Source organism: Elaeis guineensis, chromosome 11, assembly GCF_000442705.2.
Source record: "Elaeis guineensis isolate ETL-2024a chromosome 11, EG11, whole genome shotgun sequence".
Taxonomy (NCBI): Eukaryota; Viridiplantae; Streptophyta; class Magnoliopsida; order Arecales; family Arecaceae; genus Elaeis; species Elaeis guineensis.
This window is the reverse complement of record NC_026003.2, coordinates 10975341-11036288: the sequence shown is the minus strand read 5'-3', so window position 1 is coordinate 11036288 and position 60948 is coordinate 10975341. Positions and strand designations below refer to the sequence as shown.

At 37.2% G+C, this 60948-nt stretch overlaps 1 protein-coding gene across 4 annotated transcripts; it reads left to right on the top strand.

Moving 5' to 3' along the window:
* Positions 1–238: 238 nt before the first annotated feature.
* Positions 239–47341, top strand: LOC105061185 (altered inheritance rate of mitochondria protein 25). Of its 4 annotated transcripts, none has more exons than XR_012135367.1 (13): positions 239–527; positions 2612–3065; positions 3145–3254; positions 6518–6604; positions 23968–24009; positions 24125–24169; positions 25036–25101; positions 25200–25256; positions 25370–25431; positions 30161–30281; positions 32569–32804; positions 33122–33193; positions 33284–33348. XR_012135367.1 is itself a non-coding variant. In XM_010945157.3 (13 exons), exons 2-13 carry the CDS (start codon positions 2639–2641, stop codon positions 46978–46980), a joined length of 1227 nt encoding a protein of 408 aa, XP_010943459.1. In that variant the 5' UTR covers positions 240–527; positions 2612–2638; the 3' UTR covers positions 46981–47341. The 4 variants fall into 4 exon arrangements, 3 of the variants coding, with proteins under 3 accessions (XP_010943459.1, XP_073101783.1, XP_010943460.1); XM_010945157.3 differs by lacking the exon at positions 32569–32804 and adding an exon at positions 46950–47341 and having other exon boundaries at positions 240–527; positions 33284–33390; XM_010945158.3 differs by lacking the exon at positions 32569–32804 and adding an exon at positions 46950–47341 and having other exon boundaries at positions 241–527; positions 3160–3254; positions 33284–33390.
* Positions 47342–60948: the final 13607 nt, after the last annotated feature.

Sequence of the window (60948 nt, the reverse complement as noted above, 5' to 3'; positions counted from 1 at the left end):
TCAAACCTCCTGTCTAAATCTTCCATTCGATTGGACTTCCGTGGGCAAAAAAATCAACGAAAAAAAAAAAAAAAATTAAAAGATTAAATTTTTTTTCGATTTATTAGATTCTTTTTAAGAATATAATAAAAAAATTATAATATATATATATTTTTAAACTTTCAACTCAGAAGGAAAAAATTATTTTTTTATTTTTTTAAAACTTTCGAGGAGAAAGAAATATATTTCTTTTCTTTCTCCAGACTCGCAAGGCGCTACTCTCCCCTATTCGGCCGCTCCAAGCCTCCCAACAGATTGGGGCGCTTGAAGACGGAAAAACAGAAGGAAAACTGGGGGAAAACAAAAGAAAAATCAACGAAAACAAATGGGAGTAACAACACAAAACCCTTGGCATCATCCAAGCTTCCCTATCCAACCGCTCCAAGCCTCCACCGATCGAGACTCCTGAGGACGAAAAACTAAAGGAAAAACGGGGGAAAACAAAGGAAAAATCAACGAAAACAAAGGAAAGACGGAAAAATTAACAGGTAAGACCTTCTCCCATATAGATTGATCATTTTTTCCTTTTCGATTCCTTTTCTTTTTCGGAGATCTGTGGGGAAAAAGAGCATCTGAGGGAGTCGGAGGGGTTCTTTAGGTTCCGGTTGGGGTTTTTCTCATGGATATGGGAGTCATGGCGTTGTGAGTTGGTCTCTTGAGGTTTTGAGGGCTTAATCTTGAATTCTTCCTTTGCTACCAAAATTTTCAATTTATGGAGTTGTGTTCTATGATAATATGAATATGAATGAGGGTCAATCGGGCGGATTTGGTATTTGTGGTTGAATTCGTAATCGGGTTTGGGGTGGTAAGCTTTTAAACGGATTCAGATATGGGTAGGGCAAATTTTGTGGGTACCCAACCCGTTGCCATTCCTATTCTTGGCTTCCTCCCATTTCCCCGCCTGGGATCATTTTCGACTTCTCTGCCGAGTTCTTCCAAGTCTTCTCGTCCGTTGCCGTTTCTAGGGTTCCTTGCATCCAAGTAAGTCATGCTGTGATCTCTTGGAATTTATCCAATCTGCTTTTTTTTTTTTCCTGCCAGCAAATTTGATCGCAATATATCTACCGTGCATTAGATTAAGTGAAATATCTGGAGTTTCACGGGGTTCTTGATGCCTTCTTTTATTTACCTATTTATTTATTTTTGCTTTTACCCTTTCTTATGATTATGTAGGCTCTAAACTTGTGTACAGCTTGGTTTTTTTTTTGGGTTAATATTTGATGTTAATCATGCCCTGCTTCTAGTTTTTGCGAGGTTTCAAAATCTGGTCTTGAATTAAATCATTTTTTTGTCTGTTTATTGTATAATGATGCATTACGAATGGGAATCTATCTTGGGATGTATCAGATTGAGTTGTTTGCTGGGTTGTTGGTACTAATACATGAGCTGATCCTACAATTTCTGGGTAACAAGTGGTTAACTGATGCACGACCTTCAAAGTAATGGAATTTGATAACTAACATGATGTAAGAGAAACAGATACCGCTGCTTCATTACATTTTAACCCCCTGCATGTCTAGCTTTCTTTTTTGTTTTTTTAAGCACGAAAAGTTTCCAAAGTTTAAAACAGGGATTTGCAGAAGAAATAGACCTCTTTATTTTTGTATTTTGCAAAAAGATGCCATAGTTATCTATCTATTTATTTATTTTCTTTCTTGGCGGAACAATCCATTTTGGCTTTACTGCACCATTTCTCTCCACTCTTGGATGACTGCACTTGTTCATTCTGCTAGATGCACACATTTCTCCAATGGATGCACTTATAATACAAGTCAATTCACACGTGTCTATAATGGATATACACATAATACAAGCCAATTTCACATGTAAAATGTGCTTAAAAGAAATTAAAAAAAAATGAAGGAGTATGATGGACCATCATTAAAGTTTTTAAAAGCAAAGAAAAAGAATGTTTTCACAAATGTGAAAAAAAAACTGGTATTTCCTTGCAAAATACCCTGAATGGGGATTTTGCTAAAGGATAAAAACCACTTTCATATATCATTGTCAATAGACTGGTCTATTAATCATTTGAAATTAACTGCTGTCCTATATAATTGACAATATACTGTAAACAAGGATTAAAAAGTCCTTTATATAACATTTACAGGCAGCCATGAAAGGAATACCCATGCTTTTAAATTCATAATTTTGTAGATGAATTTACTTAACGTGTGGATCATAGACTTTATTTGTTGTTCTATGCAAGTGAATGGTAATGTATATACTATATACTACATGTTAATGTAAATGACAAATGAACCTTGATGAGACAGCATATGTTTGTTTTGCTTGGTGATTTATTACCTTTAATACTCTCTAATGATTTCCATATTGGAATTCTTTATCAGAATTTTGTTCTTCTGTTGTGTTTCCAACAGAACCAATTGTTTGCATGGATTTTGTTTCCATTCATTTATGTACCTAATAGTTGAGTAATGCATGACGCACCAATTTTTTTTTTTTCTTTTGCTTAGTTTGGATGTTGTGTATAAAAAGGTTTTGCATATTTTTTCAATTTTGCCACTCCAAATTCTTGCAAACAACACATCTAAATTTCTTATTTTTGCAGGGTCTTCTACTGTTACTGAATAAGTCAATGAGGTGGTTAGAGAAATTGTTAGGCTTTCCCAAAGCTGTGAAGATCACTAGCAAGATCTCTAAGTTTGGTTCCTTGTTAAATCAGACTGCAGATAAATATCTAGTAGGTCCTTATAATGATAGAAGGTCTATGAGCAAAAATTATTGTGATGAACTACATCAAAAAGGTTGGCTCTGTTGCTCACTTTCACCACAGTATGGCTTAGGAAATGCAAATGTACATCTTCCCACAAACCTACTTTCTTCTGACAACTTGTCTAAGCTACAATATGATATGGGAAACCACCACAACATGCTACAAATTCCATTATCTCGTAGATTTGGTTCTGTTGGGAAAGAATATTCTATGAGTAGAGAATGGCTAACACAGCTTTGGCTAGAAGAGAAAAGGAGGACTGCCAGAAGAAGAAGTAGAAGAAAACAAGGTATCACTCCGCATGCTCAAAATGGGGACTCCTTGTTAGATACTCTATCATCTTTTTCAACTGCCATCTATGAATTCAGTGTTTTGCGAACCAGTTCCAGCCAAGCAAGAAATCCAAGTTAAAATTATCGAGCAACCACCAATTAGTCAATATGATGAAGACCTTTGTCACCCAAGTTCTCCTGAGGAGGCAAGTAGTAGTTTATTATTCTTTCATCCATTTTGTCTTGCTGAGGTATGCATTTAGTTGGGAAATTAAAGCATCATTGGAGCTGGTAGTTTATGTTATGTTTTGTTAAACACTATATATATATATATATTATAATATAGATATATTGATAAATTCATGCACGTACTTAATCAGAAGATTTCATTAAGATACCATATTAATTTGTTAGTTTACCATGCACACCATTTCTACAGAACCAAAGTGACCTTAATTCCCTCTTTTTGTGTTGCTAATGAAGAATGAAGGCCATTTGTATATTTTCTACAGGATCATGGTGCTTTTTAGGCATGAAACCAGGGTTTTCATGAAGGGGGCACAGTTGTTACCTCATTGATCTTGTAAATGTTTTAACACAACTGAACTCTGCATGACCATGCCTCATCACATTGATCTCTGTGTGTGTGTCTGTGTGTCTTTGTATCTCTAAGAATAATGGTGGGAGCTCCATCAGTTAGAATTACTTAAGTCAAACACTTAGAAAATGCCTCCAGAGGATTTAACTTAGAGCTACATCCAGATGGAGGAGTGCCACTATTGCGTCAGCCCAGTTTGAACTACATTGATTGTCTTAATCTTTATTGAACATCATGGGAAAATGATTTCCTTATTTGCACCCACAATATCCTTCAGAAAAGTAAAATTCAATAATGGTATCCATGAACTTGTCACAAATTCAGAATTTATCTATTGTGAGATTATTTTTCACAAGTTTTTATGAGAATCCAACAGGGAGTCTCCATCTGCCTCAGTAGCACTTGGGAGTAGAATGGGGTTAGGCTACACTTGTTATAAATGCCACATGAGCTAACTTTACATACAGCCAGATAAATTTGACACATATAAGGCTATTGAGTAAAAGGTGAATTTCAAATTTAAATAATTGCCACTTAATATTTATATAAATTCACTAACCATTAAGACATGTCCCAAGTATTTTGCTTGGCTTTATGAATCCTCATTTGCAACTATTTCTATTTAGGACAACTTCTGGTTATTAGAAAACCATTAAACAAAAAAAAAATAAAAGATGGAAATTTTCGGTAAAACAGTATGAATTTGACACCTTGGATTCATTAAAAATTAAAAAGTGTAACTCCTTGGGTCTAACACAGACTCAAACATTCAATCCAATGCTCCATCCATGAAGATTCTGTCTGTGTTAAACCCATTAGAGCCCCTCTAAGCCCAGCTTGAATTCAATTGGCCCTTGATTTTCAGGCCCAAGCCCAACCAGAACATTCTTGGTGTGGGCCCAAAGCCTGACCTAAGTAGGCCAGGCCGGACAGGCCTAGTGCTGGCTCGGGCCCATTTCCAGCCCTACATAGATCAAACTGATTAAAGCTAGGTTGACTAGGATTGTCACAAATCACATATAGGTCTGTCGATTTCCATGTTGATCTCTGTGTTTAAAAGCATTGGCCTGGACACCTCTGCTTGTAAACATGTGAGTTGACTGAAGATTAGAGGGGGGTGAGTTCTTATACGTGCATAGGAATATATGCAGGTTTGAAAAGGGGTGTGAGGCATGCGTGGCTGCCCAAGCAGGAGATAGCGGGCTTGGTGCACTCATTTTCTGGGGCCAGAGGGCATGTGCCCCTCTTGGACCTCACCTCTTGCTTCCCCCCCAATGCTGATAAAATGCATATAGGTATGTATTGAATGCTGCAGATCCTTTCTTATTGAATTTAATGATGGAAGAATAGTTTTGCTGATTTTGACCGTTTTCAGTCTCTTTCAGTGGCCATTTGCATTGTAGACTGGTACATTGTAAACTTGTGCAATGCAAACCTTTTAAATCACTATGAAGTTATTAATTTACTTTGACAGCCCATTTTAATTAGCTAGATAAACAAAAAAGATGTTTTACTAGAGTCGACATTTTGTAGGTTACATAGACAAAACTGGCTGTTCTGTCAAGCGGCTGATTATTGATAGCTTTGATGAGTTTCTATTTGTCATCATAGATTCTACTTCATTCTTGCTAAAGCTAAACTGCTATACCATTGGCCTGAAAAATAGTGATAAACCTTATTTGAGCATCCTATCTTCTAGATTGATCCAGAAGAACTTACCTTTTCAACTAATCAGGAAACCATGAATAGTATGAGGTTGCTAACTAACTTATTTTAATTCTCTTGCATGACATTACTGTTGTTTGGAGTTGGGTAGTCTTGACCTGCCTGCAAGGCACCTGGAGTTGCATGAATACAAAATATTTGGAGGGAATTGTCATGGATTTATAGATTTTACCCTATCCAAAGCCTGTGCAATGCCCAGACTACCTCCATGTCGCCGTGTAACCCTTTCCTCTCTTAGGCAAAGCCTTCAAATGAAGCTGCAAGAGAGTGGAAGAGAAAGTGGTCAAAGAGTTAGAAGAAGACTTCTATTACAAATAAGAACAGTACAAGGTTATTGGGGAGTTTCCTCTCTTTGGGGAGCTCTCTACTCTTAGGAGTTGGATTGAAAATGAGGACTCCTTTTTATATAGACCTAAGCTAGGATCCAAGGTGGCTAGGATTGTGCCACTGGTACTACATTACAGGTTAGAACTTTCTAGATACAAGATATTTACAAGCCAGCAAAATATCTGAGAAACATCTAGAATATAGCTGAAATATCTCCAGAGTCCTTGGGAACTCTGGAAGCTTCTGTGTTCCTCTAGGGTTTGAGTGAATTCTTGGATCTCTTTGGTGAGGTCATGACAACATGCTGTGTTATTTTGGTCATGTTTGACAAAGGCTAGAGACTGTGGGTAGAAGAGGACAGAAAATTAATAAAATGGACTTCTACAATTGACAGGACAACTATCATACACTATGACTTGAACTGATAAATGTGGTTATGTACCTCTTATTATTTAAATTTATTGATTTATTTTTGTGATACTTGACTCTACTTATTGACTCCTTTCATTCCTTTAGACCTTTAATAATTCATTATAGTGGGACAAAGGCTTGTTTTGTTGGTTTGTTAAATTTTCTCCTGTAAATGTTTATGATTGTGATGATAATATTTATCTTTTTCTATGGAGTCTTTGAAGCATCAACATGTTCTATATATTCCCTTATGCTATATATAAACCTATATATAAACCAGTCTCTATATGTAGTCAGATGTATGCATGTGTGTGTGTGTGTGTGTGTGTATATGGTAGTCTTAAGATGTATTGATATAGCCTTGACTGCTGGAGAAATTTATTTCACGTGTTTTTCCATGTGTGACAGGTCAGATTGGCACCTCTTCTTGCCAGAGCCAACTTGCTTATTACTAGAGACATAGAATGGGCAAATATTATGTTTGCCTTTGAACAGGTGATGTACATGTATTTACACTAGGTAAATTGTGTGAGCAACTGCCAGTTAGAAAATATCAACATGATGTTTGAATGTGACTGTAACTTAGCGTATATATTATTTATATTTGTTGAAGTTACATACTTTATCTGTTTGTCTGTCTTTCTGTCTATTCTCAATGAATTGTATCTGCACCATTTGGGTTGTTTTATGCCTTCTGTATTGTCTTTTACTATACCTATTTATTGCAACTGGTGACTCATTGAACCTATATTCATGTCTTTCTTTGTGGCTAATTTTGTTTTGAAAGCCAAAGTTAACTTCTAAAAGAAACAATCTAGTGAGGTTCCTTTTGTTCGGTTTGTTTGTGGTTCTATTTTGAGCTCATACACTAGTTAGAAATTGATTTTTGTTACTGGCAAGCTGGCAGCTGTCATTTGAAACACAGTGATCATTTTGTCAACTCAAATCTCAGTAAATGAGGAAAACAGAAGTTTAGAAGAGATAAGATCATAAGACAGAGATACATTAGCAGAAAATAGAGATGGTATAAGAGAATAATATAGAAATTACATAGAAAAGGGACGCATGAGAAGAAGGGATAAGATAGGTGAAGTTGGTTAATTCAATCTTGTAGTTTTTCACCAAAATAATCAGTCACAGCAGATTTCTGGTCAAAGATCTATAAGATAGCTCCTGAATGTGGCCCCTAAGACATCCTTAGATAGGTCCTTCCAAGAGTCTACAGCTGCATCTGGTTCAGGGATAGAGGAAGGTTAAGTGAACTAAAGGTCCTTTAATCCATTTATTCCACTTTTACCCCCCAAGCTCTAGAAAAGCGACCATTTATTCTGATGGCAAGGTGGACATTTTAGGAAGTTGGTGAAGCTACTTTTTCGACCTTAACTGAGTTAAGCTATTCCACTCGACAGGGTGGAGTTAGCCATTTACTCCAGGTTAACTTATTCAACAATCAAAGGCAGTCTACAATCGGCAACTAAATCCAGGTTATTCTCCAACAATTGGCTAACACATTTTGCCCATAAAGAGTTAACATGGCTCTTAACAAGGAGACTAAATCCTTTCACTGTTCGTGGTACTCTTTAATGAGTGGTGCTGTGAACACTGCAGCTTCCATAGAAAGGTATCTAAACTAAGGATTCAGGTCCCAGTGGGACATCCCATGAGACACCGGGATGGGGTACCATCCCATGTGTTGGGATAGGGCTGTCCCGCTAGCATTCTAATGTCTCGATCGGGACGTCTTGGGATATCCTCTATCCCAAGTATCGGGATGGGATGGGATGGTGGTGTGTTCCGTTTCATGAAAAAATCGGGACAGCCCCATCCCACGGGATTTAAAACCTTGATCTAAATATTCTAATATCTTCTTAAAGTCCAAGTCTTAAGCTTGGACTGTAAAATGCTTTTTCTGGTGATTAAATTTTGATCCTTGGTGTTATTAATTTTCTGATTTTCTCCTGTGACACTCTGTGTAGTTTGTTGTGGATTTGATCTTCATGTAATACCATGTGTTACACAATTCCATTTATTTATTGCATCACTTTCTGCCCACTTTCCTAGTTCAGATTGTTGAACGAGACATTTGCATGCCATATATGCAAAATAGACAATTCTTAGGCTTAGATAGACAAAAGAACCTAGAAGCCATTATTTTGGTAGCATCCAAGAAAGGTCCAACATCAAATAGTTGGCCATTATAACATTAACCATGAAGGGTGCGGTCACAATACTAAAGTTAGTCGAGCAAGCACAAGAAACAATTGTGCCATGTGCTTCTTATTGACACCTAACATGCCAGGTAGGAACTAATTGGAACCTTGCTTGAGAACCATGGTCCCTATTGGGCCTTAGCCAACAAGAACTCTGTAAGGGTTAAACAAAATAGCTAAAAAGAAGTGAATGTAAGATTCACAGAATCATGCCAAATTGGCCGGTTCGGGGTGTACCAGATTAGAGTAGTTGGTTACCACCGTGGTTCAAGGGCTTGCTTTGTGACATCCACAAATCTCCACAAATCCGACACGATGATGCAGGATTGCGGGAAAGGAGGAAAACATGGCTTCTCTTTGGCCCTCGAAGGGAAATTAGAAGACGAGGGCTCAGAATCGGCTGAAAATCAGCTTCGGCTTCTCTGTCTCTCCTCCACCTCCAAATCCGGCCTTTCTCCCTTGTCATGAAGCTGTTGAAGGCCATCCAAACCTATTGAAGCCTATCAGTATCGATGAGTCCCCCCCCTCTCTCTCTCTCTCTGCCTCTTCCTCTCCTGTTCCCTCCTTCCTTTCACCCCTCTCCTTCTTCCTTACCTGTTTTCTCCCTCTCCTCCTAGTGGTTTCGATACAGTGTGGTTCGGTATGATATAGACTAGTACCATCCCGTACCGGTCACTGGCCAGCACACTTGTCAGTACTATTTCTACAATAGTGAAGGCACTTTCAACCATAGATGCTGAATTGTTTGTTAATGGAATGAATCCCGTTGGTTCCTTGTTCATAATCATGGTTTACATTGCATAAAAGTGAATTTAATCATATCAACACTGCAAGTATTCGACTGCTGTCATGTGCTGACATGCGAAACCACATAGATCTGCAAAAATCAAGGTTCTAAAAATGGCTTGATTCCCTTATAACGGACTGACTAAAACTGTTACATATTATAACTGTTATATGGGCATTTTGAGCCTCATCCTGCTGTGCGATTTGGATTTCATTTAATATTAAAATAATGATCATTGTAATGGCCATCATAAAGGATTATATTGGGCAACATGGAATAATACAGTATTATTGTGCAAATCACTATTTAATTAATAAAAAATATTTTTGAGGCAATACTAACTTTATTGGATCAAAAATAGGTACATCAATTCGACTTGCAATAAAAAAATATTTTATTATGGCAATCATGGTTCGCGGACTTGGTATCGGAACCCATGCCGGTTGCCGACCGGTATGGTACGGTACGGTATCATAGCAGATATAAAAAAATAAAAAAAATTTCACCCAACAGCATAAAAAAAGAAAAAGAAAATTGGGCCGAACCGGATCCAAACTATATCGAACTAGGCTAAACCGCTTGGTATTGGGTGGTTCAGGCCGATACCGTACCGAACCGATTGATTCGGACCGATACTGTACCGAATCGACTGGTTCGATCCGGTTCAGGCCATTTTTCGAAAATTCGGTCTGAACTGGACTGGTTCCCCGCCGGTACAGTATGGTACAGGATGTATTGGTCGGTTCGGGCCAGTATGGAATACCATGATGGTAATGGTGCATATGCCATAGGATAATGGTTGTTCATCATCTGTAATGGCCGTTAAAATGGAATAATTGTCAAATAACAGCCATCAATTATACCTATTTTTTTTTTCACATGCATGTCTTTACAGGTGGTTTTGTAATCATAAATCAATAAATTTTGAATATTAGTGACTCAAGCACGTACCATTCATTTGTTAAGAATGTTTATTTTCAATAACCCACCCTTTATTCTAATTTTAGTTTGTTAGGACCTGATAGCTATTATTTATTGTACTCAATAAATTTCAAAATGCATTGGCTGAAGGCCTTTGATCTTTGGAAATAAGAGACTTCTTTCTCTTCCTTTTTCTTTTTAAGAACTAGGATGGGTGGAAAGCTGGCTGATGATCAAGGTATGCGTAGATTTAACCCAGGTCTCTTGTATCCACAAGAGACTAACCAACCCAACCGGTTCTCTCCCTCGTGTTATGGGAACAAAAGACTAAAGCTTGACCTTTCCATATTTCAGTGGTTAAGATACTACATACTTTTGATATATTTATCATTGGTAAACTTGGTGTTCATGCTCAAAGGTTGCTGTTCTCGAGGGAATAAATAATAGCTAATAACAGACTATTAGGAACATGTTTTTAGTTTAGTTTTCTGTGAGTCATGCTCTAAGTTCTTTTGTTATATTACAAGAACTCCATATATGGAGCCCAAGGTCTGCAGTCCTAGAATCGGCACCCATGTCGATAAGTTGGTGGTATGGTATGGTATGCCCCTATGTCGTGCTATTCCAATGTGAACTGGCAGGGAAAACAGCATGGGAGGGGGAGAGGAAGGGGAGAGAGGGGGGGGAGAGAGAGAGAGGGAGAGGGATGGATGGAGGGATGGAGCAAGAGAGCGTACCAGTGAGGGAGGGAGGGAGGGAGAAGGAAAGAGGAAAAGAGAGTGAGTGTGTGTGAGAGAGAGAGGGAGAGTGCGGTGGTTGTCAGAATAGGGCGAAGGGAGGGGGGAGAGAGGGTTTCAAAGCCCTCGCTTTGAAAGCCCTCTCTCCTCCGTGCATTGGAATAGGAGTAGAGCCCTTGTTTTGAAAGGAAACAGAGGATCATGCCCTTGTTTATATATTTTTTGATTTTTTTTTTAAGTGAAGTCAGCAGCCCCTTTGTTTTTTTGAAATCAAAAAATATAACAAGGGACCGAAGCCCTTGTTCCCGTTTGAAATTGGGGCTCTGCCCCTATTCCGATGCACGGACGAGAGGGTGCTTCGAAAGCCCTCTCTCCCCCTCACTCGGCGATGTTCATGTGGCTGCCAATCACCACCGCCCTCTTTCCTCCCTCTTTCTCCCTCTCTATCTTTTCTCTCTTACCTTCTCCCTCTTCCCCTCTCTTGTTGGTTTCTCAATTTCATTGCCGGAACCATCCTAATCAGCCACCGATACGGCTCGATATGCCCTGAGCCAGGTTGTTCGGGACGCTTATGCCTTCCTCGATGGAGCCTATACCTAGAAAGAGCACATCTCTCCATATTTTGTGAATAACTGTTTGTAAGACAACTCTTGTGACGGAAGGTACCACTTCTCTTGTTGGTTCTATATGATGATGGTTTTACTAATATGTATATCAGAATTACCTTTAAAAAGAAGTCTACAATATTTTAAAGCAAGACATAGGTGCATTTAGTGAGGCAAAAAAATTAATAAATGTTCTCACCATTAATTTGATAGGTGCACTGCTTTGGGCATTTCATATTATTGAAATCATAACTATTTATTAGTACACACCCTTTCTACATAAATCCTGGGAGCATGTTTGCTCTAAAAAGAAGTGCTTTTATGACTTCTAAAGCAAACAGCATGTTAGGATTTGATGCCTCGAGATTCAGCCCACATTAAGCCCACTGCGAGGTTCGCGATGAAAAACGGAGTCCAACGAGACCAAGATCACCTGAAACGGAGCTCGGATGGAGGAGATACGAGCTTTTGAAGTCGGCACGAGATTCGAGGCGGCGGAGGACCACCGACGACCGACGACCGGCGGCGGGCGGCAGCGGCGCGGTCGCAGGCGGCGGTGCGCGACCCAAGCCCACGCGGGACACGCGACCCAGGCAGGCTGGCGGCCCAGGCGGGCGCGCGGCCCAGCCGGGCGCACGGCCCAGGCACGCGCAGGCCCGAGCGCGGGAGCGGGCCGGCCCAGGCCCAGCGGCCTGCTGGTCCTTTGCCCCAGTCCATCGTGGATCGGGCGGTCCACGACTGGGCCTGTGGACCGCGCGGGCATTTCCCACGCATTTCGTGCGGTCCACGGCACTATTCCGTGGATCGATCGCGATCGGAGGGTGTTGGTTGATCTGTTTTTTGATCCGACAGTTTAGAACCTGATTTGGATTGATTAAGGACTCTTAAACCTAATCTAATTAGATTTTTAACCCTTTAAAAGGGCCTGTGGACGAACAGTAAAGTGGTGGTTCGGATTTTCTCGCCGTACAGAGCCGTACGAACCCGATTGAAGAGAAAGAGGCGAAAGCGCTGAGAGAGAAGGAGCAGGAGGCTTCTGGACAGCGGTCGCCAGGCACTTCAGGGGTTCAGGGGGTCTTCTAAGAGAGAGAGCTTTTGTGAGGGGAACTTCTAGTGAGAGAGAATTGGGTGTACAAGGGTTGAGGGTAAGGTCTCTTCTTGTAAAATTTTCTTTTTCATAGTGAAGTTTGCATGCCCCGTGGAGGCGAGCCCTTTTGTGGTTGATCCACGTATTTTGATTGTTTTTCTTTTTGTTTTGTTTTTTCTTTCTTTCTGCTGCATCACGTGGTACTGAAAAGGTCTTGGGAGGTGGTGTCCAGGCCAGACATCCACCCAACAAGTGGTATCAGAGCGTGACGGTACAAGGACGCAGATTGCAGTGGTGGTGAGCAAGACTGAAGATGGAGAAGATAGGAACAATCAAGATGGAGATTAACAAGTTCGATGGTAAGAGCAATTTCTCCTTGTGGCAGGCAAGGGTGAAGGACGTGCTCATCCAACAGGGATTGATCGATGCTCTCTTGTGCGATGAGAAACCGACCACCATGGAGGTGCGGGATTGAAAACGGCTACAGATGCAGGCGGTGAGTACCATCCGCATGTACCTGGCGGATGAGGTGGTGATCCATGTGTTGAGCGAGACTTTTCCAACGGTGCTGTGGTCGAAGCTCGAGGAGTTGTACATGGCGAAGTCTCTCACCAACACTCTTTTTCTCTGGAGGTAGTTCTACCAACTGCGGATGACTGAGGGACAGAGCATGCAGGAGCATCTCAGCCACTTTCAGAAGATCCTCACCGACCTTCTCAGCGTTGGCGAGAACGTTGAGGAGAAGACCAGGGCACTGGTTTTGCTGGCGTTGCTTCCCTCTTCGTATGAGTCCTTGGTGACTGCTCTTCTAGTGGGGAAGAGCATTATCAAGATGGACGAGGTCACCGCGGCGATACTCCAGAACGAGGTTCTCAGGAGGGAGAACCCAGCTTCGAGCTCAGGTGGCGGTAGCTCAGCTTTGGTGGCTTCTGGAGGAGCAGAAGGCGGTAGACGGAGCGACAGGAGATCGCAACGAGGGCGGTCCAAGTCCAGGAGGGACTTGAGCAAAATCAGGTGTTACCGGTGTGAGGAGTTGGGACATCTAGCTAGAGATTGTCCTCAACTTAAAAATCAGACGGTGGCTGCTGTAGCGACGGTCGGCAGCGATTTAGATGGAGATGTCCTGGAGATATCTGACAAGATATCTACTTCTTCCCAGTAGTGGATATTAGATTCTGTATGCCCCTATCATGTGTGTTGCAGAGAAGAGCAGTTTGACTTCTTGGAGAACAGTGAGGGTACTGTATATCTGCCGGATGGATCGAGCTGTGCGATCAGAGGCATTGGGACGGTCAGCTGGAGGACACATGACGGTGCAGTGAGGAGATTGGGGGAGGTCCGATACATATCCGATTTCAGACGGAATCTTATCTCACTTAGCAGACTGGATTCGAGAGGCTACAGGACGGTAGCTGGTGGAGGAATTCTGAGGGTGCTACGCGGCAATAGGATTGTGCTGGAGGGAAAGAAGGGGAGCAGAGGACATTATTACCTGGCAGGGAGCCCAGTGCGAGGTGGAGCTTCGGGAGCCAGGCGGAGCCCAGAGCGAGGTGGAGCTCCAGGAGGCGGATCGGGCACGAGACAGGAGACTCGGGAGGACGAGAGGCGACGTCGCAAGGTGAGATTCCTATTGCCGCAGAATGATGCCCCGAGCAGGTCTCAGGTCAAGAGGAGCACAGCATACGACGGAGATGGGATCGAGCAGCCTGGCTTGACTTCCATGTTTGTCCATCCATGATCAGCAGGCGATTGCCCCAGGGCATGGGGGCGAGGAGATCCAGAAGCTCTCGGAGTTTGGAGGAGGCCGAATATCGAGTCGAAGTGGAGATTGTTAGGATTTGACGCCTCGAGATTCAGCCCACATTGAGCCCACAGCGAGGTTTGTGGCGAAAAACAGAGTCCAACGAGACCAAGATCACCTGAAACGGAGCTCGGATGGAGATACGAGCTTTTGAAGTTGGCACGAGATTCGAGGCGGCGAAGGACCACCGGCGACCGACGGCGGGCGGCAGCGGCACGGCCGCAGTTGGCGGCGCGCGGGACGCGCGACCCAGGCCCGCGCGGGACGCGCGACCCACGTGGGCGGGCGGCCTAGGCGGGCGCGCGGCCCAGGCGCGCGTAGGCCCGCGCGTGGGAGCGGGCCGGCCCAGCGGCCTGCTGGTCCTTTGCCCCGGTCCACCGTGGATCGGGCGGTCCACGGCGGGGCCTGTGGACCGTGCGGGCGTTTTCCATGCGTTTCGCGCGGTCCACGGCACTATTCCGTGGACCGATCGCGATCGGAGGGCGTGGGTTGATCTGTTTTTTGATCCGATGGTTTAGAACCTGATTTGGGTTGATTAAGGACTCTTAAACCTAATTTAATTAGGTTTTAACCCTTTAAAAGGGCCTGTGGACGAACAGTAAAGTGGTGGTTCGGGTTTTCTCGCCGTACAGAGCTATACGAACCCGATTGAAGAGAAAGAGGCGAAAGCGCTGAGAGAGGAGCAGGAGGCTCTTGGACAGCAGTCGCCAGGCACTTCAGGGGTTCAGGGGGTCTTCCAAGAGAGAGAGAGCTTTTGTGAGGGGAACTTCTAGTGAGAGAGAATTGGGTGTACAAGGGTTGAGGGTGAGGTCTCTTCTTGTAAAATTTTCTTTTTCATAGTGAAGTTTGCATGCCCCGTGGAGGTGAGCCTTTTTGTGGCTGATCCACGTATTTTGATTGTTTTTCTTTTTGTTTTGTTTCTTCTTTCTTCCTGCTGCATCGCATGGTACTGAAAAGGTCTTGGGAGGTGGTGTCCAGGCCAGACATCCACCCAACACAGCATTTCCTTAAAAAAAATGTTTTTGATGACATTATTTGAAAAGTGCTTTTACAATAAGAAAAAGTAAAAAAATTGCTTGCAGGAGAAACTAGCAAACCTAGCTTCTACCTTCTAGCTTCTTGTTCTTTTTTTATGAAGCAAAAGCAACACCAATCATGCCCTAAGTTGGGATGTGCAGAACTTCTTAATGTATTGGCTAACAAGTTACATCTTTTGTTTACTTTTTTTGCAGCCATAGTTTTCAATCATGACTACTAAAATGTCATGATGGCTATCAGATCTCCTTTTCACTTTGTACACATATAGCAAGATGTGTACAATGAGTTGTATGCTTGCATCATGAACCATTTCTTGGAACTCTAGGAATCTCTACTCTGGCTGTTATTCATTTACTTGGATGAGTTAACTTACATACCATACAAATTAGCTATCATAAAATAAATTAACTAATATATTGTAAATAATAAAAATAAGCATTTTTTATTTTCAAAAATTGAAGATAGATAAATAAAATATATGATTAAAAGATTAACTTGTAATGAGATCACACTTGTTGACCCAAAAGATTTATATTATGTATTCTGAGAAACTTGATTCAGTTGAGTACTACGTATTTCGTTACATAAATAGCCATTTCCCCCTTTATTGGATAATGTTTTCAATATGGAAATAGAAACATTTTACTGTATTCTGCACATTTGATGGCTCAGATGCTGGCATAAATGTGTTGGCACTCGATAATCTGATATCCTACACATGATCCATGCAATGAACTGATCTATGACATTACTAGGGCAACAACCCAGGATCACAACCAACAAGTGGTAGTCAGAAAGTTGCTAATTGGGTTCCTTGGTCCTTAAGTGCCCAAAACTTTAGGAACGCACAACCATTGTGGCTTAAACACAAGCTTGCACAAATCCTTGCACACTCTCCTTGTTTAAGCCTTGTGTCCCTACCACATGAGTGGTCCAGTCACTAACACCATGACCAGCTTATGGTCATTCTCAAATGGATCTGTTCTATAGTGTCTTTTGGCCACACAGGCCATGAGTTGCATTAGCTTTGATACCATGTATGGTAACCCAGGAACTCACCCAAAAAAGGCTAGTCAATTACAAAGGAATCCCTCCTAGTGGAGAAAGGCATCAATGAAAGAAGCAATACTTCTTATATTCCATTTTATTAATGGGACCTTGGCCTTGCCTAAGTACCTAAGACCTCTCCAATGCATGCTTAATGTGGGACTAAACACATGCCCATGTGGACTCTCTCACCCATCCACTGCTTAAGCCCTAACATCCTCTTCAAGGGAAGGGTCCAACCAAAAACACTATGACTGGCTTGTGGTTAGCTCCAAAAGGGCATGTGTTGCAATGTACCTAGCCACATGGTTTGTGAGCCAAGCTGTTACAAATAGTATCAGAGCCAACTCAAACCATGACTTGGTATTTATTTCCCTTTGAAAGGATGCCAAATCTTAAATGGGGGGAGTATGTGAGGACTCACTTGAGTATGTTTAATCCCTTATTGACTATGGGTTGGAGAGCTCTTGGGTACTTCCATAGGGCTGACCCAAACAATAATGTCCTAACTCATGCTTTCCAAGTAAGGTCTTGGGTTGCTACATATTACAATATGATTTTGTGGTGATGATTTAGCTATACGTTAGGGGTAGGAGGTTTTAGTGAATGATTTTGGTGTAGTAAATCGCATAATTTTGATATTGTTTTTAAAATTTTATTATTTGGATGAACGATTACTATGCTTTTCTTATTGGTGCCCTAGCATCTCTTGGCTTATAATGTTGGAACGAGATGCTTTTTCATTTGTAGGTCACATGCACACTAACACAAAAAGGTTGCTAATTGATGAGGTTTTTTCTTGGCTTGCTGGCTAGCAACATTAGAGCTAGCAAGGCATAGATATTGCCCAATGACAAAATGTTTGGAAGCAAGCCCCTTATACCATCCTGTGGAGTCACCACTAAAAGTAAAGAAAGTAGTGGAGCACCAACAACATCATCAAATGGTCCAATCCAAGCTGAACTCCACATCCAATCTGTTGTTTGTTTTCCTTTCACCTCCTTGGCCTTTTCTAGCACTTATCTGAGTTTCTGCTGGGAAGCTCCAACGAGGATTTTGTTTATTGGTTCTGAGACTTTCCAAAAAAAAAACAAAATTCAGACATCTTTACTTGCAGATTTTGTTAATTCATTTAAAAGGGGGTTTTGGATGGATTTTGGAGGCTTTCCAAGAAAGAATGAAATTTAGATATTTTATTTGCACATGATGCTTTTGAGAATAAATTGAAGTTATCATCGGACACAGGCTGTGGTGAGTTGGGGTAGTAATGGAATGGGGATTGTAGCTTTGGACCCATTTGGATGCTTGGTGCAACAAGTGATGAAACAATGTTTCCTTGGGAACTATCATTTGCTTAATAAGGGAGCTGTTAATCCCTCTTAGATGGGAAGAATGGTCATTTCCATTCCCATAAGAGTGGATGAATGATATTTTTGGTATGAAATAGTTATCACTGTTTATTCTACAAAATGAGATTGCATTATATTTTTGCTTTCAGTTGTTAGCATTTATGGTATAATTGATTAAGCTTTGAATTTAAAAACATTGAAATTTGGTTCTATTCATTAGTTATGGGGTTCTCTTAAAAAACTAATGTATGATTCATTCCATTCTCGAATTTAACTTGCTAAATCAAACATTAAAATCTAATTACCTTTCATTTCTTTTGCATTCCTTCATTTTGTGTCCAAACAATGGAATATGAATGTTGATTGTAATTTCATATTTTCCATTTCCATTTGAATATCTTATTATTCCTATGTACCAGAAAACATGGTCTATGACTAGAATGGAGATGAGTTTGCAGCAATTGTATTGATTCATCATGCTCAAGTAATGCAGACTACAATGAACAATGTGCATCAATCAAGAAGAAAAAACTCTTAAGACACCAAAACTATAAGACGAATTGCATTAGGAGCTGAGATGAGAGCTGCACCCATTAAAAGCTCAATGAGCTGAGAATTGGTTCCCCAATCCTCTTCACCTTGGACTCAAGTGCCGAGAACAAGATGACTAGTACATGTTAGTCCTGAAGTTTTCTAGGCTCTGCTTCCTGCTTGGATTCAATAAATTGCTCTAATGGTGATCTTAAGCGTGGAGAGGTGCAATCCATAGAAATAAAAATTTGAGTGCTTGTATGTTTCTCAAAGATTGTCTCTAGAGTAAGTGTAAACTTGCTTTTTGGTATGACGACAAGGATTGTTGAATTGGTACAGTGTGCTATACTAGTTGGTAACCAGTATGGTATAGTACCAGTATGCATCATACTGACATATGGTTCGGGTTGATTCAGGCCTGCTCGAGGCTTGTATCGAGTTGACCGCTCGAAGTGACATGGTAATTGATTGATACAGGTGAGTGTGCCCCTAACGGGGCTCTTCGAACCAATTTAGTGAACCCTATGCGACACACTTGGGATTCAAGTGTTAATTTGGGTGAAAATACTTTTCTTCTGACAGTTCCTAAAGAACTATTTTTCACAGCACTTTTGTGGACGTTTGTGAGGGGAGAACATTTTTTGAAAACCTTTTTTTTTTAACAAATGGCAAGAAAGAGGGAGATACATGATGTTTGAAAGTGATTTTTAATTGGCCGAGAGATTGGAGAAGAATGTAATTAGGATATGGAAAAACTCAATTTAAGGATTTCATATGTAATATGATTATTTACGTATTTGAATATTTGACTATTATGGGCATATTATGTGTTGCAAATAACTCATGGTTGGCATTGTATTTTTTGATAGTCATTGGAAATTCTTTTGATACTTGGTATTTGTTGATTGATATCCCTATATCCCTTGATTTGTGTCTACAAATCAGAGATTTTAATTTATGTATTTCCATATCTAGAGTAGGAGATATTTGTCATTGTTTTGTTTCCTATTGTAATTAATTCGAGAAATCTGTATAATCCTAAATAGGAAATATATCAAATCCTGTTTAGGAAATATATCATTAGAAGATCAATAGGTTCATTGTACCTAGATCTTTATTGCTCTATATATAGAGCTTCTTGTAACATGAAGATATACAGGCAATTCTGATTATCAACAGTCTTAAGTTGGTATCAGAGTCTTTGTCAAAATTCGATGGATCCACTGTCCTCTATTGAAAAGCTTCTAGTCAGTTGGATCTTCTTGTCGTGTATCTTTCTGGCAAGCCCCGATAACACTGTCTCTGTCTTCTCCTTACGTTCCTGCCCTTGTTTTAGTTTTCGCCATTCTGCCTCTGTTTTTGGTCATCATCTCGTTGTCAGATCTGTTTAGTAAAATCATTTTCCGCATCAGATTTGAAGAAGGGCCTTGTTTTTTTTGTCTCTAATATGGCTGATCGTGGAGGCCGAGGCCGTGGTCATGGTGGTGGTAGAGGGGGTCGTGAATTTGGTAATCGCCCTCAATGTTCCTTTTGTAATCACTTGGGCCATACTCGAGATCGGTGCTATTCTTTTCATGGTTTTTCCGAAAAATCAGCTAATGTGATACAATCTCAAGCACCAGATATTAAGAGTGACAACCAGAATGTTTTGTCAAACAGCGAATACAAGGAGTATCTTCAGTTTAAAGCAGCCCAACAAGCTTCATCTTCAGTGATTGTTGTCCATATTGGTAATTTTATGATTTGCCTCTCTTATTCTTTGTCTGGTGGATCCTGAATTTTGGATTCTGGTGCTTCTGATCATATAGCTGGTAATCCTTTTTTTTTCTTCAAAATTATCATTTTTTAAAACACCACATTACATCACCCTCACCAATGGCTCTAAAGCTAAAGCCACTAGCATTGGTCAAGCTACAGCTCTCATTTCTTTATCTTTAAATTATATTCTTTTTATACCAAGTTGTCTCTTTAATTTAATTTCTATCAGTCAACTTACTCGCACTCTTGACTGCTCTATAATCTTTACTGCTGATTTTTTTCTTATACAGAATCGAAGTACAGGACAGACGATTGGCGTAGGATATGAATCACAAGGACTTTATTATCTCAAGCCTCCATCCTCTACCATGTGTGCTGTCACAGACTCTCCTAGTCTCCTTCCCCATCGTTTGGGTCATTCGAGTCTAAATAAGCTAAGAAAGATGATCCCTCATCTTTTTTATTTGCAGTCTTTAGAATGTGAGTCGTGTTAGCTTGAAAAACATGTTCAGACATTTTTTCCAAGCAAGGTAAATAATCGAGCAGAGTCTCCTTTTGACATCGTTCATTCTAATGTTTGGGATCCTAGTCCTGTCAGTTCTATTTTAGGATATAGGTACTTTGTTATTTTTATTGATGATTTTTCAAGGTGTACTAGGATATTCTTAATGAAAGATCGTTCAGAATTGTTTACTATTTTTCAAAACTTTTACAATAAAATTCAAACTCAGTTTGGGCATCTTATTCGCATTTTGCGTAGTGATAATGCAAAAGAATATTTTTTTGCTTCCTTCAATTCTTTTATGGCATCTCATGACATGATTCATCAGTCTATCTGTTCATATACTCCACAACAAAATAGCATAGCAGAAAGAAAATATCATCATATTATTGAGACAGCTCGTACTCTTTTGTTGCATGCTAATGCATCCTTAAAGTTTTGGGGTGATGTTGTCCTCATCGCTAGTTACTTGATAAATCGAATGCCATCATCTGTTTTAAATAACCAAATACCTCATTCTCTTTTGTTTCCTAAGGATCCTCTTTACATTGTTCCCCTTCGTGTTTTTGGTTCTACTTGTTTTGTGCATGATCTTTCTTCAAGTCTTGATAAATTGTTTCTCTGTGCTATTAAATACATTTTTCTTGGTTACTCTCGGGTTCAGAAGGGATATCGGTGTTATTCTCCTTCCACACATCGATTTTATATGTTTGTAGATGTCACCTTTTTTGAGGATACGTTATTTCAGCTCACCGGTGGAGCCTGAATCCCTCTCTCAGCTTTTATCGATTTCCTATCTTGGTCTGTCAGTCTTTGTTTCTTCCGAACCTCCTGCTCCGCTTGCTTAGCCGATACATTTCTCACCATGCCCACTTATCACTTATTAGCGTGGACCACAACCTGAGATTTTGGAGACTGTTCCCACTCAAGATTCAGGTGATTCATTTTCTGCTCCAGCGTCTCTACCTGCCTCAGGCCTATTTGAGTATTCCACGGACTGGCCTGTGGCTTTCCGTAAAGGTATATGCTCTACTTGTAATCCTCATCCTATTTATAATTTTTTGAGCTATCATCGTTCATCTTCGTCCCATTATGCTTTTGTTTTGGCTTTGTCTTTCGTTTTTATTCTTAAAACTGTCTAGGAAGCACTTTTCCATCCAGGATGGTGTCAGACGATGATTGATGAGATGGCAGCTTTGGAATTCAATAACACATGGACTCTTGTTCCTTCTCTTCTTGAAAAATCTACAGTTGGTTGTCGATGGATTTTTACTATTAAAGTGGGTCCTGATAGACAGGTGGATCGTTTGAAAGCATGTCTTGTGGCTAAGGACTATATTCAGATCTTTGGTCTTGATTACAGAGACACATTCTCTCTTGTTGCTAAGATAGCGTCTATCCGTTTCTTCTTATCAATGGCTGTCATGAACCATTAGCCTCTATATCAGCTGGACATCAAAAATGCCTTTCTATATGGTGCTTTGGAGGAGGAAGTTTAGATGGAGCAACCACCTTGGTTTATTGCTTAGGGGGGAGACGAGTCTGGTTTGCAGATTGCACAAATCACTATATGGCCTTAAGCAGTCTCTCCGGGTATGGTTTGGAAGATTTAGTAAAGTCATACAACAATTTGGCATGATCCATAGTGAGGTAGATCATTCTGTATTTTATAAACATTCATCCACTAATGTATGCATCTACCTTATGGTCTATGTGGATGATATTATCATTACAGGTGATGATCATGATGGTATTTAAGGCCTAAAGCAGTACTTATTTCAACACTTTCAAACTAAGGATTTGGGTTGGTTGCGGTACTTTCTTGGGATTGAAGTAGCCCAATCAAAAACAGACATCGCCATCTCTTAAAGGAAGTATGCCCTTGACATTCTGGAAGAGTCTGGGATGCTAGATTGTAAACTAATCGATACTCCTATGGATCCAAACGTGAAACTTCTACCCAATCAGAGGGAGCCCTATTCAGACCCAGGCAAGCATCGGAGACTGGTGGAAAAATTAAATTATCTCACCATAACCAGACTAAACATATCCTTTTCGTTGTTAGTGTTGTAAGTCAGTTTCTTAACTCTCCTTGTGACAGTCACTGGGATGTAGTGGTTTGGATCTTGAGATATATTAAGGGTTCTTCCGGAAGAGGATTGATTTATGAAAATAGAAGCCACAAAGATATTGTTGCATATACAGATGCAGATTGGGTAGGATCCCCTAGTGATAGAAGATCGATTTTTAGGTACTGTGTTCTTATTGGGGGCAATTTCATCTCATGGAAAAGCAAAAAATAGAATGTGGTTGCCAGATCAAGTGCAGAAGCAGAATATCGAGCTATGGCCCTTACTACATGTGAACTTATATGGTTGAGATAGCTGCTTCAAGAATTGAAGTTTTGCAAGGTAGGCTTTATGAAACTCATTTGTGATAATCAAGCAGTTTTGCACATTGCTTTCAATCCAGTCTTCCATGAGCGGACTAAACATATAGAGATTGACTGCCATTTCATCTGAGAAAAGATCATCTCTGGGAAATCACTATTTCATTTGTGAATTCTAACAATCAACTTGCAGATATTTTCATCAAATCACTTTGGGGTCTGAAGGTAACATACATATGTAACAAGCTTGATGCGTATGACATATACGCACTAGCTTGAGGGGGAGTGTTGATTAATATCCCTATATCTCTTGATTTGTGTCTACAAATCAGGGATTTTAATTTATGTAGTTTCATATATAGAGTAGGAGATATTTGTCATTGTTTTGTTTTCTATTGTAATTGATTCGAGAAATCTGTATAATCCTAAACAGGAAATATATCAAATCCTGTTTAGGAAATATATTATTAGGAGATTAATAGGTTCATTTTACCTAGATCTTTATTGCTCTATATATAGAGCCTCTTGTGACATGAAAGATATACAAGCAATTCTGATTATCAACAGTCTTAAGTGTATTATAAACTTCAAAGTCCAAACTATTAAAAGCAATAGTGTAAGAAAACTGGATCTACCACCCCTCCTCAAAACCAACTAAACGAGAAGTTTTTAGTCTCTTCGGTCTGTATCAATTAATACAGTACATAATACTTCTCCATTATCATCATATAATAGCATAAATGGGATATGATATCTACAAACCAAAGAAGTATTACTGTATTAGTGAACATGACAACATGACATGTTTCTTCTGGCTGTAGACAAATTATATGTGAATTTACATAAACTTTTGGTTGTATGTTATATGTGATATTGTTTGTGATAAAGCTATAGTCTGTTGTTAATGTGCGTGTTTTAGCCTATGTTTTCCCCATATTCATTTATTTTCCGTAAGCAATTCAATTTACAATACAAATATGATTTGCTTTCTGCTATTATGATGCTTGGCAAATTCTTTTCTGGTCATTAAATTTAAACTATTATCTGGCCTTGCTTTAACTTTTTTGTGCTTATTACTGCATTGTTGTTATTACAGGAGAGCCGATATGTCATAGTGGATGCTAGCTATCCTCAATCTGTGTGTAACTGGTCTTCTTTGTTAGGCTCCATGAAGTTTTAGTATTTTTAATGGTCCTTCAATTATTTTGGAACAATGGAAGCTTGGAATATTAATTTCTGCTATTTCTTTCCAGCCTGTGGGTTTTATTCGTGAGCAAAGTAATATCATCTTTAGGCAGGTATGCTACTCATTGACTTGTTTTTACTCCTGACTAATTGGATGCTTAAGTAACAACGTTGCTTTCGTCTGTTTCACTAACATTTCACAATAATCCTACTGATTACTGGGATAACGCAAATCACCTTGTAGGATTGCACCGTTTCCTAAGTCTTGTGATTACAATATTTACTAGTTTCCCTGCTTTTCCTAACTTTTCCTTTTCCCTGCCTCATTTCCTCAGCTGACTTCCACCATTATGGTAGATATCTTGTGGATTTGATTAATGCACATTGGTACAATGCCATCATGAATATTTGGTATAAGAGATCATGGGAAGAAAAAGAAAGATGATAAACTAATCCTTTTACCCTTAATGCACTCATACAAGACCTTGTATCATGTATATGATCTGCCTTTTTCTTTTATCATTAATTGAAAACATCCCTTTCATAATCCCCGTATTTGGATGCGGGGCAACATATCCTTGGTTGAGGTTTCTGAAGAGTCAAATGCAGCATACACAATATTATTGGTGAACATTTTGATATTTTCTCATATTGATTTTCTGCCAAAAAAGATGCAATATGTGCTCATACTATTTGGCTATATATTGATATTTCATTATCTTTTTGTTAATTTATATTATCTTTATACCCATAAAGCAGTAGATAAATGGGTTGTTATTTTTTTTTTAATTAATGAGTTTCTTCCTATGTCATGTGTTGTACCTTGAGATTATTGGCACCTGCTTAAAGGGACTTGCACAAACGCATAGTTTCTGCAATGTGTGCATCTTGTGCTCATTAAACACTGTTTTAATGTGTTCCCTATGATCATCTTGCAATTGTTGCTGAAGCATGAGAATGCTGTTTTTGAATCTTACAGGTACTTCGTTCAAGACGCCCATTCATTGCTTACATATTGGATGGCATGGGTAACGAAATATTTAGGGTAAAAACCTGTATCTGATGCTTGGAGAAATTGTTTACCATCGTTTGGCTTTAGATACTTGCTTTGCAGCTTCATGCTATATTTACTTTTAGGTTTAGGTTCGCAGGCCTTTTTGGTTGATAAACAGCACAATTTATGCGGAAGTAGATGGTAAGGTATGCAATATTTTTAAATCTGCGTGTGGCTTTAGTTTAATCAGCAGCATGACATTGAGGTATAATTACAATTTCATTAAAAATGATTTCTTAAACTATTTTGTCTTGTTTAGGAAATTGGTGTAGTTAACAGGCGTTGGCATCTTTGGCGGCGAATTTATGATTTGTATTTGGGGTAATACGTTGCCTGCATTTCTATTTATTTTTTATTAACAAAATTGATTATTGCATGCATTTTTGTTTTTTGTCCATTGTGAGTTCAAATATTAAATGTTTATCTGAGTAATGCACAGTGGGTTGTGATTATCTATAAGAACTTGTTGGTAATGGACTAATTTCAAAAACAGTGACCAAGGAATATTGTTAGATATTGGAGGAGTGGTAGGCTTGTTGTTGCTGAAACTTCAGCAGCAACTATTGGAGTCCACGTTATATTTCATTAGCTACATGAGGCAAATCCATATGGTTGCTCTCACCCAATGAGCAAGGCAGCAAGTGGGAATGCATCATGCGTGTATTTACAAAGTCAGTGTATTGAAATACACTTATGATCTCATTTAAAGAGATAAAATGCATACATAACAGATTTTTAACATGTTTATGATGTGCTATATAGTACAATATTTTTTTTTAATGTAACAACTTTGTCGAGCTTACACTTTCTTCTCTCTAAACCCATAATGGATTCTACACTCTGAGTTCACCACTAGACAATGGACTAATCAGGTGGGATAAATAGTAGATATGATTAGATCGGAAAGCAAAGATGGTATGGTAGAGGAGATCGAGGGGAATTGGATGCGGACACATCAAATTGGCAGGCCTGTAAATTCTTGATGGCATATGGATGAAGTAATTACATGATAAGTCAACAAAAAATAAATATGTATAGTTGGGAATTATGCAATATTTCAAGATACCTGTGATGAAACAAAAAGAGGGATCAGCAAACCAATTTTGTTAATGATGACAGTGTAAACAACGATGAAGACGATTGGATAAAATTGATACGCCAGAAACAAGTCTGATCCAATGTTTGCAGGATGGTGTTACAAGTGAGAGATTTGTGCAAGTGATTTTGACTTATGAGAAGTGCAACCTGATGAAAGTAATTGTGCAGGAGAGCATAGGGCTAAACTAGTTGATATAGTCAAATTGAAGCAAAACAAATTTCAAGGATTCAAGTGCTGCCATGCCAAACCAAAAAGTTATTTTTTCAAAAAAAGAAGATTTTTTAGCTTGGTTTTGAGAGTTTTGGTGCAGGTTGGCAGGGGTCCATCCATCCATGTCCTGTGTTATGTAGGATAGACACCGTAGCAAACATGCTCACCTGATGCTAGCACTTGCCCAGGACAAAATGGCATGGTTGGCAGCCTAATGCTAGCGTTTTCCCAGCACAACATGGCATGGTGGGGACGAACTGGCATGCAATAAGACTTGAATCCTCATCAAGTTTTCTGGCATAGTCAGCTTATTGTAATATAAACTGGTATGAAGAAGCATCAACACAACTTATGCTGGCAAATGTAGGTGATCTATAGGCAAACTGTTCTAAGATAAACTAGCAATGAATTGTATGCATGCATAAATAACGGAAGGATCTGAAGGCATGCAGTGCTAAAGGAAGCCGAGCCGCTAATAATCATCAAAGATGACAACTAATGGGTCTCCTGGCCGATCCTTGTCATAAATATCTCAACATGCTGAAGCAACATATAGCCATGGATTGTTGTGTGCGTGTGCATTTGGTGGAACCAGCCAGTCTTGGTATTTTGGATATGCTAAGGCCAGGAACGAGACTGAGCTAATTGATGCCGATCATGATTATGTTGTTGTGAGCAAACTGAACCAATTGATGAATGGCAGTATTAAAGATTAAAGCACAAATTCTAATGATGACATTAAAATGTGGGCTGTGGAGATATCTGAAATCACATGTTAATGTAAAGTCAATATGGTATGGAAATGCTAAGATTATCTAACAAACCCCATAAGCTAGTACCAAAGAGTTTAGGAAGGGTCCAGGACATGAAATGGATACTTAAATTTACACGTGTCTGGTGAATTTCTATGGAGGATTGTGAACTAAGGCAGAGATTTGAGTTTGCTGTCTACTAACAACAACTAGGGGTGTTTAAGTTGATGACTTTAACCCTATGTTTGGTTGGGGTCATGAGAGGGTGGATGGATGGATGATCTCCATCCATCTTTTGGTTAAAACGTTATAGGAAGGATGGATGAAAAAGGAGGGATTGCGCACCTACTCTGGCCCACCAATTTGCATTTTTTCAAATTGAGAGGAAACAGGAAGGATGGATTTTTGCATTGACAAAATTATCCCTCATTAATTTTTTTTGATAAAACTATAATACTTCTTTACTTTTTTTATTCATATTATTTATATATATTTTTATATATACTATTCATCATATACTATTAAATTTTATTAGTTATTATTTTAATTTTAATGTATAATTTTCATAATTATAATTAAATAATTAGATTATCTTCTATTTCTCTAGTTATATTTACTATTTTGTAATTAACTATTTAATCTAAATTATAAATTAATTAGTTATTTATATAATTAATTCATTAATAATTAATTTATAAAATCATGTATTAAATTAAGTATTTATATAATTTTTTATATAATTATAGATTACAAAGATTAGAAGTTTATGTATTATTTATTTTTTAGTATAAATAATTATTATAAATTGATAATAATATTTTTATTAAAGGGTAGTTTAGTAAAAATGTTATACAAATATCATCCATCTTTTCTCTCATTTCTTCTATACCAAATAGAGGAGGGAATCATTTCTATCTATCTTTTCATGTTTCATCAAACATATGAGAGGGATGGAAAATCCATCCATCTTTCATCCATCCATCCTTCAATCCATCCTTCGTATCAAATATAGGATAAAATTAATGGTGAATGGAGCAACAACTGATGCACACAAGTGTGATTGGACATAAAAAAGAATAGCCTAAGGAATGCCCGAAATTCTAGGCCCATAACTAGCGCACCATGGGTCTCAGTTTCCCAGATATGTCCAAAAAGACATTACACAGTTTAGAAGAATTTGTAAACTGAAAAAGTGTCATCTTTTGGTTGGAAGAAATGGTGATGGCCTTAGCGCTAGAAATAAGTGTGACTTCTTAGTAAACAAATTTGGGCCCTGCAGAATCCATAAAACTATTCAAATTCAAGCAAAAAGCAACCATTGCAACAAGCAAACTGGATTAGAGTGATAAATTTTACAATGAACAATGTAGTGGATTCACTTGCATTAAGGCATGTAGCAATTTTTATAATATTCGCCAGCACAAATTCTAGGTGTAGTGCCAATTGAACTCTTGGTTTTAGTGTCATTTAGGTCTCTATATTTTGATTGATTTTGCATGATGGAGGCTATTTCAAATGTAACAGATGGTTTAGATTTGAATAGGGTGTACATGCGTTGAGTTGGGCATTGGTCTACCTTGATCCGCATCTAACCCAAATCAGCTACATGTCTGATATTGGGCTTAGATTTAACTAATTCCTTGGATGAGATTTGTGGGTTTGGTTTTTGGTGGGGTTTATAGTGGATCTGAGTTTCACTGTCTAGATCAGATTTTTTTTTCTTTTTGTTTTTTTTTTTTTGTTTTTTTGTAAACTTAGTTGAGTTGTGTTGCATTAAGTCTAATTTGTGCAGATCCAATCTTGATTACCCATTAGCATCATGATTGCAGGTTTAGATCTTAGTTTGTAACTGGTGTTCGGACCCATTGTTCTAGAGGCATAAATTGGGTATGGATTGGATCCTGTTTTTCTTAACCCATGTGTACCCAAAGATGCTAATGAGAATGATGCCAGGTCTGTTACTGATTGTGCATTTGCTTGTGGATAAAGCAATGTCGAAAATAGCAGGGGCTTTGGTGAGATATTTGGATCGCATAATGGGGAGGTGTATTCCACGGTGTAAGGCATGAATATCCTGAATTTATCTATCTATTAAAGATGTAATATGTAAAATAATTTAATACCAAAGAAACAAGGTTGTAAGCATTGTGCTTGGGCTTTGGTTAGTGTATTGAATGCCTGTAACTTCCTCAGTAACTAAAACCTCAAGCTCCTAACTTGCAGAGTCATTGAAGTGGATATGTTAAAAGTAGCTTGATTAAGTTCGGCATCATTATGTTTCAATATTTGCATGACCTAAACAATACTGTAACATATTCTTGCATACCTAAATTTGGTGTTTTAGTCCACGTAGAACATGGAACAAAGATAAAAATTCATCACTTTGTTGTGGAAACGTTTAAAGCCTAATGTGAGTGTATTTCAGTAAGTCACAAGATGTGTTTGTGTGATGAGTTTCTTCATGTGTTTTCATCACTAAATACAACTTCCTGAGATCCAAATATATATTATTCAAGTCCCCTCCTCGAACTGTGAGGTGAGCGGGGCCCTTGTTAAAGAGTAAGTGAAATGTGTTGGTTGTATCATAATAGGAACCCTAGCTGGATAGCAGGTATGCCTGAACAATGGGTTTCATACTTTTGTCTTATGGATGGATAAAGCTGCAGATACTGAACATTTCATCAGAATAAGAGCAGACGGAATAGCTAGTAGTTTGGTGACATCTTGTGTCTTCTTTATTCTATTTGCTCTACAGTCTGTTCCAGTAATTGTTATGCTGAAGCTAGTAGTCTAAACTAATTTGTATGCTAGAGGAAATTCACTTTTCATTCACACTGGCATCTTTGTTTGGTTCCGTATCATGATCAAGTCTGGAAAAAAATATTGTAGACATAGTGTAGCATCTGAATGCGAAGTTGTTTCTATAAATATTTGTTGATGGTGAGCAGAAGTTGCAGAACTTTGATTCATGTTATTATCTGAATTACAGGAATAAGCAGTTTGCTGTGGTCGAAAACCCGGGCTTTTGGGATTGGACATTCACTCTGAAGGATGAAAATGACAATGTGTTGGCACAGATCAACCGTGATTGGAGGGGTCTTGGTTTGGAGGTTCTCTCATTTCTTTTACGAGATACCATTGTCATATGAAGAAAAACTTATGTAGTTTATTTAGTTTGTTGAAACTGTAAAGTCTAAAAGTTCTTGTGGAATCTCCCTGTTCCAGATTGCGTGTGGAGGGAGAGATGGAGGATGTTAGTAAATGTGATATAGCATTCTGTATCTACATACTAATAGGATAAATATGATTTGAAACAAGAAACACAGAAACAGCCTCTTTGCACGCGGTTGTAAGGCTGCATATCTTTGACCGTCCACAGACCCTGCAGTGGAGGGAGCCTCGTGCATTGAGAAATCCATTTTAAATTATTTTTTTTTTGTATAATGTGTCAAGGATAGGATGTTTTATTCCCATTTTAATAGAAATGCATTTCAGAAGACATGATACACCATTATTAGAAGACTAAAAGCAGTAGTTGATACGCACAAGGTTTAACATTGATTATAGTATTATTTAAGGAAAAAAACCTATAACTAGAGAGCACAGGTTAGTTTCTTACAGGATGGGATCCATAAAAAGGGAAATTGTTGCTCTTTATCGGCAAAGTTTAAGCACGGAACCTTAGTTTAGTGCAGCAATTGAATAAACACTTGCAAGTCACAACCCACCCATTTTGTGTGGAGGCTAAATGATATCCTCTTCTTTCTAAAAATAGCTGTGCTAACAAATATCAATTTTTAAAATGTATAAATTTTCATCATTTTGTTTTACTAATTTTTACAGCTCAACCTTTAAATTCATTTTGACAAACATTTTTTCTGGACCTGTGGACATGCAAACGCTTTTTGCTTATGCATTTTAGGAAAACCTGGTACACATTTTATGAACCTTTATGATAAGTCTGCTAGTAGCAGGTTGCAAGATTTATGGTCCAATTCCAGAATGCATGGGCTCCAATCTTGGAAGCATGGATAAGGGATGTGGATATAACAAGATAAGAATATGCCAATACAGTAAATGTTAAAAAAACATGATCCAATAGCGATAGGATACAACAATAAATAAATATTATTTTTTTTTATCCATATGCTAAAGCATCCAAAAAGCATGATTTGTTTATCATAAAACACCATGATGAACATTAAATATAACTGACTCTAAGATAGTTCACGAAATGAAAATAAATAATTAACAGCGTAATTAATATAAATCCAACAAACATACATAAACCAGCAGACATAAATGCAGCAAACATTCTATACTCTAGAAGAATAAATACAATAATGAAGCAATATAATTGAAATAAATGTAGCAGGCATGAAATGGATGCAGCAACATAAAGAAAATGCAGTTTCATGAACATATCATATACAGAAGATATTATGCTATCCCCAGAAAGAATGATATCATGGCACAATCCATCATGTGATGCACATGAATGAGAAATCCTCACATCCTAAGCAAAAGAAAAGGGTGTCTAGTCCTGCTAGAGACAAATGAAATGAAATAAGATAAACTAAAAGGAAAAAAGTTTGAAGGAAGAATAAAGAAGGGAAAAGGAGGAAAAAAAGAAGGAAAAAAGGAAATAACCTATTGGTGTTGGATGTCATTGCTTTCTCATGTGTCGTCCACTACTGGAACAGGTAGTGGCACGGAAAAAAGTGGGATGGCCTGTTCCTATGGTATTTAAAACCTTGTATTTTTTCAGTATAGAGTATGTAATTATTATATTACTTTTTTTCTGTGTTGTGATTGGTTTTGACTGACTGAAATCTGAATCTGTTGTGATTTTTCAATTAGTTTATCACATTGGATCATAATCAGGTTATCTGGTGAAAAAATCTTCTCATTGGAATTAGGTTAGCACTCACTCGATGGGCAGGCTTAACTATGTCAAGAACCATCATAACTGCCTAAGAATTCCAGTTATTAGTTTGTGCAAATAAGTTTTGGAATTTTTCTGCCTCAGGTTTGTTGAATGATGGAATTTTCTATAAAATATCAAGTAAATCAACCAGGTGAATAATCATAATAACAAGATTTAGTAATACAACCATGTTTTAAGGGACAAGCAATGGATCAAGATAATCATCTTATCTTCCCCATTTTTGAACTCACCCAGTCCAATTTATCTCTCATTTTGACTCCTATCATGCTGTTTGAGTTTGTTTTTGCAGAGCAGTTCTTGCCCATTATAACTTATATGGTTGCCTTAGAAATTGCCACCTCCCTCTTCTAGAGATATTTATTGTAGAATTTTCTACTTTTGTTTTATTCACCTATTTAAGTGTATCTTCACAAGGACTTATGCAGAATAACTAATGCACATGATTTCAGAACTGCCTGTTGTTGTGCATATGCATGAGCCATATGAAGTGGCTGAACTTTTCAATCCACTAGAATCTTTCTTATGTGCAAAATGTTGGGCCAAGATTTGCGATGCTGGTTCTGCAAAGAGCTGCTGAACAGGCTTTTATAACAATGTTTTGAGGTTGAAGTCTAGGATGTCCTGACCCAAGTATGAACATATAAATTTCGGGAGTGCTGTTGCAGAGCCACTGACTTTTGAGTAGGTCAGAACTTCTCTAGTTTCATGCTGATTATGGTCGGTATTAGCTTGAGGACTAATACATCATTTTCATTAATGTTGTTTGCATTTGCCACTCATTGTTATTGCATGTCTGTGCTATGAAACTGGATGACAATGCTTTACATGTTAAAATTTGCACCATTGTTCTCCACAAAACAATCCCATCCATATTCTCCAGGTACATGAGAAATAATGTGAATCACAACCCCATTGAACCCATGCAAACATGCATTGGTCCCCAAATAAGAAATTAAATAAGAAAAAGGGGGAAAAACTGAGTCTATTTTATGTACTCTGCAGCTCTTCACCGATGCTGGTCAGTATGTGATTCGATTTGGAAATGCTGATTCAAGTTCTGGGCTGGCTTCAGTGGTAGGTGCCACTGATTATTGCAAGTTATATAATTTTGACAAAATTTGGTTGACATATCTTGTTTTAACGTATGCTTTTTGACTTTTTTAGATACCAGAATTAAAAGTTGCTCGTCCACTCTCTCTCTCTGAAAGAGCTGTAGCTGTTGCTCTTGCTGTTTCTCTGGACAGCGACTATTTTTCTAGGCGGGGTGGCTGGTAAAATTACTACAATTGAACTTTGCTTTTGATTTCTGAAATTTTGTGTGGTGGAGGAACATTGATTACTAAGCACCCCCCCACCCCCACCCCCCCAAAAAAAAAGAATATTGATTACTGACTATGTTTCAAGTCTTGCTTTAAAAATACTTCTCTTTGACCTAAAATCTTTCCTTAAACTTCTTGCTCTTTTAGTTTGGATTAGCTGTACTAAAAATATGAGATAAGTGTGCATCATTTTCTACTTTAATCTTATAATAGAACAGTCTATTTAACATGCAGGCAGAGATATGAAAGATGCTGAGAGAATGTATTGGAAAATTTAGTAAGAGAGAAAGATTGTGTAAACAGATGACAGGCAGCACCAAGTAGATTGGTTTTGATCCATTATTTGCAATTAACTGATAGGTTAGGGCTTAGTGAGATCATTGCTTAGATGTTTATATGCAGGGTGGAAGGGGAATAAGCAAATCTGAGTAGAAGTTGCAGGGGAGTTTGTTCTAACAGGGGATTTGACACCTTGCAGATTCACTGCTAAACATGTATAAAACACATAAAATAGCTGGAATAATCAAGGTTTGACGTCCTACCAGGATAGGGGGCTTCCCAGCCATCTTGTCCTATTCCTGTGAGAAACCAGGACTAGGATGGAAGGTTGGGACTCTGAAACCCATCTATATGGAGAGAGAAAAGAAAGAGGAAAAAAGGAAAGAAAGGAAAGATGAAGAAAAGAAAAAAGTGGAAGGAAAGAAGAAGAAAAATGAAAGAAAGGAAGGAATGATGAAGAAAAAAAAAGGAAGGAAAGAAGAAAGAAGGGAAAAAGAAAGAAGAAGAAAAATGGAAAAAAAAAGGGATTAGAAAAAAAAAAGAAAAAGAAAAGGGAAGGAAAGAAGGTAGAAAGAAAGAAAGAAAGGGAAAAAGGGGAGAGAGATGAAGGATGTCTACCAGGGTGCATGATTAGGACTGTTGTCGAGACAGGACAATAGGACGTCTCATTCCATGGAGAAATTGGAATACTGTTCCACGGAATTTAAAAGCTTGGGAGTAATATCTATTGGTTTTAGACATAGTTTCCAAACTTGATATTGGTGCTGCACAGGTATGGTACTAGGCTTAGTATGGTGTAGTACCATATGGTTATTATGGATGCAATGGAGCTGAGCCGAGTTGAGTAGCTAGAGCCTTGAGCTTGATTCAGTTCAAAATATTTGGATTTGAAACTTGACTCGAGATTGATCGAGCCTTAATATCCGAGCTCGAACTCGATTAAGAAAAAAAGCAATACTTGAGATGTGACTCGACGATTCAAATATTAACCGGGCCATACTCAAGCTCGAGTTTGGGCTTGAATTCGAGCCTTGGTTATAATAAAAAAAATATACTTAAAAGTTAGGAATTATGCTAGATTTAAAAAAATATATAAATATTATATTTTAAAATATTGAATTAATATTATATATTATAAATAAAATATAATATTATTAAAAAAATATATACTTGACAAGATCATAAGCTTTTGAGTTGAAGATTTTGCTTTCGTGCTGAATTTAGAAAACTATTCAAGCTGCTTAAGCTCGGTAATAGTCGAGTTGAATCGAGTTTGGACCCAAGTTGAGCTCGAGCAGCTCGCGTGCTGCTCACCTCATTTGGACCTGTAATGGTTACCAATACTCGCTATGTAGAAGCATATCAGTGCAGTACCAATTTACATTTTTCTTTTTTTTTTTTAATTTTTTGGTTGTCATGGTTATTATAAAGCTTAAGGATATGGAAAATGTGATTTTAAGGTTGTTTTATTTTTATTTTATTTCACATTGGTCTAGGACATGTGATTGTTTGGTAGATGCAATTATAATAATAAAAATAGAGAATGCATAGTTTTTAGCTTGAAAATATAAATATTAAATAGTTTTGAAATACTACAAAAGGGACATCTAGTCGCTAATGGAGTACTTATGCTGCATGTAAATGTAAGGATCTTGTCAAGGTTTTAAATAATTGTATGCAGGAGACAAGCGGTCAGGGGACTACCTAATGCCTAGGTGCTAAATGGACGCTTATAGTTCAAGGCAGTCTCATGAATTAAGAATTACAAAAAATATGGGGAGATTCAATGGGAGTTTAGAAGATAATAACAACCAAAATATTTTCATATATAAATAACCAAATTCAAAATTAGGAAATACCCAAAACATTTAACATTATAATGAACTACTATTTGATATGATATCATGACAACATTAAAAATTGATATGAGAACAAAGAATAGCATTAGAAGTATGAAGACAATAGCATGATAAGCTAATGGATAAACTAATCAGATTATAAACTATACCAACTTGTTTCTTAATCTTTCTTTTTCATTTTTTTTCATTTTTTTTTGGGTGCGATAGATCTTAAATTCCTGTGGAAAACCACCATCACCACTGGAAGCAGTGTTAACATCACCACCAAGAGCAATCAATGATGATCGCAATAGCACCTCTGTTGGTTTCCGGTGGCGCAGTGGAAGGGTTAGGTGTTTAAGATATTCATTCAAAACACCTGATGCACCAAAAATCCTAATACCCAAAAATCTTTGACTATATCAATCAAAGTATAACGAATATAAAATTGGATAAGAAGACTACCTGTAGCGTTAATCCAATTTTCATGAGGCGTCCAAGTATTCGCCCTTCAATGGTGATCCACACAGAAATCAGACCAAAGCAGCGCTCCTTCACCTTGCTTCAAGAGTTCTAGCCCCTACAAATCAACTAGCCCTGTGTCGGTCAGGTTTCTCCAAGAACCTGACTCCACCCTCTTAGAACCTCCTTTGGATTTCTGAATCTCTTTCTTTAGGACTTTCCCAACCCTTGTCTGGATCAGATAAGGCTTTGTGTTAAATCCCAAAGTCTTGTCCTAAAACTAAAATAAGTTATAAGAAAGAAGGTAGAGCAACGGAGAGAAATTAGAAAGCTGATCTAAATACCTTTGATACCTAGCACCCAAGTCTTTTTATAGCCACTAGAGGGGTGCCAAAATGGAGGGACATGCCTTACTCAAAAGTCTTATCTGATCTGAATATCAGAGATAAGAGATCTTTCAAGCAGAAGGACTCTTATCAATGATATGTCGATCATCACATCCACCCGCGCGCACGATCAGAGAAGGGATGTTTTCGCGTCCCTTCTCAAATCAGAAAAATTCAAAAAAATTCACGTGGATAGAGGATTTAAATTTGATCTCAAATCACCTGATAGGAACAAAAAATCTCACGGAAGGATGCTTTTTTGCAACACTTCATGCGAGTATCTTGTCACCGCGCACGCGCACGTGAGGAGTTTTGGCGTCCGATTGATTTCCAGATAAGTTTGAAAAAATTTCAAAAAATTATCCATAAAATACCTGATTAAAAGTGGAACAAAATCTGATAAGTGGCGTTCCAATTTAAACAAGTTTGATCTGCAGAAGGACTCTCCAAAACGCAGAGAGATGCGACGCTTCAACGCACGTGCAAGAGATCCTCCTTTCCAATTTTTCTCCACCCCAAAATTTTCAGAAAAATTCCATCTCATACTTTGAGATGTGCATCAGAAGATGGAGGGTGATATGGGCTGCCACACACGCCTGAATCATAAGCCAGAAGGATTCCTTCTGCTCATGCCAACACGCGCACATAAAGCTTTTATCTTTGCCAAGAGTCCTCATCCAAGAGGACTCTTCAATTTTGGCATTAACTTAGGATATGATGCCTCATTTTGGGCTACTTCCAGATGGCATGACCAGATCCAAATGCCCATCAAATTGGGCTAGCTAATTTGCAAGATATGAAACCAAATTGATTTCTCAAGGAGCTAGGATTTTCATACGTGCTAGCATACTTATCGGAAATCCTGATTGGATCCAAAATTTCAATCAACCTTATCAAAAGAGTCTTTGGTCAATTTTTATGTGTGACCATTGTGTTTCACATCTAGCTAGCAGTAGGTCCGAATGCAAGTTGATCGAATTTGATTAGATTTCAATCTAACTGATTTAGGTCCAATCGAGCTAATTCGAGTTTAACAATTAGAATCCTTTCTAATTGACGATTGAATTAAATTCTTTAATTCGATCAAACTTACAAATCAAGATTGACATCTAGCAACGTATCATGGCTATTCAGAAGATGTAAAATTTGGTAGAAATATCAAATATATCCTTCAGTGGCAAGTTGCCGTACAATTTCATCCTTTGATCATCCCTGCATCCCGAATATGTTCATGAGTATGGAATTATGTCAAATTCAAATACATTCATTTCGATTCTCAATTAACTAATGATGACTCCAATGATGAAGTATTAGAAACTCTTTCTAATCTCTTTTCTGCTTTTGATCAAAAGATTTTTTTCGAGTCTAGGGATGAGAATTCATAGGATACGATCTCTTACTAGGAGTGATCGATTCCATGTTGATCTACTCATAACCTTCATACATTCCATCATATCTAGAACATCCCGTACATGTCTTAATGCCATGCTTGGATATGAACCAAAATATGGGTTCATGTGCACAAGATTCCATGGTGATCTTAGGTCTAAAGATTACTTGCACAACTCCCATTTAGAGAACCATCTTTGATATGCAAGTAAGGCTTTCATAAGATGTTTTCTTTTATCGAGTCAATTCAGTGGACTCATTTTTAAATAAGCACCCACATCCTTGTATTAGTGTCCCACACAAGTGGCTAGTGAGATCTGCTACTCTCCATCGAGCATACATAGGATGTGTCAGTCTATCCGGAATATTGATTTCTGACTCAGTGCTCCTACGATCAGAACTATTTAAGATTAGGATTTTAGGTCTCATTAGCATTATCCATTCATGTCTCCTAAAATCATTGTCTTAATCTTTGGGGTTCATCATAATCTTAAACATAATAAGATGCAGCTAAAATGATGAATCAATGCCTCATTTTGTTATCAAATTATAAATATCATTACATGAGTTGAAAAATTATAAAGAAAAGTTCTATCGCAACATGCTTGCGATTGGCTTATAGGGCACTCTTCTTTCAATCTTCTACTTGTACTAAAGCTTATCGTCTTTGTATTTCAACCACATATAATCAAGATGGCGATCAAATAGTTGCTGTGGTATGGTCTTAGTGAATGGGTCTGCTATATATTCTGTGTCAACTCGTTCAAGGACAACATCCTGTCTCTCTACAATTTTTCGAACGAGACGGAAGCGTCTGAGGATGTGCTTAGATCTTTAATGAGATCTAGGTTCCTTAGCTTGAATAACGGCCCCAGTGTTATTACAATAGAGTGGCACCGATCCTTCAATTTCAGAAATAACTCCTAATTTCATGATGAACTTTTTCATCCAGACAGCTTTCTTAACGGCTTCACTAGCAGCGATGTACTTTACCTCGGTGGTTGAGTCAGCTACTGTCTGCTGCTTGAAATTTTTTCAATTCATTGCTCCACCATTTAGTATAAATACATACCCTGATATTGACTTGCTATCATCCGGATCAGATTGAAAATTAGAATCTATATATCTCTCTAGTTTCAACTTTGATCTTCTATATATGAGAAAATTTTTTTGTCCTTTTTAGGTACTTTAGAATATTTTTCATAGCTTTTCAATGATCCTTCTCTGGATTAGTTTGAAATCTGCTAGCTACGTCTAAAGCATAAGCTATATCAGGTCTGGTACATAGCATGACATACATAATTGATCCCACAATCGAAGCATAAGGGATTTCGTTCATCCTTTTCCTCTTTTCTGGTGTCTTAGAACATATTTTTTTAGAGAGATGTATACCATGATTTGCAGGCAGGTAACTTCTCTTACTTGTTTTCATATTAAATCTTTTTAATATGAGATCTATATACCGTGATTGGGATAAGCCTAACATCCTTTTAGATCTATCTCTATAGATCTTAATACCTAGTATACAGGATGTTTCACCCAAGTCTTTCATGAAAAACTTATTCGATAGTCAAGTCTTTGATCGATTGCATCATTGGGATATCATTCTCAATTAGTATGTCATCGACATACAAAATCAAGAAGATAACAGCACTCCTACTTGTCTTCTTATACACACATGGTTCATTCTTATTTTACATAAAGCCAAACTTTTTGACTGTCATATCAAATCGGATGTTCCAGCTCCTCGAAGCTTGCTTCAATCCATAGATGGATTTCTTTAACTTGCATACTTGATTTGTCCTCTCATTTGAGATAAATCTCTCTGGCTGAGTTATATAGATCTCTTCTTCAAGATTACTATTGAGGAAAGCGGTCTTGACATCCATCTGTCAGATCTCATAGTCGTAGTATGTCGCTATAGCAAGCAAAATCCTGATGGACTTGAGCATAGGCACTGGTGAAAAGATTTCATCATAGGCAATTTCTTGTCTTTGTCTGAAATCCTTCGCTACCAACCTAGCTTTGTAGGTTTCTACTTAGTCATCTATTCCAATCTTCTTCTTGAAGATCCACTTGCATCTTATTGGGGTCACACCCTCAGGCGCATCAACCAAGGTCCACACTTGATGTACATTGAGTCCATTTTAGATTTCATGGCTTCCAGCCATTTGTCTGAGTCTCTATTTATGACAGCTTCCGAATAGGTCAGTAGATCATCATTCTGAATGATGTTGATCGAATTATTATTCTCAATGATAAAATCATATCTCAGAGGTGTTTGACGCACTCTATTTGACCTTTGGAGAGGTACGTATTGTGGATGTACCTTATCCTTGGGTACTTCTGATTGAGGATCTTCTTGTGGTTCAACCACAGGTATTTCTGGATTGGTTTGTAGATTCTGAACTTTCATAAGTTCAATATTTCTCGCACTGCCTCCTTGGATGAATTCATTTTTCAAAAAAATGGCGTGCCTACTAACAAATACCATTTGTTCAGTAGGGTGGTAGTAGTATCCGCTAGTTTTCTTAGGATATCCTACAAACCTACACTTGTCTGATCTAGCATTAAGCTTATATCCAAAAATATTTTTGACATAAGCAGGACAGCTCTAAATCTTAAGATGTTTAAGATTAGGCTTCCTTCCCTTCCATATCTCATATGGTGTGCTTGCAACAGACTTTGAAGGCACTCTGTTTAATATGTATGCGGCAGTCTCTAGGATATATCCCCAGAAAGATATTGGGAGATCAGTGAAGCACATCATGGACTGCATTATATTCATCAAAGTGCGATTCTTTCTTTCTGCTACACCATTTAATTGGGGTGTACAAGGAGGGGTCCATTCAGAGAGAATACCTTTTAAGTGATCAAAACATTCATTGGATAAGTATTCTTCTCCTTGATCAGATCGAAGAATTTTGATACTTTTTTCAGTTTGTTTCTCGACCATTCTTTAATGCTCCTTGAACTTATCAAAGGTTTTGGATTTATGTTTCATAAGATACACATATCCGAATCTTGATAGATCATCTGTAAAGGTGATAAAATAGGAGTACCCTCCTCTGGCCTAAGTTGTTGTTGGTCCAGATACATCTGTATGTACTAGGGCTAACAATTCATTTGTCCTCTCTCCATGTCCAGAGAATGGAGTTTTGGTCATCTTACCCATGAGATAAGATTTACAAGTTCCCAATGATGCATAATCATATGGGTCAAAAAAAATTTCTGTGTATAATTTGTTTATCCTTGGCTCACTAATATGATCAAGACGGCAATGCCAGAGATATGTGATATTCACATCTTCTCTCTTTCTTTTCATATTTCTTTCAATATGAAAAATATTTTCGTTGAGTGCAAGAATTAAAAGATTGTTATCAATATAACCACTACCATAAATTCATTAGAAAAGAAAATAGAGCATCCATTTTTCATTAGCCTTATTTCATAATCTTATTTTAATAACAAAGGTATAGAAATAATGTTTTTAATGACCTTTGGCATGTAATAACAGTCTTTTAATTCTAAAATTTTATTCGAAGGCAAATCAAGCATACAGGTTCCCACAGTCTCTGTGTTAATGGACTCTCCATTTGCGCTATAAAGCTCGAGGTCACCTCTTTTAAGACTTTTGATATTCTGTAGTCGTTGCAATGAATTGCAAATATGCGATTCACAGACGGTATTCAATACCCAAGTATCAGAGTCTGAGCTACTCAATAAAAAACAGGTATGTATTATATACACACCTTTTGGTACTAGTATCCTGCTTTAATCTTGCAAGATAATTTTTGTAATTATTCTTCTAATGTCCAAATTTGCCACAAATAATTTTTATGGGGACTTCTTTTGCCTTATTATTACTGACCGATTTACGATCGGGAATATCTAGAATATCGGAGTTCTTTTCCGATACAAACCTAATTTGTAAATTTTTCAATCAATCCACATAGTTAGGATCGGTCAATATATTTTTATCTATGGTTTCATGCAGTGAAAATAAAGAAGCCATATGCAAATTTAAATTTACATAAATAAAGAATAATAGTATAAGCAGACCACTTATATTTAATATGCATAACTAGATGAGGTCTTTTAACTAGTTATGTCTCTCACTATTTTATCGGATACTATAGTCTTCTCCTATGATAAATGAGAAATCCTAATCTGGTTTCTTAATGGGGTTAAGATCCTAATTCCTCAATGAAGTCCTGCGGATATCACAACAAACCTCAATGAGTTCAAAAGTAGGAAAATCTATCCAATTGCATCTCATGCAATTCTCAACATAATTCTTATCTCTAAAAATACTCATAATCTTGTGGATATCACAATAAACTATAGTATTTTTAGTTAAGTCAGATTCTTCATTTTTATACAGCCATATTTAAAAAATGCTGCCCTTATGGATATCACAACAAAGTAACATATCCAAATATGCCATAACGCATATAAAATGCACCAAGAGAACCCCACATCAATTTTCATAGCAAGCCTTGTGGATATCACAACAAACCTACTATGGTCTTTGACAGGGTATTGACCAGACATGAAGGAAGGCATATGTAGTGTTCAAAACACTGAGCAACCTCTATTCAAGATTCGAACTAATCCAATTGGTCAGGAAAGTGTTAAGATTGGTGGGGGTCTCCCGTTGCTTTTCTTAGACACCAATAAAATTGGTCAGGCCAGTAAACGGAACCAATTAAAGAACCACCACATTTGGAACACTCCTTAAACACCAAATGATTAATCGATTCAGGAAATAGGTTAGCTACTGATTCACAACATTATGACTTAATATGATTTTTATGAGGGCTTTAATGGTCTCATGCACATCCTAATTGAACCAATCACAATGATGCACTATTATAGTTGTATCTTGATAAATATAACAACTAATCATGGCATCTAATCATATCACTAAGATATGAAATCATAATCATACAACATGATTATAACATAGCATCTTAAGCATATCACATGCATGAAGTTCTAATAACATGCATTAATATAAAATATTTTTTTTTGTGGTTCTTCTTCTTGGGACATCACAGTGGCACCTTTATACACCATAAGAGTACCCTATGGAATGGAAAGAGAGGATCTTGCTCTTATGATCGGATGGTCTGGTGATGAACCCCAATTTGAGTATTAAGCTACTAAGAAAGATTCTATACATACATCATGCATTTAACTAAAACATATCTTTAAGACATGTTAGGGTTTGGATGTTCAATTGGGTTCAACCATTGACCCGACTTGAACCAAACCAAAAACCCATACTTGATCACAATCAAGACAATATTCTAACCTTTGATTATATAAATCGAGGTAGGCTCTGATACCACTGTTGGATTTCGGTGGCGCAGCGGAAGGGTTAGGTGTTTAAAATTTTCATTCAAAACACCTGATGCATCGAAAACCCTAATGTCCAGAAAATCTTGACTATATCAATCAAAGTATAATTAATATAAAATTGGATAAGAAGAATACCTATAGCGCTAATCCAATTTTCACGAGGCATCCAAGTGTCTGCCCTCTAATGGTGATCCACACGAAAATCAGACCAAAGACAACGCTCCTTCTTCATCTTGCTTCAAGAGTTCTAGCCCCTAAAACTCAACTAGTCCCGTATCGGTCAGGTTTCTCAAAGAATTTGACTCCACCCTCTTAGAATCTCTTCTGGACTTCTGAATTCCCTTCTTTAGGATCTTCCCAACCATTGTCTGGATCAGATAAGGCTTTGTCTTAAATCCCAAAGCCTTGTCCTAAAACTAAAATATGTTGTAAGAAAGAAGGGAGAGCAATGGAGAGAAATTGGAAAGTTGATTTGAATATCTCGGACAGCTAGCATCCAGGCCTTTTTATAGCTACTAGAGGGGTGCCAAAATGGAGAGACACTCCTTACTCAAAAGTCCTATCTGATCTGAATATCAGAGATAAGAGATCCTTCAAGCAGAAGGACTTTTATCAATGATACGTCGATCATCACATCCACCTGCGCGTGCGATCAGAGAAGGGATGCTTTCGCGTCCCTTCTCAAATCAGAAAAATCCAAAAAAATCCACGTGGATAGAAGATTTAAATCTGATCTCAGATCACCTGATAAGGGAACAAAAAATCTCATGGAAGGATGCTTTCTCGCAACACTTCACGCGAGTATCTTATCACTGCACGCGTGCGTGCGAGGAGTTTTGGCGTCCGATTGATTTCCAGATAAGTCTGGAAAAATTCCAAAAAATTATCCATAAAATACCTGATTAAAAATGAAACAAAATCTGATAAGTGGCGTTCCAATTTAAACAAGTTTGATCTACAGAAGGACTCTCTAAAATAAGGAGAGACGCGATGCTTCAACACGCGCACGCGAGAGATCCTTCTTTCCAATTTTTCTCCGCCCCATAATTTTCAAAAAAATTCCATCTCATGCTTTGAGATGTGCACCAGAGGATGGAGGGTGATATGAGCTGCCACACGTGTCTGAATCCTAAGCTAGAAGGACTCCTGCTCACGCCAACATGCGCACGCAAAGCTTTTATTTGCGCCAAAAGTCCTCATCCAAGAGGACTTCAATTTAGGCATTAACTTAGGATATGATGCCTCATTTTGGGCTGCTTCCAGGTGGCATGACCAGACCCAAATGCCCACCAAATTGGGCTAGCTAATTTGCAAGGTATGAGATCAAATTGATCTCCCAAGGAGCTAGAGTTTCCACACGTGCTAGCAAGCTTATCGGGAACCCTGATTGGATCCAAAATTTCAATCAACCTTATCAAAGGGGTTCTTGGCCAATTTTCATATGTGTGACCTATTGGGTTTCACATCTAGCCAGCAGTAGGTCCAGGTGCAAGTTGATCGAATTTGATTAGATTTCAATCTAACTGATTTAGGTCCAATCGAGCTAATCCGAGTTCAACAATTAGAATCTTTTCTAATTGGCGATCGAATTAAACTCTTTAATTCGATCAAATCTACAAATCAAGATTGACATCTAGCAATGTATCATGACTACTCAGAAAATGTGAAATTTAATAGAAATACCAAATATACCCTTCAGTGGCAAGTTACCGTACAATTCAATCTTTTGATCATTCCTGCATCCTGAATATGTTCATGAGTATAGAATTATGTCAAACTCAAACACATCCATTTCGATTCTTAATTAACCAATGATGGCTCCGATGATGAGGCATTAGAAACTCTTTCTAATCTCCTTCCTGTTTTTGATCAAAATTTTTTTTTTGAGTTATCTAGGGATGAGAATTCACAGGATGCGATCTTCTCTTATTAGGAGTGATCGATTTCATGTTGACCTACTCATAACTTTCATACACATTCCACCATATCCAGAACATCCCGTACATGTCTTAATGTTATGTCTGGGTATGAACCAAAATATGGATTTATGTGCATAAGATTTCATGGTGATCTTAGGTCTAAGGATCACTTGCACAACTCCCACTTAGAGAACCATCTTTGACATGTAAGGCTTCCATAAGATATTCCCTTTCATCGAGTCAATTCAGTGGACTCATTTCGAAATGAGCATCCACATCCTTGTATTAGTGTCCCACACAAGTGGCTAGTGAGATCTGCCACCCTCTCCATCGAGCATATATAGGATGTGCCAGTCTATCTGGAATATTGATCCCCGACTCAATGCTCCTACGATCAGGAATATTTAAGATTAGGGTTTTAGGATTTTTGATCTCACTAGTATGACTCATTCATATCTCCTAAAATCATTGTCCTAATCTTTGGGGTTCATCATAATCTTAAACATAATAAGATGCAACTAAAATGATGAATCAATGCCTCGTTTTATTATCAAATAATAAATATCATTATATGAGTTGGAAAATTACAAAGAAAAGTTCCATCGCAACATACTTGCGATTGGCTTATAGGGCACTCTTCTTTCAACCTCCGCTACCATCAGCAGCAACAACAAATAGCTTAGATATTTAAATAAGCTAATGGATCAAAAAGTGGGTCAAGAATTAATACTTGACCAAAGCTATTCGACCTGCTAAAAACCCACCCTGGCACCCAACAACAACAAGGCATCTTTCCTGACTTCTAGTGAAGTCCTGGGATGCTAGTCATTGCTATTCATTTTTCATCTTCCAATCTTGGAATGCATTCACCGCTATTCATCTTTATTCTTCCTATCCTGGAATGTTGGTCACTTCTAGCAGCATTTCTATTTGAAAGGGAAAGTTGGGATGGCTTAGGTATTTAGATAAGCCAATGGGTCAAATAGCAGGTCAAGAACTAATATCCAAACAAAGCTATTCAACCTGCTAAAAACCATCCCAAGAAGAGTTCATATTGTAAAATAGTAGATCTCGTTCGCAGGCGGAGCTAAAATGCAACATATCATGAATCATATCAAAATATAAAATTTTGGTATGATTTTTTCTTATTTTACCATTTCTCGGCCTAATTTAGGCACAAATAGAGAGAGGAGGAGGGGGGGGGGGGTTGAAGGTTGTACCTGATCTTGACTTAATGGGGATTTAAAATGCCAAATCCCTTGATTTTCCTCACCTTCTTGCCCTTCCTTTCATATTCTAAGTAGAAAATAGAGGAGAAAGGCTTCGGGATGATGTCTCCTCCCTTTTTACGCCAGAACTGAGTCGTGCCACCTAGTTCCGCTCAGTTTGGACTGGTTCAAACCACTTTAAATGGAGTCCTAAATTGAACCGACATATCAACTCGGTTTTGCATCGGTTTAACCAGGCAGTTTGGGTTGGTTTTGAAACTTGTTTTAAGTTGGTGACCAGTGTGCAACTGTGCTCTGTTAATGTAGATCAAGCATTGCTAACCATTAGGGCTTCTATAGTTTTTATCAAGATTAATTCTTTTTTTTTTAATTTTGTGAATGGTGTTTTTTCAGCTTTCTTTATTAAATATCATTTTCCTTTGGATTATAAATGTCCTTGCGAAATTGGCTTACTGTTGCATCTTTCTGTACTTAAACAATATATAGACGTAAAGATTGATTTTGTCGCAATAGTGTAATTTTATTAGTCCATATAAGAAGATAAAAATGGATCAAGAGAATAACATATCCAAGGTTGCATTAGAACAACTCTTCAAATCATCCACGGTAAATGTATATACTGATTCTTGTTATTTTCTCTCCCAGGGGCCTCCCTCTTGTCATTGCTGGTGAGTAGAACATCCAAAGGTCAGCTGCCATTGCTTTTTGTGAAGAATTGTCATGGAGTATCATTTGGTGTCACCTCTGCTTTGGCCCTTTTGGTTAAAGAGATTCAACTACATTATTGAAAAACGGTAGCATTTTGCATGTTTGCATCAACCAACCTTCAGTTTGTTAAATAAATTTTCTCTTGTTGTTGCTATCAAGATATGTAAACTGATTGTTTCCTTGCTTACCATTTTGGTGGTTTAATGTGCTTCAGAGTGGAGAATTCCTGTATAGCAATTAACTTTGACAGATTACTGATAGAACAGATTGAGAAGATGGTAAGAAAAGAGAAGTTAAAAAAATAAATGCATTTCTTGTTCTTCTAGGCATTATTTTGTGCCTTATTTTTGATTTGCAATGTCCACTCATTTATCATAGCAGTGATGTTATGGTAAACATCAGCCAATATGTTATAAACAGGCCGAGAAGACTGCTAAATGCTTGATCCGATTTGCAAACCTGATCCTACCCAGTTGCAATCTGAGCCAGAATTTTTCGAGTTCGGGCCAAGTTAAGCTTGTTCCAGACCCATTCTCAATGAGTCGTTGGATCTGAAATTTGTTTCATGGGACCAACTTATCAGCCAACTTGTTGGATACGGGTCCAAAATCAAGCCCCAAATATGATACTGGATCAAGACACGGTCAAGCACGATAGCCTGGCTTGTTCAAAACTCTTCAAAAGCCTGTGACCATGACTGTTATAGATCGGTTAGCAGCGTCTTTACATTGAATTGATACCAAATTCAAACTTTTTTATTGTTGGAGGACGCTAATCAATCCTTCAAAGAAAATATGAAGAGTTCGCAAAGAATGCATTCTGATCCTGATAGATTTATGTTATGTTTCTGGACAGAGCTATGAACAGAAGAATGCAACTCAACTGCTTGAAATGGAAAACTGTAGGCAGGAATTATCCAAAACAATAGCAATTACCTGCCCATGTAATTCTAGTGTCATAAACGTATTTTGGGCAGCCCCAATGCTACACTGTTTGCAAAACAATGTTGATACAACAGTGCAAGTTTCAATTATATTGTATTAGAGAAGTGAAGAATCTCTGGTTGTTTCTCGCTTATCTCATCGTATCACAGAGTAGACTCTTTGATAGCCTGCCTACGAGTGTTCCACCCCATATGCCCATTTCATAACTGTCAGAGCTAGCTTCTGACTTGTCCAAAGCTAAAGGCTTGAGAAGATGTAGGACAAATATCACCTACCTGCAGCTGGATTCTTGAATGAAGAAAATTTAAGGCAATTTATGCAAAGATGAAAAGATTTAATATTCACCTACCTGCAGCTTGATTCTTGAATGATGAAAATAAGGCAATTTATGCAAGATGAAAAGATTTAATATTCTAGCAAATCAATTCCCAACTTGTCCTATTGAGAATAAACCCTTGCCTGCTTTCTGATTTTTAAAATCCCAATCAATAAATGTAGTTGGTCCTAGTGGAGCTTGCCATAAGAAGTATCTTCTTGTATAATGCACAAAAAAGCAGCACAGTAATCTTCCCTCTCCCCTTTTGTCCGAAAAGGTTCACCTCCAACATACATGCAACAAAAATGTGACATAAGACAGCTATATGATTGTAACATAAATAAAGTATTTCCTGGAGGAACAAGAGTAGTTCCTTGATAGGCTCTACATGATGACTTGAGGTTTCAGGTCAGGCACCCATAGGACAGTTGGAAAAGGCATTTTTTTCAGATAGCACAACGTCGTTTACAAAGCTAAAATTCACTGAAAGAATAACTTAGATAATTCTATAATATTATTTGTTGTACCCCCCGGCCCCTTCCAGGAGGAGGCTACATTAGATGTCAAAATGGACTGAAACTGCTCTAACCGTAACAAATGTTCTCCTCTTTCAGTAGAGCTCTAGCAGAATTTTTTTTTCTTAGATTCGTTGGGAAAAGCACATGGAAGAGGAGAGGCACTTTCTTTGATTTCAGCCATGACTAGAGTTTTAATATGCCGTTCACTATCAGAAGATACACGCTATTTTTTGGACCTAAAACTTATGAAACCCTCATATTGGGAGGTCGGACACATCAATATCTATCAAGCCAGAATGCTTCATTGTAGATACACCTGTTAGCCTAGTGTTGTTATTAGGATATTAATTAAGAATACAAGACCAAGTGCCAAACTTATTGAAGATGTATCCTTTTATCGTTTTTCTGTATCATCTGCATCCTTCACAAAATAACATTAATATTTCCTTGCAATTTGGTATTGAGTTTGGTATTGCTTAACATGGTACTTGTGTTCCAATGATATTTATTTGCATCCACAAGGCACATTCGGGAGGATGTATTATGTGCTAATATGAGTCAAAAGGTATTATGTTGATCAAAAGAAGACATTTTCAAGCCAGAGTCTAAGATTCAGTAAACATTTTAGAACTTTGACTTCTTTTTTTATGATATCTTCTAATACATGCATTTTTTGACTATTTCCTACAGGGTAACATAGTATAGCACACTTCTGGGACGAACAATACAATTGTAATCTTATTTTGAACATGGGTACAACTTAAAATAAGAATCTCTGACATGGCTTGGGATTCAATTTCTCCTATAATACCAGTTCAGAAGGTTGAATGCTGGTTGTTCCTTCAAAATCTCTAGTAATGTCAACTGGATGTGTAGGGTAATTCACAGCTCTCTCCTGGCTGGGATGGCACTAGTGCACTAAGCATCAATGCCATATATACAAGGTTAAATACTTAGATTATAATTATATGGAAGAATTCATGTCTCATTTATCCTCATAATCCATTAAACAACACTATGCTATCATGTATTGACAGCATAGCTACACTAGTTGAAATAGTCCCTTACTAGATGAAAGTTAGCTTATGCGGATATGAATTAAAGAATAACTCACTTACGTCCTGGCAGAGGATCCATCCGAAAGTACCTGGAGAAAAGGGAAAATAAGCCAATATCATTCAGCAAACCATGAAATGAATGCCTTTGCTCATTCAGCAAAGAACCGAAAAAAAACTATTGTCTCAAATATATCGGACAAGAAATTCCAAACATCTCTTACATAATACACAAACCATGATTTAAAAAGATTAAATAATCTTTATAATAACTCAAACTTGAATGTAGAAATTCGACCTAATCATTGAAGCAAAATATTAGAATTATTTCTATCAATCTTCTAGTCCCCCAAATGTTGCAGAACTCAGATTAAGGTAAGTTCCGGTGTGTATTTTTTTAACATTTCTTCACAACTCTTCCATATGACACTCCCTATGGTTTATCAGAAGTGGATAATTCTAACAATCTTCTAGTCCCCCCAACATTGCAGAACTCAGATTAAGGTAAGTTCCAGTGTGTATTTTTTTAACATTCCTTCACAACTCTTTCATATGACACTCCCTATGGTTTATCAGAACTGGGCTATTGGATCTACATCTTTTAGCACAATATACAAGTTGATGACATTTTGTTTCCTTTTACAATGTGGGCAAAATAATTGATCCACATAAGAATCTCAAGTATAGACAGTATCAACATCTTTCAAGACAAAAGGATATAAAGTGATATGATAATAAGGCATATTATGACCATTGCATGACCTAGCACATGGTAATGAACATCTGAATTCTGCTTTTAACTGGTTTTCAACTTGGTGATCAATTTGAAGACACCAATTTACCAAGCTCCTCTACCTATCTGCTGTGCTTGTTTCTCAAGTGTTTATTAGGCTGAGGGTTCAAGACTTGGTGCAGCAGATGGACACCAATCTAAAAGAACAAACTTGGAAACGAACAAAAATAAAAAGGCAAGATCCACATAACCAACAAATTTGTTTAATAAGACCTATTGAATGTTAATATGTCATAAATGACTCCATCTGGTCAGTTTGAGATTTATCCTTTGAAGACAGCTTATAGAACTCAAAGGCACAAGCATAATCTTCGGCATCGACAACTTCCATGTTAGCTTTGGGCTAGTCAAATATTAAAAGAGGCACACACCAAAAATAATGAATAGAATTTTCCACGAACCAGTCAACCCAAATGCGGTAATCAAATTCACATGAAAAAAGAAATTTAGACCTAGAAAGATCATGCTTGTGTATTCATTAAACAAGCTATAATGAAGTACTTGGAATGAAGAGCGAAGACTATTGCAGAATGTGATGTCAACAAGTGTAAAATAAAAAAATAGCTCTGAGCACACTAGGAAGTTACAACAGATTGCTTAAGGAATTGCCAACGGATTTAAGAGTTCATGGTGTTTCCTAAAGCTCTATATGAGATAGAGCATCAATTATTTGAGTCTTTTCTCTCCCTTAATCAGTCAATTTGTATATCTGAAAATTCTTCACATCTTTAGACTTTAGTCCAGCTTTCATGGAAATAATTCTACCATGTTATGACAATTAATATTGTAAATTTCCTTCTAACACAAGAAGATTGATGCCTTCCCAATTGAGGAGTAGTAGGTTTGCTGCAGTCAAGGTTCCCAGGTTCTTTAAATACAACATCCTTTCATCTTTGTGCAAAGAAAGATGAGGTTGTGAGGTAAATTCCAGGATATAGGCCTTGAAAAAGTACTCCCAAAGACTCATTGATGGTAACCTGAGACAGACTGCTTAAAACTTTCTTCCGATCATGTGCAAGGTTTCACCTTTCACAATGTGTCAACAAGGCCCTCAAAACTACAAATTTCACCCAGTTTTCCTCACCAAGTAGTCTTTTCAATGCTACCTGCACTAAATTAAGGATTGTTATTGAACTCCTCCTACCTAGGCCTTTTATCATGATCTAAAACAAACAATTGGCAATAAAGGAAGCAAAAGAGAGACTTGTCCCACAATAAAACATTTTTACAATCATTAAACTAAAGCTAGAATTTACCTTAGACCCTAGATGAAAACCATAGCAATATACAAGCTGCACAAACTAAGAATTTGTCTTAGCCTCAGAAATAGAAACTCAAAATGAAAGTTATTCCCTTTGAGTAAAATGATCCTCTACTAAACAGAGCTCCATTTGATATTGCTAAAGTTTTAGAGTTGACTGGGTAACTAGTTCAAGGACTAGTGAGATAAGGTCTAGGTTCTCATAGTAAGCTAATATTAATTGCTATTTGTGATAAACAATATGGAAAGTTCCAAGTTGGTCGATCATGAGAATTCAGGATATAACAGTTTACTGGGATATGTTAGCTTAGGGTTTCCAAATAGCCAGTTAAAGACAATTATGCATTTGAAAACCAAAATAGAATCTGTAGCATGTAACAAACTTGAAGGCTGTCTTTCTAGCACTGATTTAACTATTAGTATTTGAATCTAATATAATATTAGGACTACATGCTAGAGTCTTAATATTTTCATCACTTCAAAGTTCAAATAATACAAGAAAAATAGGTCATAACATTTTATGCCTCATTGCAGACAATGTTCCTTAATATGTCCAAAATATAGATTCATGCTCCTCAAGTCCTCATAATATTCAAACATATTCATGTTACTATGAGAACAGCAGGCAGACAAAGTTAAATGATATAAAATCATAGTAAACATAATTCCCACTGTGTGGATTTTTGTTTAATTGACTCCTACACTCTTATCCTCCTCCATGGCTAGCTTCTGTGCCCAATGAGTCAACCATGGCAGACAAAAGAAAGGGAATCAATAAAAAATTCATTGACTATGACATAAAAGCAAATAAGAAATTTAATATAAGAAGTATAGAAGTTTGATCAATAGAAGTTTGATCATTACTTATACGCTTTTGAGGATCATATCTACAAAGGAAGAGTGTAAAAGAAGATAAATGATGTATATATTTACTTCTCTGCCAATATCATTTACAAATTTGAATAGAAAGCATTAAGCAATCTAAAATTAATATCAATAGTTGGACATAAGGAATATTGTACTATCCCGAACTATCTAGGTCGGATCATACCAAGATGTACTAGAGGTAGACTGACATGGTTCTGCCTCTCAGTTTGAGAAATCCAGCGAAATGGGGGAGAGGGAGGGATGGAGAGAGAGGAAGAGAGAGCGGAGAGAGATGCCGGGAGAGGGGGGTTGAAAGCCCTAAACTCCCCTTCAGATTCTTCATAGGGGTCACATGAGGTGCCTCTATTTTGAGACAAAAGAGGGGCTCTAGCCCTTTATATCTTTAAATAAAGCACCTAAAGATCACAAAAAAAAAAAAAGAAAAGGCAATGCCCTTTGTAGAGAATCTTAGGAGGAGAGGAGGGCTTTTGAAGACCCCTCTCTCCTTCTCTTAGCATCTCCCTCTCTCCCCCTCCCCTCCCACTCCCTTTCTATTCCTCTCCCTCCCTCTTTCTCTCTTCCTCTCCTTCTCTCTCTCCCCCCCTACTAGATTTTCTTTGTTAGTACACTTTGGAATGGCACGACATGGTACTATGTTATACTGCTGGCCAACTGGTATGGGTGTCGATATTGGTATCAGTACCACATATCTTGGTTGAACATCTAATATTATATTATACCAACAAAAATACATAATATTATCTTGAAGTTTTATGATTGCTGACGTGATAAATGAATGAAGCATATAAATAAAGAAACATTATTAAAATAAAGATTCATTCTCTGAACAACAAATAAGTTGCATAAAATCTTTTAACAACTATTTTTTACAAAGTTTTTAATAATCTACATATTCATACAAAAAGTCACATCAGAAGATATAAAGGAATGCAATAGAAAAGACTCAGAGAGAATAAAATAGGAGTAAGTTTTTGAATAAGAGAAATAAGTAAAACCATGTATACACAAACACAGTAGGTGAAGAAATAAAAGGAAATTTCCATCCACCAGTAACATCATTAATCTGAATGATAGATTGTTTCCTGCATTTTCATATAGAGGTTTCAGTAGAGCTTGGAATATTCTGGCGAGTCCAAAATCAGCAATTTTCACAACTCCATGTTCCTGATCCTCACCCATAATCTGATTCACATCAAAGTTCCACATGACCTCGACAATAATTGTACCAAAATGTTAGATGGTTGGAGGTCCCGACCTATAATCCAATTACTGAAACCAATAATTCATGGCAATTTAATAAGCTTACAAAGAATCATGCCACGACATGTGTATGGTTGCAATGATGGCACTGAAGTCTGAAGCACATCAAGTTGAAAGAGAAATACAAGGTACAGTAGAAGTACAAAATCTAATTATCAAACATTACGACCATTGCATCTAAGAATCCTTCTTGTGAAGATAATTGAGCCCATTGAGCAGTTGCCAAAGCAGTGTCCTCACCTTGTGCTGCTTGATGTAATGGTTAAGCTTCTCTCAGCGATGTTTGATGATTTCCTCCAGTGCATAAGAAATAAAAGGGAAAGATGTTTTGACACTACAAACAACTAAAATAACTAGATTATCTGGTAAACTGAAATATGAACATAGTATACTATACACTATACAGACTAATATGGAAATCTATTTTTGCACTCTCAACTAACATCTGGGCATACTCAAGGTAGTTGGGTGCCCCATGCATTGACAAATTACACACTAGAGCAGAACCATGTCATGGCCCACTCTAAAATTTAGGGCATCAAGCCCACTCTTGAATCTTTTTCCTTCCCAGCACCCACCCTTTATGCCACTTTCTTTTTCAAATTTAATTAATACTATGTCATGTCACACAATCATCACTATTACATTTGTATCACATGCATTTCTTGTCATTCTCTGAATCATAATCAAGTAGAAAAGATCTGGTTATACTGTTGACAGGATTCTTCATAAATATATTTTTTAGTTTTATGCATTGTTTTCAGCAACTTCTACATAGCCAAAATTGCTTGCACATACTGCTAGTTTAGATCGCTAAGATTTCACTAATATGTAAGTTGAGGCCTTTATTTTGATAGCAAAGCAAAATTCATGTATTTAAAATTCAGTCAAGAAAACATAAAAAAACCAATGGAGCTGAAACTACATGCTTATTAAAAATGGTATGCTGCAAAGGCAACAATCATTATTTCTAAGAATGAACAAGATAAAAATTTTACTTCCATGCAAGTGCCACCAACTAGAGAATAGAAATATACAGAACTCATATGTAGTGGTCTAATTCTTAAAGGCATGAATAGAAATGTATTTCCTCATCCTTTAAGATGTTAATGGTTATTTTCTTTTCTTGTTAATGGATATTATGTTAGTAATATGAAAGACAAAGATAGAAGAAAAAATAAATTATGAGGAATTAGATTTTGAATAGATCCTTAATTAATTTCAAATTACAGAGTTAGATGATATTGTGATAAATAATATCAGAATAAGCCAACCAATGTAAATGTCTTATGATAGATAGGGGACCATTTAGACAATTCTATATTAAAGAATTTCTTTTTTGAAGCATCAAAAAAAAAAAAAAAGATTGATAGTAAGACTAGTAGCAGTAAAATAGGCACCAAACTGAAATTTTTCGAGTTTTGGTAGCCAATCCAACTTATGCTAATCGAGACGAGTGTTCTTAAATATCATGTAGTGAATCAAGCTCCATCTAGCCAATAGTTATATATTCACTCCCTATTAGCTTCGAAATTATGTTTTTGAGGCAATCTACTAATAAAGTATATATCACGGGTTGGAACTAAGGTAAGCCAAAAGGGACCATCACTCCTTAGAAATTCAAAATCTTATCATATTGTACAATTATCAAAGAAGAGACCATAAGAAATTAGGGCCACCTTCTATTTTGCATTCGATTTAAATTATTTATAGTATCATACCGCACCTATGTTTAAAGACAAATCTTATCATATATGAAAAACCACAACATCATAATGATGAACTTACATACATCTCTAAAGCAAATTTTAGGCTCAAAAATTATGTGAAGAATTGCTTTTTCAGCCTCAACTTTTGCTGTCGATAGTTTTGCTCCGAAAATTAGGCTCTAGCATGTGCACCGCACATGATAGCCATTTGAATAGTTGTCATTTCCTGATCGGAGAAACACTCATAGAGGTGTCATGGCTATGATTTATATTTTTATTTACGAGCCATAATGCACATGTTTCCAACTAAAAATTTTGATATAAAGTAATAAAATTAAATTATAAATTTTAAAAATATTATCTATTAATCTTGGAAAAAGAAAATTATCATGGCAAAGGATCATGGTTGCTAGACTAATGAAAATGAATGGTTTTAAGATTAGAGTTTGTGGAGTAGAGAAAGATTAGAAATTCCAAGCACATAGATTGGCAAAAAACCTCATAAGAAAATGTTAAATTAGGAAAAGTGTGAATATATATAATAATAGGGATACTATGTTCAATGAAAAAAACTATTAGGCTTATAATTAGAATTAAAAGTTGGGATATATAGCCACATTGAATAGTATGTTAGGATAGGCTAGATATTATCAGTCAATTTTTATTTCCTTTGATGCAGGCTTTAGCAATGCTATAAGAGCAAGTGGGTAATTCCTTAGAAAACAATAATAAGTAGTTCTAATGGGCGGATGCAAGATTTCCCATACCTTTGCACTTTTTTTCTCACACATACCATACTTTTTATCCTATTATTCCCTTCTCTATACACATTCTCCATGCTCGATGCTGTTTCTAACCTTTGTCCAAAAGCAACTCTCCCTGGGCAACAAGAGACCTTCATTTGTTTTGGTGAACAAGTGGTGTTGTTTTGAAACTTTCGATCTTTGACACAAAGTAATGATGCGATGATATTGTAAAGCTATGTCTAGACCTAAAGGAAATTAAAATAAAATAGAATAAGCAATGTAGCCATTTTCTGATAAGCTACGTTACATTGACTCTGGTTCATGCGCCGAATGTGGGTTTGTGCCTATTGGGGTAGAGTCATGTTAGCACCTGGGAGGCATGGCCCACCCTAAATTGAGATTTCTTTATTGTTAACATTTATTTTTAGATTGTTTAACCCCAATCACTTTTCTTGCCTTCCCCTTCAATCTGATGGACATCTTTCCATGACTACATATATTCACCATAATTTTTGGCCTTGGGAGACTCCAAGATGTCAAGATCATTTCACAATTCACGTTGTTAAATAGCATGTAAATTAGGTTCCTAATTAAATCTTTCTAATTTTTTTTTCCTATTTTAAATCCCATGGACTAGTAGAAAGGGACAATATGTTAGAACACACTCTTTACAAACTCCTAACTAAAATGATTCTTATATTTATTTATTTTTTTTAATTTTCATATGCTAAATTCTATCAGAAATTGGGGATAGAGATCTCAGTAGAATGTAATCTTTTTTCTCAGCTAAACTCTTCAACACCCTCTCTCTCACCATCTCATTTCTCTAAGCAATGTCCATGACATCTCTCTTTTCTCTGCAAGTTTTTCACTTCCAAAAATCTCTTGTTCAACAACACCCTCCCACTAGGGATGGCAAAATTAATCCAACCCGATGGATATACACCCTATCCGAACCCGGTCAAACCCGAAAAATAGGGTTTGACTGGGTTTGGGTTTGGGTAAAATCCGAAAACTATAGTACGGATATGGGTAGGGTATGGGTAGTGCTATTTTCTATCCGAACCCGATCCGAACCTATGGATATGGGTAATACCCGAACCCATATCCGAATATATATATATATATATATATATATATATATATATATATATATATATATATATATATATACATATACATATATACATATCCGAATATATATATAATATATATATATATATATAATATATATATATATATATATATATATATATATATATATATATACACATACATATATACAGACACACACATATACACACACACATATATATGATCTCTCTCTCTTTCTCTCTCTCTCTCTCTATATATATATATATATATATAATTATATATATGTATGTATGTATATGTATGCATGCATATATGTATGCATGTATGTGTGTGTGTGTTAGAAGTGTGTATGTGCGTATGTATGTATGTATGTATATATATATAATTGGTAATTCTATTTTTGATTGATAATATGCATAAAATTATTTTACTTTTTTTTTGGTATAGAATGGATGGGTATGGGTTGGGTATGGGGCGGGTATGGATTGGGTATGGAGAAATGAGTTACCTACGGGTATCCCCGAACCCGTTGGGTATGGGGATGGGTATCTCTTTTCTTATCCGATTGGGTATCGGGTAGGGTTTGGTATAGGGTATTAAGTTCGGATTTGAGGATTGGTAGTATACTACCCGACCCAAACCCTATCCATTACTATCCCTACCTCCCACACCCCCAATCCCATGTGCCAAAATTCATTGTGTACTTTGAGCTTTGTTGCAGTTCACCTCGAGTCCTTTCGAATTCTTCAAATTATAGTCATCAACTTCAATCGGGGAGGTAACTACCTCTCTAACTCTATCAATTTTTCAAGAAAATATAAACAAAGCAAAATTGGCTCAATATAGTATCATAGATTCACTTGCTTAGAAAGACTTTTTTTTTGGCACCTAATAAGCTGAAAATTATATCATCGATAGATAATTTATCAGACTATATATTACATTACTCTTATCAAGAATTTTTGATTGTTTACTTCAAGAATTTTTAAAGTTAGTATTTGTATTTACTTAACCAAGAAGAATAACCCACTTGAAAAATATCATCATGTAATTTATAACATGATTATGGGATACCATGATAGTCTATGCATAAAAGAAATTTCCTAATGCTTTATTGGTGGTCTTGGTACTCTTAAGTTTTGGTAATCAGTCACACTAATATCTTTTTTCTCGAGGTTTTCTTGACTTGAATTTTTCACATTAGTCTCCATAGATATGGGTGAACCAACTGTGTGTTATTATCTTTAATTGCTATTTCGCCTATATGTTGATCAAGACAAGAACAACTAAATTGCATGGAAATTTAAAGAGCAGATTCTTATTGCTAGTAATAACATTGCAGTTGCAAATGCCATTGCTAAAAATTAGAATTTTATTTTAATGGCCCCAAAGGCAGTTTTGCGCCTATTTTTGCCTCACAACATTTATATAAGAGACCACCTTTAAAGAGTAACTACATGGGAAAGTAGCCGTTGGATTTCCAAATTTCGAGGTCTAGATTTGAAAGTTTTCTATTTATGATAAAGACTAATGTCTATGCCAAGCTTGTATGTATTTAGACTCTAAGAGGCAAGCAGAGACTAGGGCTTATTAAGAGAAAAGGAAAAATGTACTTTTCGGTGCTAAAGAAAGAATATTTTTGTCAATTATATGGAGGTGTCTGACATTACCTACTAGAAAGGAAGAAAGCTACAGGTTGGTCAGTTTCAGGTTGAATAAAATCCTGCTGGGTCTAATTCAAATTAAATTAGCATGAGTTGCAATATATCTGGATTATTGTAATGACAACAAGTCTCAACATTAAATTTCTGTTGGACCTGAACAACCAAAATTAGGCTCAATTGCAAAAATTGTTGTACCGATCAATACTCATGTATACCAATTGTATCATTTCATATTAGTATTGAGTCCATAGTGATATGGAAAATATATAGATATTCAATACATTGAACCGATAATATAGTAGAACGATATTGATACGAGATCCAATACAAGTTGACGTGCTCAGTTTTGTTCCGACAATGTGGTCATAATATATGTGGTCATAATACATGCAAGTTTGATATGCAGCTAAATCATGACAATTTTTTGAAATATAGGTATGCATGTATGTGTACTTTTTATAAAAATAAAAAATGAAGATTTTAAATATTGCTTCTTTATGGCACTCTTTGGTTTCAAATACCTGAACTCGTGGGAAAATTTTGTAGTTTGTCATACTTTTCAATAGTTTAGATAATCAGTGTTGCTGCTGAAATCTGAAACTCGGTTGGGATGGCTAGAGCGGTGATACATCCTCTCGAAAAAGAATCTTGTAAGATGAGTCTTGACCAGAGTTGGTTCCAGCGGGGATCCTCCGATGTTCAAGTCTGAAATCAGGAGAACAAGTAAAAAAGAGTGCAGAGAGACTATTTGTGCTTCTAAACCTTAGGGGGCCCTCTGGGGGTCTTTTTGTAGGTGAAGGTTGGAAAATCATTTTAGACAGGTTATGTGGCTGATTTAGATGCGATATGGTGGGATTTTTGGTCAAGACTTTCAAGATCGGATTGCTACACCTATCTTATCTATTTCGGAGCCAGCTAAATATCACGGGCACTTTTGAATTTTGAAATGAGGGCGCTGATGGGATCAAATCACCTTCATCTGTAGAGATTTTGGTGTGGCCTGATGGAGACGTATGCCAAAGGGAAGAAGCGGCTGGAGCCAACTGTGTTCAGTGGGATAAGACTGGTGAGGACTGAAGTATATTTATGGCTGAAGTCTGAGATTGGCCAATTCAGGTGTCCAATTGCTTACAGATGTCAGATAGATATCGGATGTTGACTGTCATGGAGATTGAGACAGGCTTGAGGCCAAAGTCAGGATCGGCTGGTCCTGAGTGTTTTGCTTAGGGGGATCACTAGAGGCCAAGGATCGTCAGGGTCTAAAGCTAGGATCAGGAGATCCTGGGTTATGCATTGGATGACTTCAGATGATTCTTATATGATATAACAGAAATATATTCCTTTAGAATCGCACACTTTCCTTCCTGATCGTGTTGTGACATCGATCATGCATATCATATCATCTGTCCTTCTGTTAATCCATATCTTTGGCCCAAGTGATAAATTTTCTCCCAATACATGCCCCCTACTTTCGAGTTCGGTATAGATGAAGGGAGTACATGAGTTCAGGATTTATCGAAGACATGCTGTCCTTCCCACCAAAATGGTGTTTGTAGTTTTTGGATGGAATGAATGGTCAAATCAGTGAGTAATCATGATCGAGGGGCAGTTGATGGAATTTGAAAAGTAGTATGCCTTGTTTTCTACATAAATCATTAATGGATAGACTGACATCTCCTGCACACCA

Bases quoted from the DNA above. Each gene is read 5' to 3' on its own strand.
- LOC105061185 (XM_010945157.3), top strand. From the start codon at position 2,639: ATGAGGTGGTTAGAGAAATTGTTAGGCTTTCCCAAAGCTGTGAAGATC. The intron at 24,170-25,035 runs GTATGCTACTCA...TGAATCTTACAG, and splicing joins GTAATATCATCTTTAGGCAG to GTACTTCGTTCAAGACGCCC. The intron at 30,282-33,121 runs GTTCTCTCATTT...TGTACTCTGCAG, and splicing joins GGAGGGGTCTTGGTTTGGAG to CTCTTCACCGATGCTGGTCA.